This window comes from Eutrema salsugineum, unplaced genomic scaffold, assembly GCF_000478725.1.
Source record: "Eutrema salsugineum unplaced genomic scaffold, Eutsalg1_0 scaffold_17, whole genome shotgun sequence".
NCBI classification, from domain to species: Eukaryota; Viridiplantae; Streptophyta; class Magnoliopsida; order Brassicales; family Brassicaceae; genus Eutrema; species Eutrema salsugineum.
The window spans coordinates 3,285,458-3,357,546 of NW_006256852.1; the positions used below are offsets into that span (position 1 = coordinate 3,285,458).

A 72,089-nucleotide genomic window follows, 5' to 3' on the forward strand; every position below is an offset into this window, starting at 1 on the left:
ATTTGTCATTGTCATTTGTCTTTAAACCTGTTTAAGTTTGTTAGTTGTCATTAGTTAACAAAAATCACTCTTGTTTGCTTGAATTAAGAACTTGATCACATAGTTTAGTGTCTAACACCACATCTGGATTGATAAACCTCTTTGTGCTACATTGACAAGGGGATTGATAGCCCTGAGACCCTAAAAAGTCTTGTCTATCACTATTGATTTCAATTAGGGTAAAACTTGACACCCACAACACACCACCATCAAGTTTTTGGCGCCGTTGCCGGGGAAAGCACGCATTTTCTTTTCTGCAAAACCCCGAGAAAGGTTAGTAAATCGACTCTAGAACCTTTTTCTGCAACTTTCCATTTTTCGGTTGTTTTGTTTCCATTTCAGAAGATATGGATCCTATAAATCGAAATAAACAAAATGAGGAAGGTTTCTATAATACTCCTCAAGCCACCAGACGCAGAGAAGAACACCAAGTCCGAAATCCTAGCTACATGGATCGATACAGCCAGCCAAACCACCCTTACCACCGGCGCAGAGAGACTGTTCGACGCCGGGAAGATCCTTATGGCCCTCCTCCAACCTACTCGAGCCACACGCCTATAATCCTCCACTTCAGAACCCTAGTCAGCAAGAGGACAACTTGAGGATCAGCAGACGTTTGGGACGCCTCGAAGGAATGATAAACCAGTTCCTTGATCAGCAGATTCTCACTGAGAACACCCTGCTCAAGAAAATTGATTCAATCTCTGAAGAGTTCAACAAAAAATTCGATGAGATGGCCAATCATGTTCGAGTTTTGGAAGAGCAAACCCACAAAGATTCACAAACACTAGCTGGGATGATCCACCAAGTCGCAACAGAGCAGACAAGACAAGGGTATGACATCATACAAAACTCAAGTGATATTGTCGAATCAAAACAGGAGATTAAAGAAGTCAGAGAATCCGCCTCCTGGTATAGAGAGAAGACAGACGAAGAGTTGCAAGAGATCGAGCACAGGCTGAACAAACTCGAGCTCAAAGCACGGGAGATTGATGCAAGAATGGAGCAGATGCCCAACATTGAGCAGATTAAGAGATTTTCTAAGAAATCTCCCAAAGATCCTGACGAAGATGCACAACAACGCCCTGGTAGGAGTTCATATGATGCTAGTCTACCCAATAAAGAAGCTGGAGAGGTCCGTATCAAGTACAAGAAGGAAGAGACGGACTATGAGCAGATTTCATCCGGAGCCGCGGGTCCAAGCTTTCCGACCGCGGCCAAAGCCCTGTTTCCCGCGGTCGCGACTCCTCTGACCGCGGGAGTTGGTCGTTCAGATGTTCCTCCGGGTTTTGAGAGGAAAATAATACACCTTCTGTCCCAACTTCAGCCTCCAGCACCTAAAAAAGCAACTCAGGAAGAAGAAAACCAAGTTTCAGATGAAGAACCAGATTTGCATGAATCATTACCTTGTATGATGGCAAAGGAATGTGTTGAAGATTCAGCCGACTCTTCAATCCAAGAAGACCAGACGTGCAGCGAGATAAAGATGCCATACATTGATTCAATCATTGAATATGACGCTGCAGCTTTCTTTTGTGAATCATATTCTGCGTTCGAGACACCAGCCAACACCTACAGAGAAAGGCAAGTTCGAATTCTCCATAAGGTCAAGACTACAGGTCAGTTTCTTATCTCTTGTTCTATTAGAGGAGAAATGTTTAAAAACGTGCTATGTGATTCTGGAGCTTGTCTTAACATGATGTCCAAGGCAATTGCTTTGAGACTTGGTATTAGACACCTGCGCAGGACTAGAGCAAAGATTAGCTTAGCTGACGATTCCAATGCAACACCTCAAGGAATAGCTCATGAAATTCCTTTGAGAATAGGAGATTGCATAGTGCCTGTCGACTTCTACATTGTCGAAACGAGAGATGCAACATATCCAGTGATTCTGGGATGGTCTTTTCTAGCAACTTCCGGAGCTATAATGGACTGGCCAAACCGGAGGATTTCATTTGCTAATATCGACAAAGATGTCTTCACAGAAGCTGTTCCATACAACAGCAAAGCAGGAAAACGTTCTGCAACAAAAGAGTTTGAAGAAGAACTTTGGAGTGACGAAGAACCTGCTAAGCAAAGCAAGGAGATGTCGGAAAAGACTTGTCTCAGGACAAGGTCTTCTTCATTGGAATAAGTCACGTCCAATACCAAAAGTCGAGCTAAACGACTTAAAACAGAAGCGCTTAATGGGAGGCAACCCATTTAGGTATTGTTTTCTTTAGGATTTTTCTTTTTTTTCTTTTTTTTCTTTTTCTTTTTCTTAGTTTCAGGTGTTTCTTATAAAACAAAAAAGCCAAAAAAATCAAAAAACCAGAAAAAACCAAAAAGAAGGATGGTACATGACTGCTCGGCCCAGCAGGAACCAATGAGAAGCAGGAAGAGGCCGCGATATAAGCCCCCGCGGTCGCAGACGTTCTGACCGCGGGAAACCTATCATCGACCGCGGTCGCATGAATATGACCGCGGCCAAGCACTTGGTTGCCGCAGTTGTGCAGCACCTGACCCCGGCACTTGGTCGTTGAGATCCAAACCCGACCCAAACCACCCCTTTCACCTCATTTCACCTCACCAATTACCCTCCACCTCATTCATCACCTCCCACCACCTTCATCACCACCTAATCACCTTCCCAAACCCCTTTGAATGAATCCGGTTCATCTCCACCAGCATCCCGGATCCAGGTAAGTTCTCTTTGTCCTTACCAATTCGATTATCTATGCAATTTTCTCATCCAATCTCGACTTGTTTCACACTGAGGACAGTGTGATTTAAGTCTGGGGGAGGATTTCATCCCTTTCTAACCACTTTTCTTTAATGAGTCTTGCATTATCTACACTTTTTGCATTTTCCTTAAAGTATTTCAAAATCGGTTTTCAAAACAAAATACGTTTTAAAGGGAATGGTGAACATGAATCAATGATAGTTTACTGTGTGCTTTGGACTGTTCCTAGTGACATGCTCATTCATGATTTAGGACTAGACTAGGCGGTAGCTAAGCACATTTGAAACGAAGTACCCCAGAGGAATTTGAATGATTTCGATTTAGATTAAGGGATACACTAGCTCTGTTTTATTTGGACTTAATTTGGACTTAATTTTCTCATTGAAGCATTAGACCAGGGAAACGAATCATACATTCAGGACTCCTTTATCCTTTTACCACTCTCTGTTGATCCTGAATGGCTAGTTCATCTTTAGCTAGTTCACCACCTTAACCAATCCTCTTTCAAACCACATGCACTCTTGTTTTCTATTGTCTTATATGCAGATAAGTGCAAAAACGTTGGAGAGAAAGAGGAACGACGCAGTTTTCAGTCACTAAGGACAGAGACCTGCGATTTGCCGGAAAAGTTCCCGGAAGGATTCAACACAAGAGAAAGCTCAGTTTGCCTTAGAAAAATCTCAAATTTTGGTACAATCTCGTCCTCTAGTCTCTCTCTCTTTAAAAGGAATTTCCTTTCCAAAAAAACAAATAAAAAAATTAAAAGAAAAAATCCGAAAATAAGAAAAGAAAGGAAATAAAAGCCTTAGAGAGTCTAGAGAGGTCGAATTTTAAGTCCCAAGGCAACTGGAGTTCGATTTTATGGAGTTTTGGAGATTGTTTTCTGATTCCCGGAAAGAATCTAAGTCTGGGGGAATAGTTGTTTACAACAAAGGAGGAAGGATTATGCAACAACATTTGGCAAGAAGAAGTGACTGAAAACTGTGGTCATCAACAGGTCCTTATCTCTCTTGCGGTTTTGCATATTATCTTGCATCCTCCAGATCTTTAGATAACCCGAAACACTTTAACTCCACCATTTAAATAGCCCTTTAATGCCAAACGCCGTCTACCCTGGATGATGTCTTTAATGAGAACTCACTATTGAACTTAATGAATGTAGAGAGCTAGTTGACTGAAATCAAGATTTAAATTGTTTAAGTTTTGCATGACGGAAAAAGTGGACTAGTATCTCTTGTGCATTAGTGAGAATTTTCTAGACTAAGTTGTGGGTTGATGCACTATCTTTGGTCCTAGTTTAGAGTTCATGTCTATGAGATTTGTGCATTCCCTATTTTTGTTTTCACTTAACCAGTTTAGGCTTTTGCTTTGTTTGAGGACAAACAAAGGTTTAAGTCTGGGGGAGTTGATAACACCGTATTTTGACCACTTTTATGGATCGTTTTGAAATACTTTTTCTATGTTTTTAATTGCTTTTAAGTACTTTTATCACGTTTTTCTAGTATTTGTAGTCCCAAGACTCTTTTCAGGTAATTTAGGGAAAAGCTTAACAAAATGGATAGAAAACCAGATTTCAGCTCAGAGTCAAACCGTCAGAAGTTCACCCCTGATTGAAGGCCTTCTCACCGTCTGATCCAGCTCCAATTTAGAGACCTTAAAGATGGAAGTATCAGCTTTCCAGTGCATTTTACAGCTTGGCAATCCAACGGTTCAATCAAAAGATACGCGAAGAGCAAGATGTCCCGTAAACCAGCTGGCCAGCACTTCCACCCACGGCCAACAAACATTTTCCCGCGGTCAGGAGCATCCTGACCGCGGCAAACCACTCATCCACCGCGGTCACACTTGTCCCGACCGCGGCCTTCAACCTCCGAGCCCAAAAAGCCCATTTCTGAAGCCCACATTTGGAGAAATCCTAAATGACGTCCAAAGAGGTCTTGAGCACTATAAATACATGTCTTAGGAGCCCTAGAAAGAGAGAACCGAATACCATCTATCATTACTTCATACTTTTATTGTTTTTGCTTTAGCTTTTAGGGAGAGAGAGATTTGTTCTCTTGAACTCTTGTTCTTTCTTTATCAATTTCGGTTTCTATTCTACTTCTTAATATTATCTCTTTGATTTCGTTCATTATGTCTGAGTAGTTTTATTGTTGGGATTAAGGGATTTTCGATGGGGATTTATATGTTCGGTGAGGATTCCATTGGCTATTGAGCTGAATCTTAGAACTTTTTCTTCTGAGTTCGTTTTTACTGCATGAGAGTAGCGTCATGAACTACAATCTGATCCAGATGCTTGGCGACACGAAAGTGTTCATCAGGTATCAGATCTAGTTTGGGAGAGCAAAACAAACATAGGAGTGGAAACCTACCTATGGGCGATTTGTGAATTAGGACGAGTCTTAAACATAATGCATCTCTTCTCTTCCAGGGCCAGAGTGGAAACCTACTGGTCAGGGTTGAGAGAGATAGTTGTCTATGATCACGACAGTGGCGTATTCATACGTCCGTGACTCCAGTTCGAAAAGTTTAAGCTAAGATATTACAAAATTTCCTCTCTAGCAATGCTTTGAATCGTTCGTACCCCTGAGAAAACTTCCCTAAAGCCCAACGCTTTCTTCTCCATTGTTTTACACCGATTTTCTTTAAGCTTTAATTCAATATTGTCTTTCCTTTTTAGTTCATTTTCATTTAAGCATTAGAATATCCATTTTTATCATTTTAGTTATTTTCGTTAAATTTAGTTATTACGCCATTTAATTTCCGTATTCTCTTTTAAGATTTCTTTTTTAGATTTTAAACACACTACCAAACCCCCACTAAACCGTTTTTGTTCTAGACTTCCTTACTTTAACTTATTTCAAAGGCTTTTTCAGGAAAAGATCCTCCTTCCCTGTGGATTTGATCCCTAAGTACTACAATCGATCAGCTGTGCACTTGCGACTATTGATTTCAATCGATCAGCTGTGCACTTGTGAATGCTGACGAGTCTTAAACATAATTCACCTCTTCTCTTCTAGGGCCAGAGTGGAAACCTACTGGTAAGGGTTGAGAGAGATAGTTGTCTATGATCACGACAGTGACGTATTCATACGTCTGTGACTCCAGTTCGAAAAGTTTAAGCTAAGATTTTATCAAATTTACTCTCTAGCAATGTTTTGAATCGGTCATACCCCTGAGAAAACTTCCCTAAACCCCAGCGCTTTCTTTCTTATAGATTTACACCGATTTTCATTCAAGCTTTAGTCTAGTTTCTTTACTCTTTCAATCGATTTTCACTTAGCAATTAGGTTTAGCCATTTTTCTCGTTTTTTACTTGTTTTCGTTAAGTTTAGTTATTAGGTCATTTTAATTACCGTATTCTCTCTTTAAGATTCGTTTTTACATTTTAAACACACCACCAAAACCCTCAAAAAACTCGCCTGGTTCTAGACTTCCTTACTTTATATTTCTTTCGAAGGCTTTTGCAGGAAAGATCCTCCTTCCCTGTGGATTCGATCCCTAAGTACTACAATCGATCAGCTGTGGACTTGCGGCTATTGATTTCATTTAGGGTAAAACGTGACACCCTCACGACACACCACATCAAGTCGCACTACTTCTTCCTCGAGATTAACGATGTCACCGTCAGCGAGACTGATATTCCTGTTCACTCGGAGTGGCGGATTACGATTGGTATCTTTAGGCAATCTAAATTTTCCTTTTCTTAACTTTTATCTATCTTTTTAACCTTGTTCCGTTGTTTGCGCAAGTCGCCATCTTCCAAGTATCCTCCTCAACTCCGGACTCACAACAGCATTACATACAACATTCAGTGAACCCGGTAAACCTCGCTGGCCTGAAGCGTGGGAAGACATTCTACGACGTCGAGCTAAGAAATCTGGTATGCGTTACTTAGTCATTTTCCCTTTTCCTTTTACTCTAATTTGTCTGAACTCACTCTCACATATTCTCTTTTTCCTTCCTTTCTTTCAGTTAAAGAATCGAACCCCCTCAAGCCGAAAAGTCGAGCTAAGAAGCCGTGTTCTCCTCCCAAGCGATCAGCCCCGAAGCCGCGGAATAAACGATCTAAGCCAAAGCTTTCAGAGATGCTTTCACTCGACAAAATCCTGAGATTGTTCGATGAGGATCAGCCGAACGAGGCAACTCAAGACTCTATTCTCACTACCGAGGGGGTTGAACCAAGGGTTGACGAGGTAGCTCCAGATCAGGCTGGTCAGAAAATTCAAAGAAGCAGAAGTCTTCGAAGAAGGTTAAAAGGACAGAATACATTCCTCAACTTCAAGACACTGATGTCAACCTCAATCTGGTTGCCCCCACAGCATCCGAGCTTGCGATTCGTCAGGACCAGCCCGAGCCAACGAATGCTCGAAAGAGGCAAGATCAAAACTGTACCGACGACTCACCCCAATCCAAACCGGCCTAAAGGTCCAAAGTCCAGTTGGTGTATGACGAGGAGGTCCCGCTTGAGGACAACATCGATGCTTGCGCCGACCTTTACCACAAGATCTCCGGTGAAGTGCCCAACATGCAGAAGGTATCCGAGCTGCGGTATCCCAACTTGTACAAGGGAATTGCTCATACGACCGCCGTGGTGAGTATTCGTGATTATTAATTCATTATGAATTTTAACTTAGCAATTTCTAATCTTTCTTCTTCTTTTCTGTTTGCATCTCGTCAGCCAGACCAACACTTTGATTGCTGGATACAAACTCTCCCTATAAAGGAACAACAAAGAGTCAGGAGCTGGAAGGTCGGATTAACAAGGTTGAGGAGCGGCTTGCGACCAAACTTCAGATGAACGATGAGCTCCACAACACCGTCGATTTTCTGAAACAGGAGAGTGTTGAGCTTAAAGCCGTGAAAGGAACTGACGGAAGCTCAAAACCTCTTGTCTCGGGAGTTCAAGCAAGATAAGGAACGGCTGCAAGGGATGGTGGCTCGTGAGCGAGAATGGGCTAAGAAGGTTCATGCTAAGGCTTGCAAACGCATGGAGAAGGTTATCCGGAGCTTGGATGATGCTGACCAAGTCCGCAAGCCTTACCTCGTGGTGAACCAGCTCAGCGGAGTCCTCGGTTTCATCAAGAATCTGAAGAAAAAGGGCTATACGAGGTGCCTTCCGACATGGTCGCAGATCTTGAATCGAAGAATGCGGCGGCGCTTCAACAGTACAAGTCTATTGACGCATGCGTTCTTACCGAGGATGACAAGCGCATGTCGCCCCTTATTGAGTCGGATGCTGGTGACCCTGTTGAGGCTCAAAATCAGGCAGGAATCGAGGAGTTCGGGTGGAACGAGGATATGATCAATGCTGAGCAAGCAGCTACTGGGAAGACTGCTTGATTCTCTATATGATCAATTGCTCTTGATGGGTTTTGTTATTTTCAGTATACTCTCCTTTGCCCTCGATGGGTTTTGTGTTAAATATTTTGCCCTCTGTGGGCTTTCTCGTTACTTTAGTTTATCTATTCTAGTTGCTTTAGCATTCGCAAGAATTTGTTTTAAAAATTATGCTAAGTGTCAGGACAAACTCAAATAATCTTAGATAGGAGGTTTACCTCGGTCTGAACTTATTTATCTGTATACCGAGTTGCGTTAACTCGGCTTACATTTGCGAGTGTTGAGAACTCGGCTTACGGTGCGAATCTGAGGAGTTCGACTTTTGGTGCGAGCGTTAGGAGCTGAGCCTGGAGGACCCAATTGAGTTTTATCATACTAGAAGGACGAGTAATCAAACCCTTATAAACGCAAGATACGAACTCAAGGTCTCCTAAGTCGAACCTAAGTGTGCAAGATGGGCTCAGCTTATTGTTCTTGGTGACTTAGGAATTTTATTGTGGAACTGGCCCTTGCTTTATGATGTAGATTTTACCACGGCACCGTGGGGATGTTCGCGAGACGGATCTCGACTTTTTAAGTTTGCATTCATGTGGAATGCTTATCGAACAAATGGCCAGGAAGTCGATCTGATATTTTGAGTTCGGTATTTCGTAAGTAAGAACTCAAATGTCTTAATAAATTTTTATTGATGTTATAGCTGGACTGGGTGACGAGCTGCCTACGTACCCTTAAAAAGGGATCAAGTCATTCGTAGTTATAAGTACAAAAGATTTTTTTTTTAGATCAGAATCATCGACCTAGTAGTAGTAGCGCTTCAGATGCATAGAGTTCCATGATCTTGGAATCAGGGTTCTGATAAGACCGTATTTTGACAACTTTTATGAATCGATTTGAAATAATTTTCTATGTTTTTATTGCTTTCAAGTACTTTTATTACGTTTTTCTAGTATTTGTAGTTCCAAGACTCTTTTCAGAAAACTTAGGGAAAAACTTAACAAAATGGATAGAAGACCAGATTTTTAGCTCAGAGTCAAACCGTCAGAAGTTCACCCCCGATTGAAGGCCTTCTCACTGTCCGATCCAGCTCAAATTTGGAGATCTCAAAGATGGAAGTATCAGCTTTCCAGCACACTTTACAGCTTGGCAATCCAATGGTTCAATCAAAAGATACGCGAAAAGCAAGATGTCCTGTAAACCAGCTGGCAAGCGCTTCCACCCGCAGCCAACAGCCTATTTCCCGCGGTCACAAGCCTCCCGACCGCAGCCAGCCATCCATTTCCCGCGGACGCGCACATCTCGATCGCGGCCAGCTAACTCTGAGTTCGGAGGCCCATTTCTGAAACCCATATCATTTTCCCAGCCTCAATTCCGGAACCCTAGACACCAGAGAGTATTGGAGACTATAAATACTTATCATTTAGGTCGTTTTTAGGGAGAGAAGAAGAGAGACGAAATACTTCAGAAATTTTACTTTAAGCTTTGTTTTTAGGTTTTAGGGAGAGAGAGATCTATCTCTTGAACCCTTGTTCTTTCTTTTTCAATTTCGGTTTCTGTTCTACCTTTTAATACTATGTTTTTTATTTCGTTTATCATGACTGAGTAGTTTTATTGTTGGGTCTAAGAGATTTTCGATGGAGATACATATGTTCGAGGAGGATTCCATGGGCTATTGAGCCGAATCTTAGAATTTTTTCTTCTGAATTTGTTTTTATTACATGAGAGTAGCGTCATGAACTACAATCTGATCCAGATGTTTGGTGACACGAAAGTGTTCATCCGGTGTCAGATCTAGTTTGGGAGAGCAAAACAAACATAGGAGTGGAAACCTACCTATGGGCGATTTGTGAATGCTGACGAGTCTTAAACATAATGCATCTCTTCTCTTCCAGGGCCAGAGTGGAAACCTACTGGTCAGGGTTGAGAGAGATAGTTGTCTATGATCACGACAGTGGCATATTCATACGTCTGTGACTCCGGTTCAAAAAGTTTAAGCTAAGATCTTATCAAATTTACTCTCTAGCAATGTTTTGAATCGTTCATACACCTGAGAAAACTTCCCTGAACCCCAGCGCCTTCCTTTCTATAGATTCACACCGATTTTCATTCAAGTTTTAGTCTAGTATTTTCATTCTCTTAATCGATTTTCACTTAAGCAATTAGGTTTAGCCGTTTTCGTTAAGTTTAGTTATTAGATCATTTTAATTCCTGTATTTTCCCTTTAAAATTAGTTTTTACGTTTTAAACACACCACCAAAACCCTCACAAAAATCGCCTGGTTCTAGACTTTCTTACTTTATATTTCTTTCGAAGGCTTTTGCAGGAAAGATCCTCCTTCCCTGTGGATTTGATCCCTAAGTACTACAATCGGTCAGCTGTGCACTTGCGGCTATTGATTTCATCAAGTCACATCAGGTTCCATCCATCTTCATTAGTTGGTAAACTCCAGGCTTGACGACCTTTATGACTTGGTAGGGACCTTCCCAGTTCGCCTCAAGTTTACCCGTATTTTTTTCTTCGGTATTTTGGTAAACCTTGCAGAGTACGAGGTCGCCATCTTCGAAGTGACGACCCTTGACCTTTTTATTGTAGTAGCGAGCTGCAAGTTGTTGGTAATTATGTATCCGGAGTAATGCATGTTCGCGTTGCTCTTCGACTAAGTCGATCGTGTGTTACATCAGGTCTTTGTTGATGTCTGGCTGTTGAGTGAGCATAGTTTGGCGAATGGTAGGGACGTTCAGTTCGGCAGGACACATGGCCTATGTCCCATACGTGAGAAAGAAGAGTGATTGTCTGGTAGATCGTCAAGTGTAGTCCAGTAAGATCAGAGAACATTTTCGAGTTCGTGTGTCCATGTTCCCTTTGCCGTGTTGAGCCGCTTTTTGAGGCCTTCGATGATCATTTTGTTGGTTGCTTCAGCTTGACCATTTCCTTGTGGGTACCTCGAAGTGGAAAAACTCAGGCAAATTTTCCACTTAGCGCAAAATTCAGTGAAAGTGATGGATGTGAATTGAGTGCCATTGTCCGTGACAATCTCGTACGGTACTCCATGTCGGCAGATGATGAACTTTCAAATGAACTTTTTGACATTGATTCTGTAGATTTTGGGGTATGCCTTAGCCTCGACACATTTGGTGAAGTAATCGGTAACAAGGAGTACGTATTGCTTCTGGCTGGTTGATCGTCGAAAGGGTCCGATGATATCCATTGCCTATCGCATGAAGGGATATGATGCCGTAGAAGTCATTAAGAGTTCGGTAGGCAGGTTGATCATCGGGCCATGACGTTGGCACTTCTTGCAGCGTGCGACATACTTCTCACAGTCCGAGAGCATCGTGGGCCAATAGTAGCCGGTTTTTTTTTTTTTTTGAATGCCAAGGAATGAGCTCCAGAGTGATTCCCTCCTTCGCCTTCGTGCACTTTTTGCATGACTTCCATGATGTCGTTTCCATGGCAGGTTAAGAGTGCGCCAGATGTGTCCCATCTGAATAAAGTTCCTTTGATAACGATGTATCAAGCTACTCGAGCTTTAAGTCTCCGGGCTGCCCACTTGTCCGCAGGGACCGTGCCATCGCCTATGTAACCTACGATCTCCAAGGTCCAGTCTTCGGGCTTGTCTTTGCCTTCGGCCTCAATTTCGACTGGGACGTGTTGTCCTTCGGACTCATCATCAGGATTGGACTCAGTGACGCTAGGTGCTTCTGGTTCAACATTGAGATCGGCGACAGGTTATGCAGTTTTTTTCTTCTTCGTGACGGGTGATGCTAAGTTTGGATGTGCTTCGTAATTGTGGTGCCGCTTGATGATGTTTCAAATGGGCGCCGGGTCAATGCAAGGTCAAAGATCAGGATCTGAATTGGATGCCACAACAGTTAGGGCATTGGCTGAGGCGTTGTCATCATGTGGTATTTTCATGAGATCAGAGGTTGAGAAGTCCGAAGCAAGGTCTTTAAAGATTTTCATATATTCATCCATGCGATCGTTCTTAGCTTCATATTCGCCGTGAAACTAGTTTGCCACGAGCTGAGAGTCACAGTATGAATGAACATGTTGAGCACCGATTCCTTTGGCGAGTCGTAATCCAGCGATAAGTGCTTCATATTTGGCTTCATTGTTTGACCCCGGAAATCCGAGGCAGAAAGATTGTTCGAGGAAATTTGCCGTCATGAGATTTGAGACGAATGTCAACGCCAGATTCTTTGTTAGAAGAGGAGCCGTCGACATGAAGGATTCATGGTTGCACAACTGGGTTGGCGTCGATGAGATCCAGAGGTAGTTCGATCAGGAAGTCTGCCAGTACTTGGGATTTGGCCGCGGTCCAGTTCCTGTACTCAATGTCATATTCACTGAGCTTGATCGCCCATTTGGCTAGCCAACCTGACTGTCTTGGGCTATGGAGGAAAGTGCGAAGTGGGTGGTCGGTCAGAACGACGATGGCGTGTGACTGGAATTAAGGTCGTAGTTTCTGTGCTGAGATGACAACGGCGAAGACGAACTTCTCCCGGGTTGGGTATCGGTATTCCGAACCATCGAGGGACTTGCTGATGTAGAAGATTGGGTTCTGCTCACCTCTGTCTTCCCGAACAAGTACGCTGCTGACTACGTACTCCAAAATTGCGATGTAAAGATAAAGTGTTTCGCCGGTCTCAAGTTTGGAAAGGATTGGAGGTATAGACAGGTACTTTTTGAGTTTGGTGAAAGCTTCTTCGCATTTGTCGTTCCACTATAAATGCTTATTTCCTCGGAGAAGTTGGTAGAACGGTAAGGATTAGCCCGTAGATCGGGATATGAACCTGTTCAGTGCTGCTATATGTCTTGTTAGTCGTTGGACTTCTCGCCTGGTCGTTAGAGAAGAAAGTTCAGGGATTGCTGCGATTTGCTTTGGATTAGCTTTAATACCTCGTTAAGTGATGATGTACCCGAGGAATTTGCCTGATGTTACACCGAAGGTGTACTTGGTGGGTTTAATTTCATGCCGTACTGATCGAGTATATTGAAACAAGTGTTGAGGTGGCCGACGTGGTCAGTGCGGACGAGTGATTTGAACAGCATATCGTCTATATAGACCACCATGGTCCATCCGAGTTAACTTCCAAACATCCGGTTGACGAGGCGTTGGTAAATCGTGCCAGCATTCTTCAAGTCGAATGGCATAACTTTGTAGCAATAAATGCCACGGTCGGTGATGAATGATTTCTTCTCTCGATCTTGAGGGTGCATAAGGATCTGGTTATATTCGAAAAACACATCCATGAAGGAGAAGAGTTTGTTCCCGGCAGTTGCTTCAACGAGTCTGTCAATGTGTAATCAGGAAAAATTTTCTTTAGGGCACGCTTTGTTGAGGTCGGTGAAGTCAACGCAGATTCTCCAACGGCGAAGACGAACTTCTCCCGGGTTGGGTATCGGTATTCCAAACCATCGAGGGACTTGCTGATGTAGAAGATTGGGTTCTGCTCACCTCTGTCTTCCCGAACAAGTACGCTGCTGACTGCGTACTCCGAAATTGCGATGTAAAGATAAAGTGTTTCGCCGGTCTCAAGTTTGGAAAGGATTGGAGGTATAGACAGGTACTTTTTGAGTTCGGTGAAAGCTTCTTCGCATTTGTCGTTCCACTCTAAATGCTTATTTCCTCGGAGGAGTTGGTAGAACGGTAAGGATTAGCCCGTAGATCGGGATATGAACCTGTTCAGTGCTGCTATATGTCTTGTTAGCCGTTGGACTTCTCGCCTGGTCGTTAGAGAAGAAAGTTCAGGGATTGCTGCGATTTGCTTTGGATTAGCTTTAATACCTCGTTAAGTGATGATGTACCCGAGGAATTTGCCCGATGTTACACCGAAGGTGTACTTGGTGGGTTTAATTTCATGCCGTACTGATCGAGTATATTGAAACAAGTGTTGAGGGGGCCGACGTGGTCAGTGCGGACGAGTGATTTGAACAGCATATCGTCTATATAGACCACCATGGTCCATCCGAGTTAACTTCCAAACATCCGGTTGACGAGGCGTTGGTAAATCGTGCCAGCATTCTTCAAGTCGAATGGCATAACTTTGTAGCAATAAATGCCACGGTCGGTGATGAATGATTTCTTCTCTCGATCTTGAGGGTGCATAAGGATCTGGTTATATTCGAAAAACACATCCATGAAGGAGAAGAGTTTGTTCCCGGCAGTTGCTTCAACGAGTCTGTCAATGTGTAATAAGGAAAAATTGTCTTTAGGGCACGCTTTGTTGAGGTCGGTGAAGTCAACGCAGATTCTCCACTTGCCGTTCTTCTTTTTAACGACCACTGGGTTTGCCAGCCAATCAGGATACTTGACTTCCGTGATTAACCCTGCCTTGAGTATTCGTTCCACCTCGTCGTTGACAGACTGTGCCTTCTTTGGTCCGAGCTTTCGGCGTTTCTGCTTGAAAGGTTTGTAAGTTGGGTCAATGTTGAGCTCGTGACAGGTGATCTGTGGATCCATTCTGGGTATATCTTCAACCGACCATTCCCGGATTGCTACTTCTAGAAGTGAACGAGGCATTCCCGGATCTTCGGGTCAAGCTCAGCGCCGATACCGACCTGGTGCTCTAGTCGTAGCTCGTCAATGCAGACTTGGGTGATGACCTCTTGTTTTGGTTTTGACTTTTGAATGATGAGGTCGGTTGTTGTACTGTGAGAGCTGATAATGCAAGCGTGGTTGGCCGATTGGAGTTTGCATTCGTTGATGTATCATGACCGAGCTATAGTTTAATTACCTTAGAGGGTGTATATGTTGTCAGGGGTTGGAAACTTGAGGCAACAGCTTTTATCGCATGGATCCAAGGTGTTCCCAAAATAGCATTGTAGATTGCTGGTTTGACGAGGATGAGGAATTGGATGATGTTCGCGACTCCGGCGAGGTAGATTGGGATTTTCACTGTGTCGACCGTCATGCAACGTTCGTCGTCAAACCCGGTGAGTGGTGCGATGAAAGGTTCAATTTTATCAGCTGGGATGTCGAGTTGGTCGAGTGCGTCTTTGAAGATTATGTTGACTGAGCTGCTGGTATCAATAAGTATTCGGCTGACCTCGACATCTTCTAGAAGGAGTTTGACGACTAGAGCATCGTTATGCTGCATGTGTAGTCCGATCGTGTCAGCTTCAGTGAATACCAAGGGCTTTTCTTTCGCAGTAGCGTTTGGAAATTTAGGTGCAGTGGCGGCCTGTCGACTGTACTCCTTGATTGCCCGAACTGAGTAACTGCAGACTTCGAAGGCTCCCATGATCATGTTAACGCGCTTTCTGGCTTTGGGAGCATGGTTCTCTGGTGTTGATTCGTCGCGGTTGCGCTTTTGCTGCTTAGGTTGGGTGGGTGGATTTCATAACATCGGTGGAGGAGGTGGTAAAGTTGGCAGGTCCTTTGATGGGGCTTGGCCATCGGATTGTGTATTATTAGGTCGTGGTGATCTGCTTCTTTGTGTAGTTGAGCAGCGGAGGTCGTCAAGTGAGATTTGCCTTTTTTGGTATTGCGCGAGTATGTATTCTTTCAGATGTCTACATTCTTCAGTGTTGTGACCTCTGCGGCTGTAAAATTCGCAAAACAAAAAGTCATCCTCGCCAGTCCGGTAATACTTATTTTATTGCTTGCCCGGTTGCTGGACTGCATTGATGGTGTTAGTATAGAAATTTTTATGGTTCTCATATCCTCTGTCGTAACCTGACCGATGCTCATATGTATCGGTTTTGGGTCGCTCCTTAAACTCGACCTGTTTTGGCGTATAACTCTGGTCGTGGGCAGCTTCCTCTTCCTCTTCCGCTATGTATGTGTTAGCTCGTTGTAAAACGTCCTCTAGAGTGAGGGGTGAGTTATGTTTGATTGCATTTTGGAATTGATCCGAGCTCATTTTTGTAGACATAGGAGAGCGGCTTCATCGCTCATTGTACAGTGGGCTACTACCGTTTTAAAGCGATAATTGAAGTCACGCAAGCTTTTGTTTTCTCCTTGAGCACTCTGCCATAGTTCGGGATTCTTCTTGTTTTGTCTGATAAACATTGAGAAGTGCTTGACGAATGCTGTGATTAGCTCCTTGTAGTTGTTTATCGAGTTCGCCTCGAGTCGGGAGAACCAATCAAGAGCAATTCCACCGAGGCTTTTGACAAACAGTTAGCATTGGACCGCATCTTGTTCTTCAGCCGACCAAAACTGGTATCGGTTCATGCAAATCCCGAACAAGGCCAGGAAGTGACGCGGTCAGTATTGCCTTCATAAATCTTGATTTTGAGCTTTTCCAAGTGCTGAACGGGTGTGTCCGCGATGTGCGGGGTGAAAGTCGTCTTCTGTGTCTCTTGGATAACATGATCGATCTCCTGAGCCACGCTCGTTCCTCGATGAATTTTTGATGTGATTTGGCAAAGTTGTGCCTTTGTTGCCTTGATCTCAGCATCACGAGTTGGATCTGTCAGAGCTGGAGCTGACTCAAGAGCAGTGGATCGCATGGTCCCAATGGGATCATTCTCTGTGTTGAGATCGTCAATGATGTTACGAGCTCGCAACGGAGTTCAGGTTTGGCTGAGTTCGGCGACCTGAGCTGTCATCTGGCTGAAGCGTTCCTCACTTCTTTTGTTGATAGCTTCGAACTGTGCAGTAAAAGCTTGGAGGAGTAGCTCAGCATCGAGAGCTCCGGTGAAGAAGTTCGTTGGGAGAATTCCCTTATTCCCTGTTTTGGCGTTTATGCGAGTGCTGGTACCGGCAAGGGTTCCCCCTGTTTCCCCTGCGGGAGTTTGGTTATCACCGTGCTCTCGTCCGAGGGGATGCTCATTTCATACTCCGATCTGATTTTTCCGTACTCCGATCTAAAAATTGTGTTTTCCTGTAAAGCCCCCTACCTGACGCACCAATTGTTGATATAAGATATCGACAAAAGGGCAAAACTGTAACTTAGATCGAAAATTTGGTTTTTATTAATATCAGATCGGAAAAGTACAATTGAGTTTGTTTATGAGAATAATAAACGAACTAAGACTTAGGAAACTAAAAAGTTAGCAATATCTTGAGTTCTCGGTCTTCTAAGCCTCTTGGAATTTTCTTGTGTCTTCTGGTGTCGATTCTTCTCCCCTTATATATGTGCTCTAAGTTGGTCTTCACGAGATATCTCCTCGATATGGGACCGAGAGGGCTTTCCTTTTTACTCTGGAGTTTCCTTTTCATTCAGGAGTTTCCTTTTTAATCCGATCTCAAGAACTTTCTCGATTCTTTTGAGAAGTTCCAATCGACTCCGCGTTCATGGGCCAAGTTTGGCCTAGGAGTTCGTTTGCCCCAATCTTTCCGGTACAGTTCCTTCGTCAATCAGACTTAATTCGTGCCAATTTCGGCTGTGGCCAAGTTCGCCCTAAGATTCCGTTCGACCCAATTTTCTTGGTATAGTTCCTTCGTCAACCGGGCTTAATTCGTGCCAATTAGTAATTGCAGTTTTAAGTTACATTTTCATTTTGTTTTTCATTTTTTTTTATTTAGTAGCTTTACTTTCTAAAAATCTAACTGGGCTTTTTTCACATATAACAAAATTCTATTGATTAATTTGAGACGATAATTTGAGTTAGTAAATTTTAAACATTTACTATATATATTAAAACATACTAGGTGAACACCTGCACGTTACGTGCGGGTTTTTCTTATCAATTTAAAATTTTTTTTTTAATATAATTTTATAAAAATTAATATAATCATCATTTGTTATTTACTTACTTGTTAATATTTTATTCTAAAAATTTTAAAATATTAATTTAAAATACATGTTGAATATTATTTAATAATTTAAAATTATATTAAAATTAATAAGTATCATTCAATATTTTTAATTAGTTATAACATAAATTTTTGTTTAACATTTACACAAATATTAATTAATAATTAATTAATAAAAAATTAAAATAAATATAATCATCATTTCATTTGTTACTTGTTAGTATTTTATTATAAATAATCTTAAAAAAATAATTTAAAATACATCTAGAATGTTATTAAGTAATATACAGTTATATAAAAATTAAATACATATCTATTAATATTTTTAATCAGTTATAACATAAATGTTTGTTTAACATTAATATAAATGTTAATTATGAGTCAATTAATAAAACAAACTTTTCATATTCTTTAAGTGCTTTAAAATTTAATATTAAAATTTATTAATTAAAATTTAAGTGATAGGTGTCAACCTCTCCAATGCTGATGTGTCAAGCCTATGGAGAAAGTTGAGCAACTTTTATATATAAGATACCCGCACATAACTTGCGGGTTTTTTTTTTCAACTATTTCAAATTTATATATTTTTTATTTTTCTAAAAAAACATAATCATCAATTGATATATTATTATAAATCAATCAATTTTAAATGCAATATCATTAAAAAATTAAATTTTTATACCAAAAAACCATCAATATTTTTAATTAATTATAACATAAATTGTTCAATATTTACATTAATATTATTTAAGAATCAATTAATAAAAAACTTTTCATTTTCTTTGAGTGGTTAAGAACTTAATATTAAAATTTATTAATTAATTTTATTTAAAAATTATAACTTTAAATTAAAAATTGACACATGTCATTTCCATATTAACACTAAAATGCTGAGGTGGCACTCATATGGAGAGAGTTGGCCATCTTTTATATATAAGATTTACATATCTTTATATTTAGTATTACTCATTTTCTGAATTAATTGATGTTTTATGAGATTTTTTTTCTTTCAAATCAGTAATGTTCTCACAAATATATTTTTGAAAAAGGGTGTTCTCACACATAGATGCAAAAGTTAACATAAAATGACTTTATTAGCTCTTAATTATTGATATAATTTCCAGTAAAAAAACTCCAAATTCAATTAAAAATATTATAAATGGTATTATACAAGATTTTTTTAATCTGTGTGCACAATGTTTAAATATTATTTAATTCAGAATAGAGGACTATATACTTTATATATATGCAGTTGTATATAAGTTTAGATGCTATACGATGCTCATTGCTCAACCCGTCAACCGCATAGCATATTATAGATCACTGATTTTAACGAAAAGTGGATCCCCTATAAACAATCTTATAAAAAGCCGTCCAAAAAGGGCAATCTCAAAAGCTTTTTATGCTATTATGAGAGATTTCGAGAATGAGTCGCCTCTAATCCCATTGGATAAGAAATGATGAATAACAGAGATTGATTGTCTTATAAAAAAACATGAGGCAAGCCTGGCCCACAATAAATTATTAAAAATAAAAAAGGGACTATATAATAAAGACGGTGTGAAGATATTTTGTACTGGTAGAAAATATCTTTGATATTTTTTTTTGAAAAATATCTAAACTCGTTTCCGCCAAATTGACCGGTGATGACGTGTCACTCTTACCACGTGTAAAAGCGTCTACAACTGTACCGTTCTTTGTTCTCTTTTTCCACCTTCTTGCTCTCTCTCTTTCTTCGGATATTTTCTCTCTCTTTCTCTCTCCTCTTCCTCCACAAGATTGCCAATGGTAGGTGATTACAGAGGGAGCTTTAGCCGGAGCTCCGATGATTCCGATTCCGACGGTGCTTCTTCCGTGGAGGAAGAGACGACCTCTTCCATGGTATATTTCATGTCTTTTCTGCTTTTTTCTTATTGCATGTCTGTTTCTTCGCCGGAATCTCCGTCGTTTTCACTGTTCAGATCTAAATTTGCTAAAAATTTCGCCGGTTTTAATGGTGGTATTGTGTTTTTGAGTGAATTCACTGAGGAGTTTATCGGAACAAATGTCGAACAAAAATGGTTAGATTATCATATCCATTAGTGAATAATCTTTAATTGCAGTTCTTACTTCTAAATTTAGTTCACAAAACGAAGTAGTCACCTGTTTTTTTTGTTAATCATGCTTCGTCTATACAGATATCTGCATATTAGTATTTTTTTAAAAACATTATTAGTTTTCTACGAATAATTTGAGTTGTTCTTTGAAACAAAATGCTAATTTTTTTTTGCGAAATGTGTATTCATTGAGATTAATTAGTTTCTAATTGCTAATTACTTTTTTTGTAAAATGTTTGTAGTATTCTGCGGGAAAAGAGTATATGCCTATAGAATGGACTGATGAGAAGCATAGCTTGTATCTTAAATCCATGGAAGCTTCATTTGTACATCAGCTTTATAAGTCTCTCGGTTCGCTGGGTTCGAATTCGAACAAGGAGACTGTACCGGATGTTCAGTTCAGTAGCGGTAGGAAACCTTCTGATGAACAGGTATGAGACGTTTTCCTCTGTTTTCCTCTGTTTTCCTCTGTTTTGATATCTTGCTTTATACTCCTAAGGGTTCATAAGTTTCTGTGATTTATCGAATTTAGTCATGTCAATATTTTGTTTTGATACTAGTTCAAGGTTCTTCGTGATGGTTTCTGGCAGAAGATGAATGTGAAACAACCTGAACATCGCATCAATGGAAGACACGGTGGTGGTGGTGGTGGTTCTCACGAGTTTCTTAGAAGTCCATGGATCAAGCACTATAAACCTTTACCCAAGACTCAAAGTCCTGTAACGGATGAGCTCGAGAACCAAGTGGTGAGCTCAAATGAGAAGAAAGGAATAGTCATATGCAGCTCTGGCTCAGCCTCGAGTCTCAAGCAGATCTTACGGGAAGGCTGCTCTCATTCGCGTGACCGGGATCAAATCAGCATTGGAGAAGGTATGCGGAAGTTTAATTCCTCTCTTTGGATATTTTGTTTAGAATTTTTGTAAACTAAAACTGTTTTATGTTTGTCTCTGATGTTTCTCAAAACAGAGGTATCTGACCAGAACTTTGTTAACGAAGTAACAAATGGCGAAAACGGAAGCTCCAAGAAGATGAAGACGGTGATGAGTGAATCGTCGAGTACTGATCAGGTAACATCTCCCCACCAATTAGTTTTTATTATATTACCGAATATGACGAGTTTATTGATCGTTTTGTTACTTTGGCATATAGGTCGTTCCAATCAGAAAAACTTCTGCAAACATGACATTAAATTGAAGTCTGTTTCTGGAGAGATCGTTCAAGGCTGGTTATGGGAGGAGAATTTTGTATTGTATATTGAATAACTATAAAAAAGTCAACTTGGTTTAGTTACATGTGTTTTCATCATATATTCCTAACTATAAATATTGATATGCTCATGTGAGTGGATTCATATGTAATGTGAACCTTAAATTTGCATCAAGTTAGTTAGTTTTTTGATAATTTATTGTTAGTGCCAGTATCATAGTATATTAGTACATAACTTTGTACTTAGTCTAAACGAAAAAAACAAAAACTTTGTACTTAGTTCTTTTATCTACAACGGAGCACTTTGAGCATTATAGCAAAGTTCCACACTTAAACAACATTCATATTACTCAAATTTAAACGTCAAATGTAATAGTATCTTTAAGAGGGTTGAGTAAAAACCCTAGCCGTTCTAGGCAATTCTTTCCTTTCATGCACCTTCCTCAAGTTTTGCATGTTGACGGCCATGGACGCCAATTCCAACAACATAACAGGCCTCCTTCCTTTCCCTTTCACAAAAAAAGCTTTCCACCTTCCTCCTCTCATAGTCAACCTTAATCTTGGTGTGCCATGCAGCCAAGCTTCAAAGTTCTTAGAAGGATATCAAATATTTCAACCCGGTTTTTGTATATTATTGCTTGGACTCAGATCCATGCAGTTGTCCTTGAGGACACCATTCTTCTATCACTATGGAAGAGCTTTGTCTTAGGAACTGTTTTTGGGGGCTTGCAACATATTTGTTAAGTCCCCGCCTGATATAAGATTGGGGTGGTAGTGAGGATGGATCCAAGTGATTGGCTGAGAGGTTCTCTTCACTTAGAGAAGGTATGATCGGGTGTGGAGAGATGGAATCTAAGTAACTGGCCGAGAGGCTCTCTTTACTTAGATTGGTGAACGGATGATGAACAAAGGACCAAGGGGATCGATGTGACGCCACACAGCTGATGGAGAAGCTCTGATAAGTCAGAGAACTCAAGAACACAAGGGGAAACCACACGAATGCTCAAGAACTCAAAGAAGAGGCGGCTGCTCTAAGAAAATACGCTCTTTATTGATTTAGGATTAAAAAATTATCTCATACAATGCCACATGTAGGACTTTATAAACAGTCCTTCGGCCTTGACCTTATAGGGTCGACTCTAGACTCAAAAACGAAAGAACTTGTGATAGACTCTCTTAAAATGAAAATAAAAGAAAAAGGAAACAATCTAAAGTTTCTGACTCGATTTAAAAGACTAAAATAACTAAAGGACTTAAAACAAAACCTGAAAAACAAAGACGAGGGAAAATCATGAGTTAAAAATAAATGAAACACTCACCTTGGTGTCGTTTTGACACTCAGTCGTTTGCAGCTTCAATGGTGAAGATCATGCGAGTTCCTTGAGTCCTTATTAGTGGCCATTCTGATGTTGATGTAGACTTGATGCTTGTGCCGTCCTCATATGAATCCAGACCCAATCTCCTGGCTCGAAAATGAGCTCCGTGCGGTTCTTGTCAGCTTACTTCTTGTATTGGGCTGTCTTCATTTCCAAGTTATCATTGGTCTTTTGATGGAGCTTCTTGATGATATCGGCTTTGTTTTCTCTATATTGCTTTGTGAACTCTAGTGGTGGCAATGGCTTTAGATCAAGAGGTGTTTCTAGCTTAAATCCATACACGATCCGAAAGGTGAAAGCTTAGTTCCCGAATGGGTGGCATGGTTATAAGCAAACTCAACATAAGGAATGCAATCTAGCCAATTCTTTAAATTGTTACCGACTGTGGTCCTTAAGAGGGTGGACAAGGTGCGGTTCACCACCTCAGTTTTTCCATCGGTCTGGGGATGACAAGTGGTAAAGAAAAGCAGTTTGGTACCGAGCTTCCTCCACAAGGTCCTCCAGAAATGACTTAAAAATTTTGTGTCTCTGACTGATACGATGGTGCAAGGTAAACCATTTAGGTGTTCCACTTCCTTGAAGAATAGATCAGCAGTTTGTGAGGCATCATTTGTTTTGGCACAAGGAATGAAGTGTGTCATCTTTGACAATCGATCCACCACCACAAATATTGAATCCCTGTTTCTTATCATTGGCAATCCTAGAACAAAGTCCATAGATATATCCACCCAAGGCTTGTTAGGAATTGGCAAAGGCATATAGAGTCCATAGGGATGTGACCTGGATTTGGTTTTAAGGCATATGATGCATCTCGAGCAAAATCGTTCCACATCTCTCTTGAGGTGTGGCCAGAAGAAATGCTCAACTAGAATACTTAGAGTCTTGTCCACTCTAAAATGCCCCATCAAGCCTCCTCCATGAGATTCTTTCATTAGAAGTTCTCTCATTGAACCCTGTAGGATACACAAACGTTTATCTCTAAACAGAAAGCCATCATGTAAGTAAAATAAACCAAATACTCCCTTTTGGCATTCTCTGAAGATGTCACCAAAGTCTGGACCGTCTTCATAGTTCTCCTTGATGTGCTCAAACCCCATTACTTTTGCCTCTATAGTGTTCATGACGTGTATCTTCTAGATAGAGCATCAGCGACTATGTTCTCATTTCCCTTCTTGTATTTGATGATACAAGGAAAAGCTTCTACGAACGTTAGCCATCTTGCGTGCCTTCTCTTAAGCGTTGTTTGACCTCTCAGATGCTTGAGTGTCTCGTGATCAATGTGTATGACGAATCCCTTGGCCAACAAGTAATGTTGCCAAGTTTCCAATGATCGCACCAGTGCATACAACTCCTTGTCATATGTGGGATAGTTCAGGGCAACTCCACTTAGTTTCTCACTGAAGTAAGAGCATCCTCAACCCAAAGACCCATATGGGTCTCCTCAGCATATTTATTAATTGTTTGGTTTTGAAAACTGTGTTTAGAGACCGTGTAGAGACAGCGTTTTTATTGGTGAACATTGCTAGAAACGGAATCGGTTTCTAATAAAAAAAAACTAATAATAATAATAATATATTTTATGAGAAAAACTTAATTATAAGATTTAGTACAAGGCATTAATACAAATAAAACAAAACTTCTCATAAACTCTAGTTGTTATCATAAAAATGTCTAAATTTTTGCCATACATGTTCGACCAAATCAAATTTCAATTGATGATGTTGCTGTATATCACGAACTTTTTTCTGAGTTGTCAGCATATCGGTAATATTTGAAGCCATGGCTGTGGAATACGACATATCCACATTAGAATTTTCGCTTCCGTCTCCTGGTTGAAATTCTTGAATAGTATCTAGTAGATTGTATCCTTGTCTTTCGTCTTCTACAATCATGTTATGGAGGATCACACAACCTCTCATAATCTTTCCAATTTTCTCTTTATCCCAAAAAAGTGCCGGATTTTTGACAATGGCAAAGCGAGATTGCAAGACACCAAATGCTCGCTCTACATCTTTTCGGACACCTTCTTGCCGCTCCGCAAAACAACGTGCCTTCGAAGATTGGGGAAGTGTAATAGACTGTATAAAAGTCACACATTTTGGATAAATACCATCTGTGAGATAATATGTCAAATTGTACTCCCGTCCATTGACGATAAAGTTGACTGCTGGTGCTTTACCTTGAATTATGTCATCAAAAATGGGTGAACGATCAAGCACATTTATATCGTTTAAAATACCTGGAGGTCCAAAAAAAGCATGCCATATCCAAAGATCATATGAAGCTACCGCCTCTAACACGATTGTAGGTTTTCCCGCACCACGAGAAAATTGTCCTTTCCAAGCGCTAGAGAAATTCTTCCACTCCCAATGCATACAGTCGATGCTGCCGATCATTCCTGGAAATCCTCGTTCCTCTCCAATATAGAGTAAGCGTTGGAGGTCCTCTGGTGGTTCTTCTTAAGTACTCATCACCAAACAAATTAATAATAGCTTCAACAAAATGTTCCAAACATGCCCGAGTGGTGGTTTCACCAAGTCGGAGATATTCGTCCACCGTATCAGCCGTTGTTCCATATGCTAGTAGACGAATGGCGGCTGTAGATTTTTGGAGTGGAGAGAGACTAGACCTTCCTAGACCATCTTTTTCTGACGGAAGTAATGAACTTCAGTAGATAGTTTCTCGACGATATGTAAAAATAAATGCTTGTTCATCCTAAAACGTCGCCGGAATAAATTGGAAGGATACGTTATCATCACTGAAGTAATCGTTCCACAACCGATTGTGCCCTTCTTCACGATCTCTTTCGATGTAAGCTTGTTTTTTTCTTGATTTTGGTGCTTCCAAATGATTTCCATATTCAATGAAAAGTTTGTCATAAGTTTGATCGAATATTTGATCAAACCATTTATCAAATGCTTCCTCAATGGTGTTTGACGAAGATCCATCAAAATTGATGTTTGGATATGATCCATCAAAATTGATGTTTTGATATGATCCATCAAAATTGATGTTTGAATATGATCCATCAATGTTGAGGTTTGAATAAGATCCATCATAATTGATGTTTGGATAAGATCCATCAACATTGATGTTTGAAGAAGATCCACCAACATTGATGTTTGAAGAAGATCCACCATCATATCCTTCTTCATAGTTTTGATCGAAATTGAGGTATGAAGAGGATCCATCGAAATTGTTGTTGGATGAAGATGCCATATCTTTTTTTAAAATGATTTGTGTTTGAAATAAGAAAGCTGAACAAGATGTTTAAAATGATGAACTAGAAAAGAAGAGAAGTGCAAACACTTAAAAGTAGGAACAAGGTGTTTAAGATGATGAACTAGAAAAGAAGAGAAGTGCAAACACTTAAAAGTAGGAACAAGGTGCTTAAGATGATGAAGTAGAGTTTAGAAGAGAAATGCAAACACTCAAACGCTTACAAGGATGAAAAGAGTTTATAAATAATCTATGACAACACCAACTCGGATACATAAGAAAACTACAAGAGGAAGCATATAAATAGAACAAGAGAGTACTAAACAATTACAAGCTTGTGGTGATAGGAACATCAAGTACAAATAATAGATACGAGAATCAAACATGTGACCATTGTCCACACAGAAAAAACAACACACCATGGCCCATTCATGTTTCATTCTGCTAACTACACTCATAAAAGATAAGAGAATCCAGCTTGTGGTGAGATTTGTATCCGCATGTGCCTGCAAAAAAATTAAATAGACCCACTCAAAATCAAGATAAGTAAACAAGATATGTGTAGATTCGTTTAAAGAAGGCTAAAACACAACATATGTCGACATTCCTATTCGAAGCAAGCCCAAAGAACACAAAATATACTTACTCATTAACATACCTAATTGGACATCAAATCTGTGAGTAGTTTCTGCTTCACGCATTGTTCAGTTTCAGTTAAGGTTTCCTTCTTCATTAGAAAGTCAAGCAGCCCCATCTTTGCGACATCTCGTTTCATGGTAAGTTCTTTTTCCTTACAGGCCCACATCCTCTCGAACTCAGTCATGAGAGAGTTGTTGGACTCTGACGCGGCCTTTTTCCCTTTAGCCTTCGCAGCCTTCACACCTGGTGGCCGTATGTTATCTTCACCATCCTCAGCCCTTACTTGACCGTCTTATGCATTCCCATTTGGCGACTATGAACTCTCCTCTGCCCTTCTTTTTTTTTTGAGTTTGCATCGGTTTTGGTTGTGGAAAGCTCAGCCCATTTTTGGTCGTTCCTCAACTCCTTCCACGCATGCTCCAAGTTAAATTTCTTCTTCTGATCGGTGAAGAATATCTGGTGCGCCACCTTCAGTACGTCGTTGTCATTCTGGCCACTCGTTCTCTCCCTTGATGCCGTCTCATACGCGCCATAGAACTTGCAAACGAGGTCATTCATTTTATGCCACCGCTGCTTACACTGTCCGGCACCGCGTGGTTCACATCCTACCTTCACGTTCTCTGCATAGTATGCAGCAATCCGCTTCCAAAATGCTCCTGAACGTTGTTTGTTACCCACAACAGGGTCTTTTGAAGTGTTGAGTCATGAGCTGATGAGGAGAACATCTTCGTACGGTGACCAAGACTTTCTTGCAGAACTCCCATGCGTATCACCAATCTGTGAAGGCTGAGTACACTGAGTACTGAACACGGGAACATGTTCAAAAGCTTCATCATCATGTTGACTGTTCAACAAGTCAACGAATTTGGAAGGCTGGGAAAATTGAAAACCAGAATGCAAATCCATTTCGAGAAAGGAGGAGAAAGCGATGAAAGAAAGAAAGTGAAGAAGGAATGAGATGAGAGGGTTAAAGAGAGAGATGAGTTGAGATATTAAAAAGAGAGCTTGAAGCCGAGAGGAGTAAAGAGAGAGATGAGAGAGAGAGATTAAAGAGGAGAGATTAAAAAGGAGAGATTAAAGAGGGGAGATTAAAGAGGAGAGATTAAAGAGAGACAAGACATCAACCTAACAACAATTTAACACTTATCAAAGTGTTACAATTTATGACCGTTCTAAACCCTACACTAAGCATTTACGACAAGTTCTTAACCTACTTCACCATATCTCTTTCCTTATTCACCATTATCTCTTTACTTACTTAACTACTTAAGCATTTAATACACTACTTATAAAAGTGTTACAATTAAGACTGACCTCTTTAACAACCGCTGAGTGATGTGATAACACAGTAGTAGACTTAGCTGTAAGATGCATTCAATCTAGAAGCCTTAACCTGCATTAAAGCATAAACAGTCATCAACCAAAGACATACAAGAGATATAGAAAATAAAGAAGATAAATCTTTCTAAGAAACTTATCTTTTCCTTGTGAAAGCTGCATCGCCTGTCTTTATCCCATTCCTCCATAGTCACATATAGGCCGAAGGAACAAAGTTTCCCAAGAATATAGAACAACAACATCACACCGAAGTAATAAAAGCAAAAAAAAAGTCCTTAAAAACATCATTCAAGGTCTTCAAAAGAAAGGATTACAGACTTGAGGATTGAAGTTCTAAAACTAGAACAATCAATGAACAACATGAAGCAAAAAGGATCCAAGTTCTTAAAATACAACAACAAGTACTATGCAGTTAGACCAGTTTCTAACGATTACAAACTTGATTAGTCATCTAGACTACTTCCCAACGCATAAGGAGAAAAGAGATAGCACCAAACATTACCATAAAGAGGATAAGGAGAAAGTCAGAACCTCTCGAGTCCATTGACTCTTTCATCCGAGCCACCTCTTGTTGAATCTCCACCACGACCTCCTTTAACTCTCCGATGTCAGCCGTGTTTCTATCGATCATAGGCTCCATGGTGTACATCCGATCCTCATATGACTGCAGCAGCTCAGTCCTATGGAAGGGGTCGATTCTTCCACTCACTTGATCAATCTTGAACTGAACAATTGTAAGCTGTTCTTCCACAGCATCATCCCACCATTTGAAAATGTGATCTGGACTATCCTACACAATGTAGAAGAAAACTTGAGTTAGAAAATTCCTATCATAAACGAGCTACAACCGTTTAAAACTCACAAGTCGAACTTACCTCTCCCAAGATTGTAGGACATGTGTAAAACTTCCTCCTCATTGTTGCATGAGCTGTGGACTCTTCAATGATGATGTTACGGCCACAGTAACATCGCTGAGGGATCCCAAAATTCCCATCGGCTTTAGCACATCCGCTGTCGTAGCTTGCTACCGAGGTACTGCTGTTGGTGTAGCTGATCGGCATCCTCTTGCAATAGAGACAACAAAACCATGAGCTGATGCATCATAATTCTACTTCAAAACCCATTCTACTTTGCAACAAAACCATGATCAAACCCAAAACCTAATACAATCGCAAACCATGTTGTGGCCAAGCAAGTAAAACTACTTATCAAACCCACCGAATCAACCAAGACAAACGATCAACCCATGACAAACCCAAAAATTTGATCAACCCCGAAAAACCCTAAATTTTTATTCGATGTTGTTTACAACCGGATTCATGTGATTAAACACAATCCGAAATCAAAATAACCAAAGACCCCATCATCATCACAAATAAAACCCTATACATAGGAAAATCGATTTGGGAAAAACAAGAAATCGATTTGGGCATGCTTGTTGGGGTTGACCACTCTTGTATTGTTCTCACCTTCTCCTGATCCAGTTCTTGAGGTTTATTATAAAGACCTTCTTAACAAAGAGTCTCTAAAACTTGCTTAAGGTGCTGAATATGGTCACTAAAACACTTGCTGTAAATGAGTATATCATCAAAATACACTACTACGAACTTGATGATGTATGCCCTTAAAACATGATTCATGAGCGGCATGAATGTGCTTGGGGCATTGGTGAGGCCGAATGGCATAACAAGCCATTTATATAGACCTTGCTTGGTCTTGAAGGCTGTTTTCCACTCATCTCCTTCCTTCGTTCTCACCAGATGGTAACCACTTCAGAGATCCACTTTAAAGAAGACCTTTGAGCCATGTAACTCGTCCAACATGTCATCTAACCTCGTTATTTGGTGGCGATACTTGATGGTGATGTTGTTTATGGTCCTGCAATCTACACACATTCTCCATGTGCCATCCTTCTTGGGAACTAACAGAATAGGTACCGCACATGGACTAAGACTCTCCCTGATGTAGCCTTTAGACATAAGATCTTGAATTTGCTTCTCTAGCTCTTTGTACTCGTTGGGGTTTATGCGATAAGCTCCTCGGTTTGGGAGGGCAGCTCCTGCCACCATATCAATTTGATGCTTTATTCCTCTTATGAGTGGTAATCCAGCTAGTATCTCTTCGGGAAACACAATCTTGAACCTGTCTAATGATGCGTGCTCGCTACGTGAGAGAACAAGTTTTACCCTTAAGAAAAAAAATGAAAGCCGCAAGTGCACAGCTAATCAGTTGTAGTATTTAGGGATCGAATCCACAGAGATTTGTGTGCCTGGTATTCTTCTACGGTTTTTAACTTTATGTGTAGACTAAATTGGTTTTAAAGGTTGGTTGTTTTTCTCGAATTAAACTAAGGCAAAAGAAAGTAAATAAATCTATCCTAAAAAGCAAGTAAAGAAATCGAATGAAAGGCAATAGAACAAGTAAAATATCGAATGAAAGACTAATAAGGCAAGTAAATATCGAATGAAAGGTAAATAAAGCAAGTAAATAACGAACTAAGGAAATTGAAATGCAGGTCTAAGAAAAGCAAGTAAAAATCGATGGAATTGTAAACTATGGCTAAAAACGCTGAGCTTTTGGGAACTCTAAGGGATCATAATCGGTTTTAACACTAAGGTAGATAGATTGGGATTGACAGATAACAATATATGGGTTCTAGAGCTAGAGTACGGCGGTATGACTATGTCACTGTCGTGATCATAACCAACTGTTTCTCGCAACCCTGACCAGTAGGTTTCCACTCTGGCCCTGGAAGGGAGAGAACGCAAGAGCTGCACAAGACTCGTCAATACTCACGATCTCGCCGCAGGTAGGTTTCCACTCCTACGGAAAAATCACCTGTGTTCATTCTAGGGCTGATACTTAATGAAAACTTTCGCAACACTAACTATCTAGATCAGATACTAGGTGATCAATCAAGCATACATGCAATAAGAACAAGAATAAACAGAGAACAGGTCGAAATCCCAGATCTATAAACCTAGATGTCTTAATCGATTATGAGAGCCCCTTTCGGGAACCCTAAGCCCAACTCGGGATCTACTCAGACATGGCTGAGTTCGACATCATCATTGGTTTTAATAAAAGTAATAAAAAACAGTAAAGAAAAGAGATAAAGAAAGCTTCTCTATTGAAGAACTCGGACTTGAACAATCTTCTACAAAAATCTCATAAAAACGGCTAAAGGAAAAGGGTTTCTGTAAAGTATGTAAAAGCTCTCCTAAAAACGACATAAATGACATGTATTTATAGTCTCCAATACTCCATGGTCTCTAGGGTTCCGGAATTGAGGCTGGGAATGACTTTGGGCTTCAGATAAGTGGGCTTTAAGTCGGAGGTTGAATGCCGCGGTCGGGAGTGTTGTGACCACGGCAATTGGCTTGTTGGCCGCGGTCGGGAAGCTTCTGACCGCGGCAAATAGCTTGTTGGCCGCGGTCGCGTGAGTTGCTGGCCGACTCCGCGTGGCTTCGGGGCTAATGGAATATCTTGAGATCCAACCGTTGGAATGTCTACAAACCAAATGAATTTGAAAGCTGGTTTGTCCAATTTTTAGGGTGATCAGACGGTGAGAAGGTCTTCGTCTCTCCATGAGAGTTCTGACGGTCTGCATTTATCCAAAAGAGTCTTTTTGTTCCATTTTGTGCCTCTTTATCCCAAATTACCTGAAAAGTCTTTTAAAATCCGGAAACATAGAAATCCTTTGAAAACCTTTGAAAACGGAGTAAAAACACCTGTAAAAGATATTAAAATGATCCATAAAAATGGTCAAAATCCGGTGTTATCATCTAACATGGAAATTATCTCGGGTGGAAGCTCTAGTTCATTGGAACTCGAAAGCAACCCTCTCTGAAGATCATTAGTAGCATAAGTGTGTTATGTTGTAAAGCTTTGGAAACAGTAGTAGGGGTAACAAATAAGTTAGTCCTACTTACCTTGGAGTCCTTAGCAAATTTCAGTTGTATCTCATGGACTTCTATAGGCGTGAGAGGTGCCAGTTGAAACTTTCTCTTGTCATGGGTGAATGAGTAGTGGTTAGTTCGTCCATTTTGCATCGTCTCTTTGTCAAACTGACATGGTCTTCCCAATAGTAGATGGTCTACTTGCATCGGCACAACATCGCATATAAATTGATCATGGTACTTGCCTACACTAAAAGGGATGGCGACTTGCTCGGAGATTCTCAGCTCGGTGTCGTCATTGAACCATCTTAGTCGGTATGGCTTTGGGTGCTTGGTCGTCTCTAGACCTAGCTTGTCAACCATGAACTTACTAGCAACGTTAGTACAAGAGCCCCCATCTATAATGAGACTACATACCTTGCCATTCACGGTACATCTTGTATGAAAGATGTTTTCTCTTTGAACCGTCTTGTGGTCTACTAAAGCACTCACGGATTTCATGATGACTAGCATCTCTCTTGTATCCAGGTATTCTATCTCGAATTCTTGATCAGCTGGCTCCTCATCATCGGGCTCATCTTGAGACTCATAGTCTCCAGTTTGTGTTAAGATCATAACCATTTGGTTTGGACACTCTCTCGCCATATGGCCTCGCCCCTGACACTTAAAACATATGACATCTCTAGCTCATGAAGTGCTAGGAAACTTACCTGCGTCTGGCCGAGACTACTTAAAGTTGTATTTGGAATTGTCATATGCTGTTTTCTTGAACCATGAATCATTCTCCACGGCTTTTCCCTTGTCAAACACTTTTGGTGGTTGTGGAGCCCAAGTGTTGTTGTTCCTTGCTCGGTTAGTGGCAGTAGTTTTGTGTTTGATGTGTTGCTCCTCTTGAATAAATAGATGCAAGAGATCACTCATGTCGTGATATGGCTGTCTCTCCACCTTTCGGGCTATTCGGTCTTGTAATCCATCAAGGAACTAAGCCATAAGAGTCTCCTCGGTGTCAGCTGGTTCGAGTCGGTTTACGAGTAGCTCAAAACTTTTCAAATTATTCCTCAATGGATCTGTTTTCCTGCACCTTTTTTTGAACCTTCTTTTGTAAATACCTATGAAAATGTGGTGGCACATACCTCTTTCTCAAGTAGAATTTCATGGCATCCCAAATAGTGATCTGTTCCTAACGGTGCTTCCTTCTTTCAGCCATGTCTCGATCCCACCAAGACAGTGCATGGTCAGTTAGTTGTGCTGCGGCCAAGGATACCTTCTTCTGGTCAGTGTAAGAGTAATAGTCGAAGATATGCTCCATTCTTTGCTCCCACTCCAAGTAAGCTTCAGGGTTTACTCTGCCAGCCAAAGTAGGTGCAGTTAGTTTGATCTCATTATTATTTGTCTATTATCTTCATCATCTCAGTTGCGGACTCGGTTGAAGATCTCTTGTTCTGTACTACAGCCTCGATGGATGGGGTCTCTTATGCGGTGATTTTGTTGTAGATCAGGAGGGTCTCCTTGTCTCCGAGGGTTTGGTGCATCATCTTCTAATCCGGGCATCTCGTCATCATCGGCCTGGTCATTCTGCCTTTGTTGCAAGGGTATGGGTCGTGCAGCTTCTCTTCTTGGCACTTCTAGTCGACCCACTCTCTCCTCCATATGGCCTAGTTGCGTGACCATATCTTGCCTCATTGCAGCAATAGCTTGCACGATGGTATCTTGCAGTGCGATGGGAGGGATTTCCATTGCTGAAATTGTTCAAAACAACAAAGAAACTCAAACGCAACTGTGTTTTAACGATCCAAAGAACTTAATCTAGATGCAACTACTTAAACGAGAATAAACTTTTCTTTTAGGGCTTTTGTTTTCTTGTGACTTGACTAAAGGATATGATGCAGATGCAGAATGAAATTTTTATGGCTTTTTCGAATAATATGAATGAACAAACTATTGCAAACTTAAACGAGATGATTCTTTTTTTTTACGGACTAAAAATAAGCTACAATAATAAGAATGAAAAACTAAACAACAAGGAATCGAAAGATGATAGATATCACCTGATGTTAAAACCTTTCGGCTCTGATACCAAACTGATATAAGTTCGGGGTGGTAGTGAGGATGGATCCAAGTAATTGGCCGATAGACTCTCTTCACTTAGAGAAGGTATAATCGGGTGTGGAGAGATGGAATCTAAGTAATTGGCCGAGAGGCTCTCTTTACCTAGATTGGTGAACGGATGATGAACAAAGGATCAAGGGGATCGATGAGAATTAAACCCATTGCAACTTGATTGAGAAGTGGCTGGTTGATGCAGAGTTGATCTATGCTTTTGGTGATGTCTTCTAAGTTGCTTTGATTGATCAAGGTGTCCATAGCATTGTTGAATTCCTCTCTCAGCTTCTTTAGTTCCTATCTTGTCTTTGGAGGGTTCTTCATGGTTGGAAAAATATTTTTAGGGGCCTTGTCTTCATCGCCGCCATTCTCAACGCATATGAGTCAAGTTTTTAACCTAAATAAACAAGTACAAATGCACAATAGCAATAATGGGATGGAATCTACAAGGCTGACAAATTCTCATTTCAAATTTATAGGAATCATAGCAAAGCAAGATAGAACGAAAAATATATTGTTTAGTTGTAGCGAAGCTAAATAACAAAAATAAATAAACGAGACAAGCAATACGGGGAAAGGCAACAGCTATCAAGGTAGTTGCATAGAATCATGCAACGATAAGATAGACGATATGCATATATTTGAATTAAAACAGTCTAAAACTCAAAAGTCAAAAGTATGATCTTTCCACTCAAAAGTCAACATAGTATGATTTAGCTACATGTGCCTTCGTCATATATCCCTAACTATAAATATAAATATATATATAAATATAAATATATATATATATATATATGCTAATGTGAGTGGATTCATATGTAATGTGAACCTTAAATTTGCATCAAGTTAGTTGGTTAGTTTAAGATTCTTTATTGTTAGTGCCAGTATTATAGTATCTAACATTGAACTTCCATTAGTTCTTTTATATACAAACGGCGTTATAGCAAAGTTACACACTTAGACAAGTTGGACAATACGAGTTGAAGGCATACTGAATTCTCTTTTTTTTTTTTATGGGAATAATTTTCTCATGAGGAAGAAGATTTTTATTTTCGATTGCAAACGGAATGAGACAAAACAAAAATTAAATTACCAAAGTTCCTTTGAGAGAAATAAAATCTTATATATAAATCTTGACCAACTCGATCCAGTTGAAAGACACGTCAACACTGAAGAGAGCAGTCAACATTGGAGAGAGCATCATTTATCCCCTTCAAATATTAAGAAAATAAATAATTAATCAAATTTAAAGCAAACATATTAAATATATTAAAAACATGAATAAATATTAATATATATTTATATTAGAATGAAATTCAAATTTAATTGAAAGATATAAAAATTATAAAAATTCTATAATACAAGACTTTTTATATGCACAATTCTATTTTGTTTTTTTTAAAATGTTTTAAACTTTGTTTTCAACTAAAAATATAATTAAATTTTAATGCAAGTAAAAAAATTATGAGACTGAATAAGTTAAGAAATTTCAAATAATCTTATATAAAACTTCAACAAATAAAATTATAAGACACAAAGAATATTTAAGAAAAGATTAAAAAGATAAAAGTTATCAAAAAATAATAGTAAAGAGAAAGGTATTGACATAAAAATGTCATATATAGATTTTTTTTAAAATAAAAAAAATATGGAATCAATAAAATATATATAACCAAAAAAATTAAAAATGGTAAATTAAGTATATTAACAAGTATTATATTAGTAAGATTTACAAGAATAAAAAAAATATGAAGATCAAAGAACAAATAAATATTTCTCTCTGATGTTCACGTATATTTTTAAGTGAACTACTATGTTTTCATACAAAAATTAACATAGTAGATTTTTAGTTTCTTATTATTTTGGGAGAAAAATTAGAATATTGGACACAACTGGTGTAGAAGAGCTTACAAATAATGTATCATCAAGAAGAAATCGAAGAAAGTATAAATATGTTAAACAAAAAAACATTAATAGTAAACATAAAATTAAATAGAAATTATTTAAAAAATAAATTAAAACAAGATCTGCACATATGCGCGGGTTCTCTCCTAATCTATATAAAACAGAAAGTTTTAAATGTGCTAATTCACCTGATCGTGACAAGTGTCTTTAACACATATTTAATAAATATTCAATTAGATTCGGGAAAAAAACATCAACTAATTTATATTTGTCAGAAAAATACCCAAACATTTTTTCTTGTCGAAAAAATACACAAACTAATTTTTTCGATAAAAAAATACCTAAATTATTTTTCTGCTCCAGTTTCCCACAAATTTTCGCAGTCGTTAACGGGCTAATAGACTTCTTAAATTATGTTTAAGTTTCCGTAACACATGCTTATTAGTTGATGCAGAATTACCTTTTTAGCCTCACATAAATCTTGAAAATCGATTTAGGGAAGAAGAAATCCTAATTTTACTACAGTTTCAACATTCATATCTTCTCTATTCCGTTCTTCTAAATCTCGACAATGGCAATGGATAGAAGCTAAGAATCTGGGTCGTTTTCTAGCAATGTGAATTTGCAATGTGTTCCTCTCTGCAAATATGGGAGATCGACAACGACGGTGAAAGCATGGACTACCGAAATCCAGGTAGATTTCACAAATGTGATATACATGGGTTCGTTACATGGTCTGATGAAGAAAAGCCACATGGTTGGCAGAAAGTGAGTTTGTTGGAGGCATGGGATGAGATTCGTCAGCACAAAGAAGAAATCAAGGTACTTAGAGAACAAATTATGAGTAACAATTGATTCAACAACTGTGAATTTGGATTTTCTGCTCCAAGAAGAGAAGAAGGAGCTCGAAGAAGAGAAAAAGAAGAGAAGAAGAAGCATTAATATGAAGCTATGGTTTCCAAGGAAAGGGAAAAGCTACTCCACCACCTCATTGTTATCTCACGGGGAGGTCTTATCAGTGTCGTAGGAGTGATCCTTGCGATGAAGAAGTAGTTTGAAGTAGTTTGGTTGAAATTTGTCTAGTTTGAATGTGTGTTATGTTTAGTGTTGTGATGTATGTTGTGTTGTGTTCTATTCTGTGTTAAAGGAGTTTGGTATGAACTCGTTTGTACCAATACTCGTTTGAAGTTGTTTGCAGTTTAGTAATTGATGTCCTTTATCTAAATTTGGAAGACAACTTTTCAAAGCTAAAACAACTTAACTTGACAATGATTCATTTAACAGCTTCAACATTTCAAAAATGATATCAAAATACATCCAAGATAGTTGTTAAACCCAAATCAAGAGTCAACAGAAACACAGTAGTGAAAACCCATCCGGAAAACACATCGGATAAGGAGAATCCACCAAACTTGAGAATGATCATAAGGGTTGTCAGATCGCCATGCATCAAAGACTTGGTTAGTCCAAGGATACATAAAAACTGATGGTCTTGGACCAGGACGCTCGGATGCACAACCCTTGCCACGACCCCTCTCGCGACTCCATGAGGACGACCACGGCCTCGACGACTAGCTGCAGCTAGAGGAACTGTAGGTGGAACAGTTGCATGTGGGTCAGTTGGCGTTGATTGGCTTGCACAAACAAATGGTGTTGCTTGAATTTGAGCAGCCATGTAGCTTCTAGGTGCATTGTGTATACTCCATGGATCATCATTCTAACACTAAGTCAACCAACCATTAGTCAATACTCAAGAAACAAAGAAACAAAGAAACAACCATTACTCAACACTTAATTCAGCCTTTTGAGGTCTTCCTTTTTTCCATGGAGGAGGTTTGAAGACAGCTCCTTAAATACAAGTGCCTCGGTTATGACCACTTCTGAGACAATTAGAGCATGTCATAGTTCTTCCATCCCTGCTAACTTTATTAGGATTTGATGATGACTCATGTGGCTCCTTTATCCTATCATACTTTTTTGGGCGCCCTCTTGGTTTCCTCTTTTCCGGTAGTTGGATAGCTTTTTTGCTTATCCTCTCTCACAACCTCTCTTCGTTAACAGGTTTAATGTTGTCTCTGTAATTGGCAACCCAATTACTAGTCAAGAAATGCTCATCCACGTAGCAGCAACATATAAGAATAAAGTTAGTATCTGTATGAAACAAAATGAAAAAAATCAAAACCCATAAAGGATACTTACTCTTCTAGATCGCAGTTGATTTCAGTTATTACATAGATTGCATGATGACAAGGAATCCCTGTGATGTCCCAATGGTTACAAGCACAATGCACATATAACAAATTCGCGGTGAAGCTCCCATGACCCTCCACAACCTCAAATAAGTTCTCACCACTTTTTTAACACTGAACAGAACTTACTCAACTTGCGGTTTGCTTCAAAGATCTCCATAGCATGTGGTGCGGACTTAGTTTTACACTTAGCTGCCTTCTCAAGCCTTCTAGATATACGTTTCATAGTCCTAGCTTTTGAGTTCTTTGTATGATTATGCTCATCAACATATGTCTTCACCATCCATTTATGTATAGACTTATCAAAAGATCAATAAATCGTTTAATCACATCCTTCTTTCATGCAAACAGATGTAAGCTTTTTCTTCTCCCATCTATGCAAGACCACATCGTAGTTAGTTTTTAAAACGTACCTCAAGAGCTGATCTTTGAACCCTCCCCCATTGCAAAACGTTTACAGTAACCACATGTACGGAGGCTTATCTTTCTCGTAATTGCGTCTAGATACAAACGTTTCATGATGGTTGAAAGCTTCCCATTCATCATCACTACCTATTGCAGGCTCAGGATGTTCAGCATCCATGCACTGTGTCTCAAATCCAAGCTCATCTACTTGAGCATCATCCACAGCTTCACCATCATTAGCATTCCCTTCACCATTTTCTTCATTGCAGATGTCTTGGAAAAAAAGAATATAGTCTATCATCACCTCTTTCTTGTCCACGATCTTCTCTTACAGCCTCAGCAACTTCTTTCTCTGGGTTTTCGCCATCAGAATGTTCACTATCTGATTCTTGTTGATCGGCTTTATCAGATTATTCTTGAATAATGTACACATCAACTTCACGTGTGGTCATAGCTTCACTACACATCTGCTTAATCTCAGCATCTTTGTCGTCACAGATAAGTCTGGGTCCAGTAATATCCTCGTGTCTAAGCTTGTACCAAACATTTTGAACAACCCCCTGTTGCACCAGTTTCTTGGCAGAATTCATCAAATATGAACCATGTTGCATAACCAGGATCCAAAACCATGTCTTTATGAACAAAACCTCCATTGTAGCTGATCAATTTCTCCTTGAAAGTAACTTCTCCTCCGTAATGGATATCAACTTTAAAAGTGCCACTGCATTAAGAGACCATTAAGAGACAATAATCAAACCACAAATCGATTTCCCCATAAGCAAATCGGATATTCCAAAACCCCAAATCGAACATTTCAAACCCGACCAAAAACCTCTATATCGAACCTGAAAAATTTTGGGGTTCATAACACATACCTCATCTTCTACAATTGCACTGAAACACAACACACACTCTTTAACCCTCGATTCAGAAGTTTAGCAACATTTTTCTACCCCATGATTTTCGAAAGAGATAGTGAAAAGAGTTTTAGGGTTTACTAAATCCACAAATCGATTTGGGATTTGTTTCAAGGGCATCAGTGACATTATCGACTCAACTAATAAGCACGTTTTATGGAAATTTAAATAGAGTTTAAGAAGTCTGTTAGCCCATTAACGGCTGCAAAAATTTGTGTGGGAAACTGGAAAAGAAAAATAATTTAGGTAATTTTTTATGGAACAATTAGTTTATGTATTTTTCTGGCAAATATAAATTAGTTGAGGGTTTTTTTAGCTTTTTTTCCAATTAGATTCTAACACATGTTTAATAATTTTCTAATTATGTTTTAACACATACTACCTTATTATATAAAAACATAATGTACCTATCTAAAACTAGACTCTCCATTTTGGCTTAGTACTCTCTATTTCATCTAGAGTCTTTGAGATTTAAAAATGGGCTTTTTTGGCTGGGTTTTTCCCTCTTGTATTTTGGGATTTCCGTGGGATATAACACATATATTGGTAAATATTTGGAAAATCTTTCTTGTTTTGAAAGAGTTTTCCCAGTTTTATCTAGTGTTCTTGAGCTCCGCCTTAGTTTTCTAAGAACTCTAGAGCAAAGTTTTTCCTGAGCAATCTACTTGTGTGATTTTGTATAGTGAATATTGATATGTCCTTTAATGCTCTGTCTCTCAAGGGGGAGGGTGATGTTCCTTTCACCTTGCCTGATCTCTCGAATTCCTGTTCAAGTGAGAGGAATGCGATGAACATCATTGGTAGGAATTTAAACCCGAATTGCCAGAATTAGCTGATTTTATTCTGAACATGCCAAGGAAGTGGTAAGTGTATGACCGTGTGAGAGATGTGGTGCTATTAAAGGAGAAGTTTCAATTCATATTTAAATATGAACATAACCTGGAGGAGCTCATGAAGAAGAGGGTTTGGTACTTTTAATGAATGGTCTATTGTTATTGATTGTTGGGTGGAAAACCTGCCGGATGACTATTTGAAGTTTATCCAGCGTGGATCCAGATCCTAAAAATTCTGGTGAACTATTACACTAAGGCATCAATCAATGATCGGGTGAGATTATTGGAGAAGTGAAGAAGGTAGCTTTTGACCCTGAAAATCTTAAAGTAATGATTACATGTGCGTGAAGGTTAACTTTGATGTATCTAGACGAGTTCATAGATCAAAGGTCATAAACCTTCCAAAGGATTGTTAGACAACGGTGAGTTCCAACTTTGATAGGATCTAGAAACAATGATATTCTTTCTAAAGGCTAATATATGAAAAGAATAGATGTCCCATGCTCATCATAATGCGGAAAAACAAACCACAAAGCACTCTTGCAGCAAAACATAGGCACTGATTATGTTCTGAAAGAATCTAACCTTTTGTATGGGGTTTTGACTGAGGAGCAAGTTGGAAATGATCCTAATTCTTGTAGACCTAAGATTGCTCCAGACATTATGCAAGAGATATGACTGTAACTGCCTCTTGGTGGCTGAAGATTCCTGATGTCGCGGTGATGGGTATGTGTCTAGTTTTACCCTAAATGAAATCAATAGCTGGAAGCGCACAGCTTATCGATTGTAGTAATTAGGGATCAAATCCACAAGGAAGGAGGATCTTTCATGCAAAAGCCTTCAAAAGAAATGTGAAGTAAGGAAGTCTAGAACCAGTCGGTATTTGTAGGGGTTTTGGTGGTGTCTTTAAAACGTAAAAACTAATCTTAACAGGAAAATACGGGAATTAAAATGACCTAATAACTAAACTTAAAGAAATCGACAAAAAATGAGAAAACGGCTAGACCTAATTGCTTGTCTGAAAATCGGCTAAGTGAATAAATTACTAGACTAAAAAATTGAATGAAAATCAGTGAAAAACTTATAAAACCGAGATGTTGGGTTTGCAGAGAAATTCTCTCTCGGGATGAACGATTCAAAACATTGCAAAAGAGTAAATTTAAAAGATCCTAGCTAAAACTTTTAGAACTCAAGTCACGAACGTATGAATATGCCATTGTCGTGATCATAACCAACTATCTCTCTCAACCCTGACCAGTAGGTTTCCACTCCGGCCCTGGAAGAGAAAAGATGTAGTATGCTTAAGACTCATCAATATTCACAGCTCTCCCATAGGTATGTTTCCACTCCTAACGTCGATCTGCTCTTCTCGAATCTGGCCCCGAATGAAAACTTTTGCAACACCCAAGACCTAGATCAGATTGTAGTTCATGACGCTACTCCCATGCATTATAAATAAGTTTAGAAAAAAATTCTAGGATTCGGCTTCAATAACTAATGGAATCCTCATCGAACATATATAGCCCCATCGAGAATCCCTTAAACCCAACAATAAAACTACTCAGACATGAAGAATGAAAGCAAAAAACATTGTACTAAAAAGCTGAGTAGAAATCAATATGATAGAAGAACAAAGAGGGTTCAAGAGATAGATCTCTATCTCCCTAAACCTAAAAACTAAGAAAATGAAAGACAAAACTTAAAAGCTGCAAAAAGAATAAATTGTATGTGTCTTTCTCGTCTAGAGCTCCAAACAAACATGTATTTATAGTGTCCAAGTCGTCACTTAGGGTTTTTCGAAATGAGGGAATCATTATGGGCTTGAAAATGGGCTTTCGGTTGGACAGACCATTCTCCGCGGTCGAGAAGGTCGAGACCGTGGTGAAATGGCTGTTGGCCGCATGTAGGAATGCTTGCCGGCTGGTTTACAAGATATCTTGCTCTTCGCGTAATGTTTGATTAAACCGTTAGATTGTCATTATGTAAAGTGTGCTGGAAAGCTGGTAGTTCCATCTTTAAGGTCTCCAAAATTGAGCTGGATCGGACGGTGAGAAGATCTTCATTTGGGGGGTGAACTTCTGATGGTTTGACTCTTAGCTGAAATCTGGTCTTTTATCCATTTTGTTAAACTTTTCCCTAAGTTTCCTGAAAAGAGTCTTGAAACTACAAATACTAGAAAAAACATAAAAAAAAAAACACTTGAAAGCAATAAAAAATAGAAAAAGTATAACGATCCATAAAAATGGTCAAAATACGGTGTTATCAACTCCTCCAGACTTAAACCTTTGTTTATCCCCAAAAAAAGCAAAAGTCTAATCTGGTTAAGTGAAAACAAAAATAGGAAATGCACAAATCTCAGAGACATGAACACCTAAACTAGGACCATAGATCGTACATCAATCCACAACTTAGACTAGAAAATTCTCACCACAACACAAAAGATACTAGTCCAATTTTTCCGTCATGCAAAAGTTAAACAATCAAAATCTCGATTTCAGTCAACTAACTTTCTACATTAATTAAGTGCAATAGTGAATTCTCATCAAAGACATCATCCAGGGTAGACGGCGTTTGGCATTTAAGGGTTGATTAAGTAGTGGAGTTAAAGTATTTCGGGTTACCTGATGAATCTGGAGGATGCAAGATATTATGCAAAACCGCAAGAGAGATAAGGACCTGTTGATTGCTGCAATTTTCAGTCACTTCTTCTTGTCCAATGTTGTTGCATAATCATTCTTCTTGTGTTGTGAACAACTGTTCTCCCAGACTTAGATCTTTTCCGGGAATAAGAAAAATAATCTCCAAAACTCCATAAAATCGAAGTCTAGCTTGCCTCAAGGATAAAATCGATCCTCTTAGACTCTCTAAGGTTTTATTTCATTTCCTTTCTATTTTTTTTTTCTTTTCTTTTTGGGGGTTTTTTTATTGAAAGGGGAAATAACCTTTTAGAGAAAGTCTAAGGGACGAAAATGTACCAATGTTTGGCGATTTCTGAGGTAAGCTGAGTTTTCTCCTTTGTTGAATCCTTCCGGTAAAGTTTCCGGCAAACTCGCAGTTCTTCGTCTTGGTGACTGAAAACTACGTCGTTCCTCTTTCTCTCCGACGTTTTTGCACATATCTGCATATAAGACAATGGAAAACAAGAGTGCATGTGGTTCGAAAGAGGTTTGGTTAAGGTATGGAACTAGCTAAAGATGAACTAGCCATTCAGGATCAACAGAGAGTGGTAAAAGGGTAAAGGAGTCCTGAATGTATGATTCGTTTCCCTGGTCTAATGCTTTAATGAGAGAATTACGTCCATGTTAAGTCCAAATAAAACAGAGCTAGTGTATTCCTTCATCTAAATCGAAATAATTCAAATTCCTCTGGGGTACTTTGTTTCAAATGTGCTTAGCTACCGCCTAGTCTAGTCCTAAATCATGAATTAGCATGTCACTAGGAACAGTCTAAAAGCATACAGTCAACTATCATTGATTCATGTTCATCATTCCCTTTAAAACGAATTTTGTTTTGAAAACCGTTTTTGAAAAACTTTTAAGAAAATGCAAAAAGTGTAGATAATGCAAGATTCATGAAAGAAAAGTGGTTAGAAAGGGATGAAATCCTCCACCAGACTTAAATCATACTGTCCTCAGTGTGAAACAAGTCGAGATTGGATGAAAAAAATGCATAGATAATCGAATTTGGTAAGCCAAAGAGAACTTACCTGGATCTGGGATGCTGATGGAGATGGACCGGATCTATTCGGAAAGATGTGGGAAAGTGATAAGTGGTGATGGGAGGTGGTGGGAAGTGATGAATGAGGTGGAATGGGACCTGGTGAGGTGGAATGAAGTGGAGTGGGTGGTTTGGGGTCGAGGGTCATGTGAACGACCATTTGACACGGTCAGGGCTTATGCGACCGCGGTAGAAGCATGCTTGGCCACAGTCATAAAGACGCGGCCGTCGATAAAATGGGCTTTGCCGCGGTACGAACTCCTGCAACCGCGAGGCTTAAATGCGGCCTGTTTCCTGCTTCATCTTAGTTCCTGCTTGGCCGAACAGTCAGGGACCATCATTCTTTTTGTTTTTTTTCGGTTTTTTGATTTTTTTGAATTTTTTATTTATAAGCAATACCTGAAACTAAGAAAAAGAAAAAGATCAATAGAAAAAGAAAGAAAATTCCTAAAAAAAACAATACTAAATGGGTTGCCTCCCATTAAGCGCTTTTGTTTTAAGTCGTTTAGCTCGACTTTGGTGTAGGACGTGACTTAGTCCAATGAAGAAGACATTGTCTTAAGAAAAGTTTTTTTCGAAATCTCCTTGCTTTGCCTAGCAGGTTCTTCGCCACTCCAAAGCTCTTCTTCAAACTATTCTGTTGCAGGACGTTTTCCTGCTTTGCTGTTGTAAGGGATAGCTTCTTTAAAGACATCTTTGTCAATATTAGCAAATGAGATCCTCCGGTTTGGCCAGTCTATTATGACTCCAGAAGTTGCTAGAAAAGACCATCCGAGAATCACTGGATGTGTTGCGTCTCTTGTTTCGATAATGTTGAAGTCGACAGGCACAATGCAGTCTCCTATTCTCAAAGCAATGTCATGGGCTATTCCTTAAGTGTTTCATTGGAATCATCAGCTAGACTAATCTTCACCCTAGTTCTGCGCAGGTGCTTAATACCAAGTCTCAAAGCAATTGCCTTGGCCATTATGTTGAGACAAACTCCAGAATCACAAAGCACATTGTTGAACATCTTTCCTCTAATCGTACAAGAGATGAGAAACTGACCTTGACCTTCGATTTTGTGTAGTGTTCGAACAGGTCTACCTTTTCTGGCATGATTGAACAAGTCTTCTATTTCAGGAATGAATTATTTGCTCTCACAGAAGAAATATCCTATCATGAAGTCTTTGCAAGCTCTGGCAAAAATGATTCCTTTAGGTAAGTTTCGAACTACATCATTGAACTCATCAAGCTTTTCTTTGCTGATTTTGTTGGTGTAGTAGCTGCATTCTTCAGGTTTTTGAAGGTGAATTGAGTAAACTGCAGCATCAGGTGATGTCCTGGGAAAGGATAGGCGTCAGGCTCTCCCAAAGTAAGTTTGGATATCTTCATTTGTCTCCTTGCTGTATCTAAAGAAAACTTTCAGACAACCAAGATCACATACATCATCGAAACCTTTATAGAGAGGGATCGTCTTCACAAACTTATTGAATTCAATGAGCCTTACTCTGGAGATTGGTGGTCTTAGTTCCACCAATCTGTCTGGATTGCCTCCTTCTACGAACAGACGATAGTCTTCGGCTTCAAGGTATTGTCCTTCATATTCATCTTGATAAGCTAAAACTATGCTGCAATGTAGTACCTCATCTTCTTCTTGAGATGTTCTGGACCTGATGGCGTGCACTGTTTGCTCGAGAAAATGGGTCATGACCATTCCAGCAAGGGCATCTAAGGAACACTGACCTGTAAGGATAGAGGACGGCTGAGGCAAATCTGATTGATGGTTGGCCGCGGGTGGAGGACACATGACTGCGGTGGAAGGGCTTTTTGCCGCGGATAGAGGACTCACGACCGCGGCCGGAGGGCTGTTGGTTGTGGTTGTGGGAGGTGCGACCGCTGGTGAGGGACTCCGAGGTGGTTTAGTCGTTTCTTCTTCTCCTTTGCCTTCTAAATGGTTTTTTGGATCTTCCAACTCTATTTCCTCTTCTCTTGGGTCAAGATCTTTGATGGGAAGTGTCGAACCATACGTTTCCTGCCCTTCCGTAAGATTTTTGACCTTTTCTTCGACTTCATCAAGAGCATATACTACTTTGTCTACGGTTGAGTCAATCTCTTCTGCTTTATCTCGAACCTTGTGTACTCCATCCTAAATCTCTTCCACGTAGGAGTAAGTCTGGTTGTTATGATCATTGATAGTTTCTTCTGCTTCATCGAGTTTGATCTCTAAGGTGTGGATGTTTCCACTAGCCTTGCGAATACTGACTTCGTTCTCTCCAACTCGTCCTTCAACTGCGTCTATTCTTCCTTTGATAATCTCGGCATCCTTGTTTGCTTGAGTCTCGAATGATTTGATATAAGGAGGAAGATCTTCAAGTTTCTTCTTGAAGTGAATTGACATGTTGTCAATTCTCTCATGAATGGCAGCTCTAGAGATGGCTTGAGCTGCGATGAATTACTTGATTATGGCTTCAAGCTGCTCCAATCGATCATTGAGCTCGACGTTCTCATCCTGCTGGAGGATTTGGTGAGGTAGGCGATGCATAAGTGGTCTAGGATTTACCATTGGAGGCGTGTAGGGATCATCCAAGAATGCTCAGTAGTTCGGATTTGAGTTTCGAACTTCGTTGAAGAGGTCGCGTATGTATTGCTCTTCTCTGCGTCTAGTGGCTTGAGGAGTGTTGTAAAAACCTCACTCGTAGTAGGGATTTTGATTTATATAGTTCATTGCTTCGGGAACTGATACAAAAAGAACCAAAAAATGAAAATATGCAGAAAAGGGTCTACAGTCGATTTACCAACCTTTCTTAGGGTTTTGCGGATAAGAAACCGCGTGCCTTCCCCGGCAACAGCGCCAAAAACTTGATGTCACGGTGATGGGTGTGTGTCAAGTTTTACCCTTAATGAAATCAATAGTCGCAAGTGCACAGCTGATCGATTTTAGTACTTAGGGATTAAATCCACAAGAAATGAGGATCTTTCCTGCAAAAGCCTTCGAAAGAAATGAAGTAAGGAAGTCTAGAACCAGGTAATTTTTGTAGGGGTTTTGGTGGTGTCTTTAAAACATGAAATCTAATCTTAATGGGAAAATACGGGAATTAAAATGACCTATTAGCTAAACTCAAAGAAATCGACTAAAAACGAGAAAATGCCTAGACCTAATTGCTTGTCTGAAAATCGGCTAAGTGAATGAAATACTAGAGTAAAAACTTGAAAAAAAAATCGGTGTAAAACTTATAAAAACGAGACGCTGGGTTTTCAGGAAAATTCTCTCCGGGAGATTAACGATTCAAAACATTGCTAAAGAGTAAATTTAAAAGATCCTAGCTAATTTTTTGAACTCGAGTCACGAACGTATGAATACGCCACTGTCGTAATCATAACCAACTATCTCTCTCAGCCCTGACCAGTAGGCTTCCACTCTGGCCCTAGAAGATAAAAGATGCATTATGCTTAAGACTCATCAATATTCACAGCTCTCCCATAGGTAGGTTTCCACTCCTAACGTCGATCTGCTCTTCTCGAACTAGATCTGGCCCCAAATGAAAACTTTTGCAACACCCAAGACCTAGATCAGATTGTAGTTCATGACGCTACTCCCATGCATTATAAATAAGTTTAGAAAAAAAAATTCTAGGATTCGGCTTCAATAATTAATGGAATCTTCATCGAACATATATAGCCCCATCGAGAATCCCTTAAACCCAACAATAAAACTACTCAGACATGATGAATGAAAGCAAAAACATTGTACTAAAAAGCTGAGTAGAAATCGATATGATAGAAGAACAAAGAGGGTTCAAGAGATAGATCTCTATCTCCCTAAACCTAAAAACTAAGAAAATGAAAGACAAAACTTAAAAGCTGCAAAAAGAATAAATTGTATGTGTCTCTCTCGTCTAGAGCTCTTAAAAACATGTATTTATAGTGTCCAAGTCGTCTCTTATGGTTTCTCCATATGAAAGAATCATTCTGGGCTTAAAAATGGGCTTCGGGGTCAGACAGACCATTCTCCACGGTCGGAAAGTTCGGGACCGTGGTGAAATGGTTGTTGGCCGCGGGTAGGAATGCTTGCCGGCTGGTTTACGGGACATCTTGCTCTTCCATAACTTTTGATTGAACCGTTGGATTTTCATTCAGTAAAATGTGCTGGAAAGTGGGTAGTTCCATCTTTAAGGTCTCCAAAATTGAGCTGGATCAGACGGTGAGAAGGTCTTCATTTGGGGGTGAACTTGTGACGGTTTGACTCTGAGCTGAAATATGGTCTTCTATCCATTTTGTTAAGCTTTTCTCTAAGTTTCCTGAAAAAAGTCTTGAAACTAAAAATACTAGACAAAGCATAATAAAAACACTTGAAAGCAATAAAAACATAGAAAACGTATTTCAAAACGATCCATAAAAGTAGTCAAAATACGGTGTTATTAGTTCCGAGAGAAGAGTTCAAGAAGAGTGTGTTAAAAAATCAATCTATGATCTGAAGGATGATCTTATGGGGCAGAAAAAAATACTTCGGCTTGAATCTCTCCCAGTGTTTATGAAAGAGGTTGATAAAGAGAAGGGTCCAATATATGAGATGGAGAAAAGTGGTAAGAAATCTAATTTAAAAGCTTCATGATCAAGTGGTGAAAATTGATGATTGCAGCTATTAATGCTGGTATTGCGATGTGAACGGAATCTACAGACGAGGAAATTTCTTCAGAAGTGGCAGCTAATTTCAATTCTAAAAACCCGGTTTCCAATCTTGCTCAACTGGATTTGCGGTAGGTGTGTCAAAGGCTAGCTTTTCGGGAACAGTGTCTAAAAAAACAAGTACTACATGGAAGGTTAATCCTAGAAAGAGAAAGTATACGCGGACTGGGTAACATTATGAAGCTGATATTCCTAAAGGGAGTGATGGGGAGTCAATTGGGGTCTCTCTAAAAGGAAAGGTGAGTGGAGGTATGATGAGAGTTTCAAAAATCACAAAGCGTAACGAGTCTGGAGTGATCGCGATTGAGGGGCTGCCAAACTCCTAATGAGCATTCTGAGCTAGAACTGTCAAAGCTTGTCAAGAACCATGAAACACAATTCCCTAAGATTCTGTTTTGATGGAGACGAAGTGGTGTTGGAATGGAGTGGTGGATATCCAGGCATGGCTGCAGTATGGAAAGGTGTTTACGGTTGATCTTATCGACGGGAGTGGTGGTTTAGCTGTTTTTTCTAAGAATAATTTTTTGGTGGAGGTGAAGTTTGTGGACAAACACCTTATCGACTGTTTTTTACAGTCTGAAACTTTTGAGTTTTGTTTTTTTGTCTATGGAGATAAAGATGCGAAAGGACGTGATCATGTTTGGGAAAGGTTAACACATATTGGGTACAGAAAAAAGATGGTGTATGGGGGGTTGTTTTAATGAAATCATGCATAACAGAGAAAAATTAGGTGGTCCAAAAAGGAGTAATGAATCGTTTCAACTATTTGTAGAGATGCTTAGAACGTGCAAGATGGAGGAGCTAATGATCGCTGGAGATGATTTCACTTGGTCTAGGATGTGATATACTCATTGGGTTCAAAGTAAGCTGAATAGATTCTTTGGTAATAAAGAATGGAAACAATACTTCCCGAAGGCTAATCAGTTTTTGATGGAGAAATAGGGCACAGATCACAAACCTGTATTGGTGAATCGATTGAAACGACCAAGCAATGCCAGGAAATCCTTTCGATTTGATAGAAGATTGATAACACCATGTTTTTTTACACATTTTCACTAAGAATTTTTCAATGGAATTCTGAATGTTTATTTGGTTTTAAGTGTTTTTATTACAGTTTTTTTGTGGTTTCAAAACTCTTTCAGGTTACTTAGGAAAAAGCATGGCAAATTGGAAGAAACAGATTTCTTGCTCAGCGTCAAACCGTCAGAAGTTCAGTCTCAAATAAAGACATTCTCACTATCTGATCTAGCTCAAATTTGGAGACATTAAAGAAGCACCAACCAGCTTTCCATTACAATTTACTTGAGGAAAATCCAATACTTCAGTCAGAAGATACATGAGATCAAGATGTCCTGTCATCCCGACCAGCATCCGAGCTGCGACAAACACACTCCCGACCACGCCTCTAAGCTTGCACCCGCGGTGAACATACCTTTGGCCGGTCCTAGAGAACCTCGACTCGTGGTTAACTTATTTTCAGTCTAAGGTCCTGTTTCAAGCCCAATTCGTTTTCTCTTCAACGAAAATCCTATGTCTAACCTAAGAAGACTTGAAGCACTATCAAATATATTTTCTATTTTCCTGTGCCACCAGGTGTGCCACCATAGAAATACTTTAGTACCAAATGTATACTTCTTTCCTTAGTTCTTTGTTTAGGGAGATAGAGATCTCTCTTAAACCCTTTTTATTCTTTCTATTTGATTCGATTTATGCATTCATCTATTATGTTTTTGCTTTTTGATAACATTGTATTTGTACCCATTTTCACCATTGATTTCAAATGTTTTTTCAAAGGTATTAATCAGTTTCAGGAACTTTTATTATGATTTCCATGTATTTGTAGTTTCAAGGCTCTTTTCAAGAAACTTAAGGAAAATGATGGCAAAGTGGAAGAAATCCACTTTTCAGCTCAGAGTCAGACCGTCAGAAGTCCAGCCTTATATGAAGACTTTCTCACCGTCCGATCCAGCTCAAATTTAGAGACAATCAAGAGGAGACAACCATCTTTCCATAGAACTTTACATTACAAAGATCCAACGGTGCAACCAAAAGATACATGGAGAACAAGTTGACCAAATTCACCGGCCCCAGAGGACTCTCACTCGCGGGAAAGTGGCATTTTACCTGTCATGGAAGACTTTCACCCCCAGTGGATCTGATGACGTGCCACAAGGCCCAACATCAAAGCCCACTACGCCATTTCTCTTCAGAGAAACCCTAAATGAGACATGGAAGACCTTAGGACCTATAAATACATTTCTTAGACACCCTAAACGGGTGTGTGCTCCTGTAATGAGATTTTGAGCCACCAAACTTTGTTTTTCTAGGGTTAGGCGATGGAGATTGGGATTCTTCCCCTGATCCATTGTTCTTTCTCCTTTCTATCTAATTAACTTTTGTTTCATCTTTTGCATTATTTTCATGTCTTTTATCATTCCTTGCATCATTTAGATTTGTCCCAGAGAGTCAAGTTGTTTGAAGAAATTTTTGATAGGTATACATATCGATTAGGATTTCTAAGTTTCTAGACCATATTTTGGATCTCATCTCTTCTAAGTTGTTTATATTGCATGAGAGTAGATTCATGACCTATTCTCTGAGCCTAGGATTGATCAGATCATCCATACCTGATAACTTAAGTTTTTAAGGCCTTAAGAAGGGTTATCAATCCCCTTGTCAAAGTAGTATAAGGGGTGTCAATCCATATGTGTGGTAGTTAGGCACTAGTTTATGTGATAAGTTCTTAAGTAAAGTGATCAAAGATGAGTTTTGGTGTGAACAAAGTAACAAGAAAGCATAAAACAAGAAACAAACAAGCTATGATTAATGAACTCAGCAAGCAAACAAAACAAGATGATGGTGATTAAGCAAATGATAAAAGCTAAACCTCTAAATGTGATCATTGATTAGGGTGCTTTAGATATTGAATCATGATGCTAAGAACATAATGCAACAGTTGCTACTCTTTAGTCTAGGCTTCTTAATCAGATTAATTCATTCCCATGACAATAATCCCTTTGCAAATCACTTAATCAAGTCTAACAACCATTAGATATAATCAAGCAATCAGCAAGCATAATGCATCAAGCCTAATAAGTGACCAAACAATCTCTCAACCAAGAAGACTGAATCTTATACAGAAAGACATAACAAGCAATCACATGATCTCAAACATTTCAACTTAGAACTCTAATCTAGACTAATCCTCTCATGATGGCATTAATCTCTACACTAATCCACTTTCAAACCAAATCATCATTTGTGAAATATGAATCAATGAGCATTAAGAAACAGTTCTAATATGTCATTCATGCATTTAACAAATCATTCCCATGATGAAAAAGGCATAAACCCTTAAGTTAGCTCATCCAGGAATTTCATCAAACACCTTGTGGGTGGAGAAATGCCTAAGTTCTAGATCAAGCTTATAATGAGAGATCTAGCATTAAGAGCAGCTAACTAAGAAAATGAAATGAGAATCTAGACCCTAAACATCACAAATCAAACATCTAAGCACCCTAATCTACACACCTAGAAGTTTAAAAGATGACTACTCACTAATCATGAAGAACACATCTAATCTTTTGCAAGAGATGATGTTAATCATGATTAGAAGCAGAAATGATATGATAAGAAACAGCTTTGGAATGATCAAATCCCTTAGATATCTCTTAATCAAACTCGTTTTTACACTAAAAAGGAAAGAGAAACAAGAGAAAAACAAAGCTTAAGTCTTGGAAAAAACCCTAAAAAGCATATATAGTGTCTCTTGCGGACCGGATCAGCCCAGGACAAACTGGGTCCTGACCTTGCTTTGATGGATAGTGGTGTGGTTTGCCACGGTCAGATGATGCTTGGACAGACCGTGGCAAACTGACCGTGGCAAACTGATAGTGTCAAAGTTCTTGGACAGATTCTTCATGATCAAGGTTGCCATGGCTTGATTTACACCATGTCTAGTGGCCGTGTCTCTTCTTTTCTGGGTTTGGGTGATGAACTTATTGGATTGCCACGGTCTAGTAGCTCTTGGTCAAGCCCCGTGGCAAGTGGTCGTGTCAAAAGCCGAAGGTGTGTAAAAGTTTCCATGGTCAGACCGTGGCATTCAAACCGTGTCAAAACCCGAATGCTTGTAAAGTTCCTCCCAGCCAAGTGTTTGTTTGCCACGGTCAAGTGTAGACCGTGGCATGAAGATCGTGTCAATCGCCGAAGGTGTGTAAAAGTTGCCACGGTCAAGTCCCAGACAGTGGCATTCAAACCGTGTCATGTTTCACTTAGCTCGCATCATTCAGGGTTGTCTGGACCACTTCACATTCCGGAGAGTGTAACTCATAAGATACTTGTCCAAATTGAGTGATTCCGGTTGCAGAGGCGAGAGGACTCATGTATCTACAACTTTGGTAAAGAAAGCTTCGGTTCTTGGGAAGTGGAAGGCTTCCTGGAGGGCTCATCTTCAAAGTGCATTTACATGATCAGAGAGAGGCGTCTAGACATGTGTCAATTCCGGAGACCGTATCTTCCTGATAATAGATCCGAATTGAATGATCTTGGCCTTTCTGGAAAGAGGACTCAAATATCTCTAATTATCATGAAGGCCTCGGAAACCGAATCGGTCTGGAAGTGCACCGTACTTCGCATTCTTCGGAGTTCATCGGCTTGGTCTAAAACGGCAGCGAGACAGGAGTTTCTTCCGACGAGCTTAACTTTCTGCTCACGCGTCCGAATTCTATGATTCCACTTGTTCTGGAACCGTACTCTAATCCACTCCAACTATGATGAATCCCCGACAACTGAATCGGACCGGAAGGTTCCCCGGACAGGCGATCATTCAGGAGTATCGGATTGCTCCGGAATGGATGCGAGAGAGGTCTGTCTTCCGGTGACCGTATCTTTCAGCTCAGTGCTCCAAATGCCCTGATTTAACCTGTCCTGAGTTCTTGACTCAATTATCTCCAACTTTTTTGAAGACCCTGTAAGCTGAATCGGCCGGCAAGAGCTTCCGGTGACGCGATTTTGGAAATGTATCTGCACCCGGGATTTTTGGCCGAGAGACTTGACCGCGGTACGTGTTTTTGGCCGAGAAAGCTACCCGCGGGAAGGATTTTGGCCGAGAATCTTCGGCCATCAGTACATCATTTTGCCTAGAAACCCAAAATTGCTCCTTTTCACCATTTTTGATCATTTCAACTCCATTTCTTCATCTGAATCACATCCTCCACTCCAAATAAGCTCCAAAAGCACCTGTTTAACACTCCAAACCATGCAAAACTCTCTTGGACCTAATGCAATCACCTAAGTCCTAAAACAATGCCTAAAGACCTAAAATGTATGCAAATGAGACATAATTTGGACTAGAATATGTACATTAAATGATGCAATTTATGAATATATCAACTCCCCCACACTTATCCTTTGGTTGTCCTCAAGCAAAAAAGGAACAAATGAGAGGAAAAGGTTGAATGCATTGGGAGCTCATTTTTCCTTTGAAAGAGAAAAGTGACCACTAAGAGAATTCAAGTTCATGCTCAATATGCAATGCAAGACCATACTCTGATGTATCAACTCAACAGTAATCTCCACAAGTTCTCTTATTCCTCAACTCTTTGACATTCATTAAGCTCTTTACCAAGTGGATCAAATGATGCAGTGTTCAAACAAGCAAAGTTTGGCTAGGGTGAGGTAATGAGACTAAAATGGTCTCATCAGCACCTAAGTGGGTTCAATGCAGCAAGGGGATCTCTCTATGAATGATCAAACTTTGGCAGAATGCTAAAGGTAAAAAACAACCTATGCATACAAGGGCAAGGACTCATCCCACCCCACACTCTACTCAAAGCTTTCTCACTTGCTCAACCTCTCAAGAACCTCACTTTCCACACTCATTTTCCTCTCACTAGGGAACTCACTTTTCATTTTCACACTCAAGTCTTGGAGTTCAAACTTTACATAGCTCTTTTTCACTTTCTTTTGTAACTTCTAGCCTCTTTTTCTTTCTTTTTAAAACATTTGAGCTCTTTGGCTTCTTTTCTTTTCCTTTCACTTAGAGGCTAGACTCTTTCTTTTTCAAAACACTAGAGCTCCCTTTCTTTGACTCAAAACTCCAAGACTGATTTCTTTTCTTTTTTTTTCTATCCCCTAGTTCTCACCACTCTCCTTTTTCCACTCATCTCTCCTTTTTCCACTCACCAACAAGTATCCCCCCACACTTAGTTCTTGCCAAATCTCTCAGCTCCTTCATGATGGAACTTAACACTCAATGAGACTTGCCCTTGTCGCTCTAAACCTAACACTTTCTGCTAAGTTTGATCCAAGGTGGTCTTTCAATCACACACAAACATTTGGCTTGAAGGAAGGATGGGTTCAAGGTGAGGAAAACTGATCCAGATGTGGACTCAGCTATTTGAGCTAAGGAAGAGGGTGGTAAAAACAGGATTCTAGCTCAAATATGTATATAGGTATCCACAAGCTTATTCAAACAATGCATCACAAGATAATTTCAAGTCAAGTCCAAGGTTTTCACTTATTAGAGTTGAGTTCAATTCAAACTTGCTTCTCAGATTCAAACCATTTCAAGCCCTGCAAGCACAGAAGTCATTTCACAAGCATATTTAATCCAAATTCTCAAAGTGATGTACTCTCAAGGAAAGAACCTATCATTACTCCCATGCACAATGAAACCTATATGATGCAACTAGACTCAATCTTAAAAATGTGAAATGCAACTAGAATGAACATTTTTTTGTGAATTTTTTTCAGATTTTTCCATTTTTTTGGTTTTTTATATGCACTTAGATGAATGCAAAATGAGACTCAAAGTGAAAAGGAAAATAAGAGCAGAATAAACATGATTAGTAAACACAAAACCTCTCCCCCACACTTAAATAACACAGTCCCTTGTGTTATAAAAGCATGAGAAAGAGGAGAAATCAAACATGAAATGCAAAAGATAAAGAAAAATGCTAAATGCTCATTTACAAGTGTTTGGAGTGAAACCTGGTGTGGTTCTTATGCAAAAAGGGAGTGAGTATCTGCACCAGATGAGGCCAGACATCACTGGAGATGGGTTTGGCTTGGCCTGAACTCCCTTGTGCGGCATGGACTTGTCTTGGACCAACTCGCACACCCAAGTAGCACACCAGGCGGCTCACCAGTTTTCATTCCTTAAGTCCTTCCTCAGCTTGTTCACAGACTCCTTTTCAATTTGTCCTTGGACCACAGCATTCCTTAGTCACCTTAGACCTGAAAACACTTCACAAAACCCATCAAATTATCCTAAAACAAGAAAAAGAAGAGAAAATATTAAGAAGATTATATACAAGGATAAGCTTGGGGTGTCTCCCAAGAGCACTTTGTTCAAAGTCACTAAGTTTGACTTTGAAAAACCTGTTTTTAGCTGGGGTGAGGTTGAGCACTGATGCTTTTCAGCACTTCAATGGTCCTGAGCAAGAAAGCTGAGTTGGTTTGCTGCCTTTGGGAACCATTAAACCCTTGTCCTTGAGATCCCATCTTGAGACCTTTGTCCACCAGCTCTTGAATACCATCTGGGTCTTTATCAAAGATGGCCTTTGTGAGACATGCCCTCACTTCAGCAAACAGACCTGGTTTCCCATTGCAATCCAGCTTATACTTCAGAGTCCATCATCATCAACCCAAGGAGTGAGATCAAAGTCTTGGGAAGAAATATCAGGTTTAATACTCTTGTCTTCTGATGCTGAGCCATCACTTTTGGTGTTAATCATCCTTAGATCACTAAGTGTAGGAGACCATGAGAGCAAGATATCTTTTTCTCTGATCAATGGCCCTCCATTCTCATACTTCTAACCAGAGTTGATGTGGGGTTCTTTCTCATTTTCCACAGCTGAAAGAGATTGGGATCCACCTAAAATCCCAGCACTTCCCACATATTTCATCTCAAGTACCTTAGGCGGTTCTATCTCTTGGACAACTGATCCACAAAATTCAGCTAAAGGTGGTTGAACAGGGTAAAAGGCATCCTTATCCACCTTTGTAAGCACCACTCTTTGAGTATCAAAGTCAATCATTGCACCAGTGGTGTTGAGAAATGCAGTTCCAAGCAATAGGGGGAGCTCTTTGGTCTTCTTCATCTTCATGATGACAAAATCAGTGGGGGTTACACATTCACCAACTTGAAGTGGATAGTCTTCTAAAAATCCATATGGTTTCTTGGAGTAGGAATCACCAAAGGTGATAGAAGAAGGGTAGGACGTTATAGACTTGACCTTTAGCTTCTCCAGCATATCTTTAGACATTATACTCACACTTGAGCCTGAATCACACAAAGCATTCTCAACTCTAAAGTTGCCAAGAGTGCAAGAGATGGTGAACTTCCCTGGGTTGCCTAGCTTTGGGAGGGAGGTGGGCTTCATCTGAGTTGATTCAGAGGTGGAGGCACTATCTGTTGGCATTGCTTGATCAGTTGGCAGCTCCTTTGTTTCAAGAGACTCTGGATCATTCCCTTTCTGTACAAAAAAAACTGAACCGGCTGCCCCCACACTTTCATTCTCAATGTCCTCATTGAGTTCATGTATGAAGCCCATGAAATCCTCTATAATGGTATTCTCATCCACATGAGTGTGTGCATTCTCATTACAAACTTGACCATAAAGGAGGTCTTCAATCTCTTGCACAGCAGCTGAATGGTTATCATTGGAGTAGATGGCATTGCAATAATCTTTTGAGTTTTGAAGAGCTTTACCAGGAAGAGAGACTTGTGGTTCAGAAGTGCAGATGCCCTTGTTCTTTTTAATAGACTTTAGTTCAGCACCCAGTGTCTCCAGGTCAGATACCATCTTTTGTTGTCCTAGTAAGAGCTGTTGGAGAACAACATTGAAATCAGGACTTTGTTGAACAGGTGGTGGGCCAAAACCAGGAGGTGGTGGCCTTTGTTGCTGGAAGCTGAGTTGGTTATTGAAGCTATTCCCTTGATTCTGAACCGCTGGTTGCTGAAAACCCTATTGACCTTGGGAGTTACCTTGGTACTGATTCTGTTGAACAAAGCTTTGAGGGGGGTATATTTGGTCTTGGGGGTTGGCCACATTGTTGCTCCTATAGGAAAAGTTCTGGTGTTTATTGAAGTTGTTGTAACCATTGAACTTGTTTTGATTCCCAATGAAGTGCAACTCCTCTTGAGTGAGACTCTCTTCGTTTGTATTTGTGAAGCATCTCTTTTCCTCACTCACATAGTTTATAGGCTTTTGAGTGGCAGCTAGGGCTTTTTCAAGCTTGATATTCAGCACTTTGATCTTCTCTTCCAGCTCTTGGTGTCTACCAGAATCTTCTCCTCTATAGCTTCTATCATAATCTTCCCCATAAGTGTCTTGGCTCATGGCTAAGTTCTCAACAAGTTCAATAGCTGCATTGATTTCTTTTGCCAAGAAATTTCCATTTGATGCTGTGTCCAACTGAATCCTGATCTTAGGAACAGCTCCTCTATACAAAGTGCTAAGGAGAGAGGCTTCTGAAAAGCCATGATGTGGACACTTATTTGTGTAGCTTCTAAACCTGTCCAAAGCTTTTCCAAAGGTCTCATTAGAATGTTGAGTGAAGCTGGAAATCTGGTTCCTTAGCTTTGCAGTCCTTGAGCTTGAGAAGAACTTGGATAGAAAGGAAATCTTACATTGCTCCCATGTGTGGATGGATCCTCTTGGGAGGTTCTTTTCCCACTGATGTGCCTTATCTCCAAGGCTAAATGGGAACAATCTCAGTTTGAAACTGTCTTCAGATACCCCATGGATCTTAGTGAGATCACAAACTCTGTCAAACTGATCCAGATGCTCCAAGGGATCCTCCATAGGTAAGCCATGGAACTTCTGATTCTGAACCATATTGATCAAAGAGGCCTTCACCTCAAAGTTGTTGTTTTGGACAGGAGGTGGCCTGATTCCTGCTCCATACTGGTGTGCATAAGCTCGGTCATTCTCACCAACAAAGACTGGTTGGGGCTGATGACGTATGGGTGGGTTTGGGTGGGGCTGTGGTGGATTAACCTGAGGTCGGTCTTGGTTCTGGTTACCCTGAGCGTGTCCATGATGGACCTGAGCCTGTTGAGCCTGAATTCCAATCCCATTACCAGCTCTTTGACCTTGATCAGCTTCTTGAGCCTGATGCTCATTCCCAACTTGCTGATTCATTCCTAACCTCTCCAAGTGAACAGCTATTTCTCTTTGTCTTCTTGCTTGGCTTCTTGTGATCATCAACCTGAGAACAAAGACAGAACTTGAAAGGTGATCAGTAAAACAAAATAAACTTGATCTCAAAAACTATATCAGAAACTAATGGTAACAATCCCCACACAATATGGCAACGGCGCCAATTGATAACTTAAGTTTTTAAGGCCTTAAGAAGGGTTATCAATCCCCTTGTCAAAGTAGTATAAGGGGTGTCAATCCATATGTGTGGTAGTTAGGCACTAGTTTATGTGATAAGTTCTTAAGTCAAGTGATCAAAGATGAGTTTTGGTGTGAAAAAAGTAACAAGAAAGCATAAAACAAGAAACAAACAAGCTATGATTAATGAACTAAGCAAGCAAACAAAACAAGATGATGGTGATTAAGCAAATGATAAAAGCTAAACCTCTAGATGTGATCATTGATTAGGGTGCTTTAGATATTGAATCATGATGCTAAGAACATAATGCAACACTTGCTACTCTTTAGTCTAGGCGTCTTAATCAGATTAATTCATTCCCATGACAATAATCCCTTTGAAAATCACTTAATCAAGTCTAACAACCATTAGATATAATCAAGCAATCAGCAAGCATAATGCATCAAGCCTAATAAGTGACCAAACAATCTCTCAACCAAGAAGACTGAATCTTATACAGAAAGACATAACAAGCAATCACATGATCTCAAACATTTCAACTGAGAACTCTAATCTAGACTAATACTCTCATGAAGGCATTAATCTCTACACTAATCCACTTTCAAACCAAATCATCATTTGTGAAATATGAATCAATGAGCATTAAGAAACAGTTCTAATATGTCATTCATGCATTTAACAAATCATTCCCATGATAAAAAAGGCATAAACCCTTAAGTTAGCTCATTCAGGCATTTCATCAAACACCTTGTGGGTGGAGAAATGCCTAAGTTCTAGATCAAGCTTATAATGAGAGATCTAGCATTAAGAGCAGCTAACTAAGGAAATGAAATGAGAATCTAGACCCTAAACATCACAAATCAAACATCTAAGCACCCTAATCTACACACCTAGAAGTTTAAAAGATGACTACTCACTAATCATGAAGAACACATCTAATCTTTTGCAAGAGATGATGTTAATCATGATTAGAAGCAGAAATGAGATGATAAGAAACAGCTTTGGAATGATCAAATCCCTTAGATATCTCTTAATCAAACTCGTTTTTACACTAAAAAAGAAAGAGAAACAAGAGAAAAACAAAGCTTAAGTCTTGGAAAAAACCCTAAAAAGCATATATAGTGTCCCTTGCGGACCGGGTCAGCCCAGGACAAACTGGGTCCTGACCCGGCTTTGATGGATAGTGGTGTGGTTTGCCACGGTCAGATGATGCTTGGAAAGACCGTGGCAAACTGATAGTGTCAAAGTTCTTGGACAGATTCTTCATGATCAAGGTTGCCATGGCTTGATATACACCATGTCTAGTGGCCGTGTCTCTTCTTTTCTGGGTTTGGGTGATGAACTTCTTGGATTGCCACGGTCTAGTAGCTCTTGGTCAAGCCCCGTTGCAAGTGGTCGTGTCAAAAGCCGAAGGTGTGTAAAAGTTGCCATGGTCAAGTCCTAGACCGTGGCATTCAAACCGTGTCAAAACCCGAATGCTTGTAAAGTTCCTCCCAGCCAAGTGTTTGTTTGCCACGGTCAAGTGTAGACCATGACATGAAGATCGTGTCAATCGCCGAAGGTGTGTAAAAGTTTCCACGGTCAAGTCTCAGACCGTGGCATTCAAACCGTGTCATGTTTCACTTAGCTCGCATCATTCAGGGCTGTCTGGACGACTTTGCATTCCGGAGAGTGTAACGCATAAGATACTTGTCCGAATTGAGTAATTCCGGTTGCAGCGGCGAGAGGAATCATATATCTACAACTTTAGTGAAGGAAGCTTCGGTGCTTGGGAAGTGGAAGGCTTCCTGGAGGGCTCATCTTCGAAATGCATTTACACGATCAGAGAGAGGCGTCTAGACATGTGTCCATTCCGGAGACCGTATCTTCCTGATCATAGATCCGAATTGAATTATCTTGGACGTTCTGGAAATAAGACTCAAATATCTATGATTCTCATGAAGGCCCCGGAAACCAAATCGGTCTGAAAGTGCACCGTACTTCGCATTCTTCGGAGTTCATCGGCTTGGTCCAAAACAACAGCGAGACAGGAGTTTCTTCCGACGAGCTTAACTTTCTGCTCACGCGTCCGAATTCCATGATTCCACTTGTTCTGGAACCGTGATCTAATCTACTCCAACTTTGATGAAGCCCCCGACAACTGAATCGGACCGAAAGGTTCTCGGACAGGCGATCATTCAGGAGTATCGGATTGCTCCGGGATGGATGCGAGAGAGGTCTGTCTTCCGGTGACCGTATCTTTCAGCTCAGTGCTCCAAATGCCCTGATTTTAACCTGTTCTGGGTTCTTGACTCAATTATCTCCAACTTTGCTGAAGACCCTGTAAGCTGAATCGGCCGGCAAGAGCTTCCGGTGACGCGATTTCGGAAATGTATCTGCACCCGGGATTTTTGGCCGAGAGACTTGACCGCGGTACGTGTTTTTGGCCGAGAAAGCTACCCGCGGGAAGGATTTTGGCCGAGAATCTTCGGCCATCAGTACATCATTTTCCCTAGAAACCCAAAATTGCTCCTTTTCACCATTTTTGATCATTTCAATTCCATTTCTTCATCTGAATCACATCCTCCACTCCAAATAAGCTCCAAAAGCACCTGTTTAACACTCCAAACCATGCAAAACTCTCTTGGACCTAATGCAATCACCTAAGTCCTAAAACAATGCCTAAAAACCTAAAATGTATGCAAATGAGACATAATTTGGACTAGAATATGTACATTAAATGATGCAATTTATGAATATATCAATACCTAGCTTCATAAGAACATAGTCGCTATAGGAGTCGAGAGCTACCTATAGAGAAGATGTGAGCAGACGAATTCAATGTCTAATGCATGATTTTATTTCTTGCATGAGAGAGAGAAAGTTAATGTTGGGGTCGGTTTTCACTCCAAGCAGATAAAACCATCTCAAAATGACTAAGTATAGAAGAAAGACAAAGTAGCCGAGCCGTCCACCAAACAGGGGCCGAGCCGTGCTCACCAGGATAAGTGGGAGAGCCGTGGTCACCAAGACAAGTGGGAGAGCCGTGGTCACCAAGTGGGAGAGCCGTGAAGATAGACCAATGGGGAGAGCCGTGAAGAAAGATAGATGGGCCGAGCCGTATCATGAGAAATAGGCCGAGCCGCGCTTCAACATGCTTGGGCCGAGCCGCGCCTCGGCAAGATGGACCAAATCACGTTTTGACTCAAATGGCAAGTGGGCCGAGCCGTGGAGAAGTTCAGATGGGCCGAACCAAGGCCTTGAGAGACAAAGCCTATACAAACCCTAGGAGAAATACAAAGGCGGTGAGCCGCACGAGGCGATAAGGAAATATTCCGAAAATCTCTCCCGAGATTCTCGGCGAGGCGGTTCAGAGAATTAGTATAAATAGACGATGTATACAATTCATTCTGTAACTTTTGCAACCCTAAGCAATAAGAGCTAAACACTTTTACAGCAAGAAAAACTTTCTTTTGCTCTTACTGTTCTTGACGATAAAGCCTAGAAGTTTCAGATCCCTTAGTTTTCCTTAAACAAATATCTGGTTGTGCGAGTTTTGGCTCACACAATTTGGCGCCATCTGTGGGGAATCGAAACTTTCTTACTCTAAATCGACAAGACTTTAAGATCCGAAGAACATGGCAAGCAACATCGACGATGGTAACAACAACAATGGTAACGGCGCGGAGAAGGACGCTCCGGCATCGGGCACAACGACGGCAACGACTGAAACCCAAGAGGAGATGCGAAACATATTGGCTGCGTTGATGAAGAAAATCGACGAACAGGATAAAAGAAACGAGGCGATTACGGAGAGGCTCGACGCGATGGCGGCTGAGCGACTACACCCAACTTGGAGAGCAGGAATTCCCGACCCGATGGATGGAATCCGGAGACGCTTCGATTTCTCAACACCTGCAGAAGCCTCAGGGAGCGGCGCAAAAAACCCATCGGCTCTTCCAATGTTTCGTCCCCTCGACGAACAGACTCCCGCGGCGACCCGAGTCAACATGACCGAGCCGCCCCCTCTCCGCCGGAACTCAAGGCGACGAGCCGGCGAAGAAGAGAACGATGCGATCGACGTGGACGCCTAGCAGAACGACGGAACCACGAATCCGCAACAAACCGGCCCGGCTCGGCAAATAAGTCAAGAAGAGCTTGCCTCGGCACTAAACAGCGTTCGAACAGACGAAGTCTCCGATCCGATTCGCGGCGACAACCCATCCGAGGAGGAAGAAAACCCCCCAGTGGATCGAGCAGGCAGAGCGCGAAGACGAGCCGAGGAGAGAGGAGCGAGAGCGACCCCCCCAATCAAAGGGAATGACTCACGCACAAACTCTCGAACTCAAAGAGCCGCGAGCCTCGATGGCTCGGACAGTAGCTGAAATACGCGCCATGAAGTCCCAAGTGCACAACGCAACGAGCGCCACGCCCGAAATCGACCGAATGCTTGAAGAAACTCTGAGAACTCCATTCACGGCAAGGATCACGGAGGCAAGGATTCCCGAGCCCGGGAAAGTGAGAATCCCGTTCTACGAAGGAATAACCGACCCGAAAGCACACATCACAGCGTTTCGGATAGCAATAGGACGGGCCTTCACAAAGAATGCTGCTAAACTGACCGAACGGGAAGTAGATGCCGGATACTGCCTGCTCTTCGTGGAGCATCTTAAGGGCGCCGCGCTCGAGTGGTTTTCAAGACAGGAGCGCAATTCAATCGGCAGTTTTCAACAGCTCTCCGCCTTATTCCTTAAATAATACTCGATGTTTATGGACAGAGGACCATCCGATGCCATCCTGTGGACACTATCCCAAGGACCAAACGAAACGCTTCGGGATTACATGGCAAGATTCAAGGCAGTCGTATCCAAAATAGAAGGGATAAGCGACAAGGCTGCGCTCGAGGCTCTGAAACAATCTTTGTGGTACAAATCCGAGTTCCGACGGGAGATGGCTCTCAACACGCCGCAAACAATTCAAGACGCTTTGCACCGGTCATCAGACTTCGTCGTAAACGAGGAGGAGATGAAAAACTTGGACGAGCAGTACGAGGCAACGAAAGCAGCAATCCAAAGCTCAATTTTGCCGCGCCCCGCGAAGAAGGGCAACCCATCGAACAAAACAACAACGCAGAGCTCGGACGAACCTAGAAGCAGAGGTGCCCATAACTACCAGGTAGGCACCGGACGCGGAAGAGGAGAGCTGCGCAACAACACTTGGGTGAGAAAGTCCGCTAACTACGACGAGAAGGCTTTCTGCGAGTATCACCAGACCTACGGGCACTCAACGGCTCAATGCCAAACTTTAGGAGCAAAGCTCGCGGCTAAGATGGCAGCGGGAGAGCTCCAAAACGCGGTCAACCTCAAAGACCTCGTCCCTAACGAACAACAAGAGAGAGCCGAGCCGAGAGGCGTGGCGGAACCCGCGAATCCTCCCCGACGAGGCTGATGTGTTGTGGTGTGTCTTGATGTGTGGTGTCGAGGGTTGTCAAGTTTTACCCTAATTGAAATCAATAGCCGCAAGTGCACAGCTGATCGATTGTAGTACTTAGGGATCGAATCCACAGGGAAGGAGGATCTTTTCCTGCAAAAAGCCTTTGAAATAAGTTAAAGTAAGGAAGTCTAGAAGAAAAACGGTTTAGTGGGGGTTTGGTAGTGTGTTTAAAATCTACAAACGAAATCTTAAAAGAGAATACGGAAATTAAATGGCGTAATAACTAAACTTAACGAAAATGACTAAAAATGATAAAAACGGATATTCTAATGCTTAAATGAAAATGAACTAAAAAGGAAAGACAATATCGAACTAAAGCTTGAAAGAAAATCGGTGTAAATCAATGGAGAAGAAAGCGTTGGGGTTCAGGGAAGTTTTCTCAGGGGTACGAACGATTCAAAACATTGCTAGAGAGTAAATTGATAAGATCTTAGCTTAAACTTTTCGAACTGGAGTCACGGACGTATGAATACGCCACTGTCGTGATCATAGACAACTATCTCTCTCAACCCTGACCAGTAGGTTTCCACTCTGGCCCTAGAAGAGAAGAGATGCATTATGTTTAAGACTCGTCCTAATTCACAAATCGCCCATAGGTAGGTTTCCACTCCTATGTTTGTTTTGCTCTCCCAAACTAGATCTGATACCTGATGAACACTTTCGTGTCACCAAGCATCTGGATCAGATTGTAGTTCATGACGCTACTCTCATGCAGTAAAAACGAATTCAGAAGAAAAAGTTCTAAGATTCAGCTCAAAAGCCAATGGAATCCTCACCGAACATATAAATCCCCATCGAAAATCCCTTAATCCCAACAATAAAACTACTCAGACATAATGAACGAAATCAAAGACATAATATTAAGAAGTAGAATAGAAACCGAAATTGAAAAAGAAAGACCAAGGGTTCAAGAGAACAAATCTCTCTCCCTAAAAGCTAAAGCAAAAACAATAAGAATATGAAGTAAATATTTCGGTGGTGATAGGTTACACGATTTCTAGGGCTCCTAAGACATGTATTTATAGTGCTCAAGACCTCTCTAGACATCACTTAGGGTTTCTCCAAATGTGGGCTTCAGAAATGGGCTTTTTGGGCTCGGAAGTTGAAGGCCGCGGTCGGGACAAGTGTGACCGCGGTGGATGAGTGGTTTGCCGCGGTCGGGATGCTCCTGACCGCGGGAAAATGCTCGTTGGCCGCGGGTGGAAGTGCTGGCCAGCTGGTTTACGGGACATCTTGCTCTTCGCGTATCTTTTGATTGAACCGTTGGATTGCCAAGCTGTAAAGTGCACTGGAAAGCTGATACTTCCATCTTTAAGGTCTCCAAATTTGAGCTGGATCAGACGGTGAGAAGGCCTTCAATCAGGGGGAACTTCTGACGGTTTGACTCTGAGCTGAAATCTGGTTTTCTATCCATTTTGTTAAGCTTTTCCCTAAGTTACCTGAAAAGAGTCTTGGAACTACAAATACTAGAAAAACGTAATAAAAGTACTTAAAAGCAATTAAAAACATAGAAAAAGTATTTCAAAACGATCCATAAAAGTGGTCAAAATACGGTGTTATCAGAGGCGATAACTCCAAGCGCGACAGGAGAGGCGAACCCGAAGAGCGACCCGAGCCGAGGCAAATGATCAATATGATCATGGGTGGATCTCAATACTACCAAGATACCGTGTCCTCCATCAAAGCCTATCAGCGCCGAGCCGAAGCAAAGGAGAATTGGACAGAACCAATCGACATCCCAAACACAGTGATCTCCTTCACCGAAGAGGAAACGGCAGGAATCGATCGACCTCACAACGATCCGTTGGTGATTGAGTTAACGATCAGGGATCATGACGTAGCAAGGGTGCTCATCGATACTGGAAGCTCAGTGAACGTCATCTTCAGGGAAACACTCAGAAGAATGGGAATCGACCTCTCCGAGGTGGAAGCAATCCCCAAACCTCTAACCGGATTTTCAGGAGAAACAACGATGACTATGGGAACGATCAGGCTTCCTGTGGTAGCTGGCGGAGTCACTAAGATTGTCGAATTCTGCGTCACTGATCACCCATCAATCTACAAAGTGATCATGGGAACTCCATGGATCAACGAGATGAGGGCGATACCCTCCACCTATCATCTCTGTCTCAAATTCCCAACTCCATCGGGTGTCAAAACGATATGGAGGAATCAAAAGGAGTCAAGAATGTGCTGCCTAGCCGAGCACAAGCTGAGGAACCCCGTCACCGACGCACGAGCAGACATAGACCGCAAAAAGATGAAGACAGACCGAGAGCCCGCGAACAAGCTCTCGAAACTCTTATAGCAATTACAGATCGCGGAGAGCCGCGAAACACTCACCGAGCCGGTATGTGACGCGGTGGACTCGGTGTGCATAGACGAGGCGTGTCCAGAGCGATGCATCAAAAATGGAACAAAACTAAAAGAGCCTCTGAGAAGCGAACTCCTTTCCCTCCTCAAGGAAAACATCAACACTTTTTCCTGGACAGCGGAAGATATGCAAGGCATAAGCATAGACGTGACCTTGCACGAGCTGAATGTGGACCCGACCTTTAAACCAGTCAAGCAGAAAAGAAGGAAGCTCGGCCCCGAACGAGCTAAAGCAGTTAACGACGAAGTCGAGAGGTTACTCAAAGTAGGATCAATCGCCGAGCCCAAATATCCGGACTGGCTCGCAAATCCGGTGGTCGTGAAGAAAAAGAACGGCAAGTGGCGAGTATGTGTGGATTTCACCGACCTCAACAAGGCGTGCCCAAAAGACAGCTTTCCCTTGCCACACATCGACCGGCTCGTCGAAGCCACTGCAGGGAATAGACTGTTAACATTTATGGACGCGTTCTCCGGCTGCAATCAGATCCTGATGCATCCTGATGATCGGGAAAAAACGGCATTCATAACTGATCGTGGGATATACTGTTATAAAGCCATGCCGTTCGGGCTCAAGAACGCAGGAGCAACGTATCAACGGCTCGTCAACAAAATGTTCGCGGCTCAGCTCGGAAAAACCATGGAAGTATACATCGACGACATGTTAGTCAAATCACTCAAGGAGGAAGACCACGTCGCGCATCTACGGGAATGCTTCGAGCAATTGAACAAGCACAACATGAAATTAAACTCGGCAAAGTGCAGATTCGCTGTCACCTCGAGAGAATTCCTCGGCTATCTGGTAACTCACCGAGGCAGAGAAGCAAACCCCAAGCAGATCAAGGCGTTAATTGAGATGCCCTCTCCAAGGACGAAGCGCGAAGTGCAAAAGCTCACAGGAAGAGTCGCAGCACTAAACAGATTTATTTCCCGTTCCACAGACAAGTGCCTGCCTTTCTACGACACCCTCCAAGGAAACAAGAAATTTGAGTGGGACGAGCGATGCGAAGCAGCTTTCCAGGACTTGAAGAATTATCTGGCGAGCCTACCGATCTTAGCAAAACCAATCGAAGGTGAGCCGTTCTTCCTCTACATCGCGGTGTCTGCTACAGCTGTAAGCGGAGTGCTTATCAGAGAAGAACGTTCCGAGCAAAAACCCATTTTCTACATCAGCCAGACGCTGACCGACGCCGAGATCCGCTACCCCCAGATCAAAAAGGTCGCCTTAGGCGTCGTAGTCTCGGCTCGCAAACTGCGCCCGTATTTTCAATCACATTCGATCGTTGTGCTCGCTACACTTCCGCTGCGCTCTATCCTACACAGCCCTAGCCAATCCGGTCGGATCGCCAAGTGGGCCATAGAGCTAAGCGAATACGACATCGAGTATTGGAACAGGTCGTCTGCAAAGTTACAGGTGCTCACAGATTTTCTCATTGAACTTCCAGCCGAAGCGACAAACAAGCCGACCCTAGACGAAGTATGGACGCTGCACGTTGACGGCTCATCGTCTAAACACGGCTCGGGAATAGGAATCCGTCTCACCTCTCCCACCAGAGAAATATTGAAGCAGTCGTTTCGCTTGAACTTCCACGCCTCGAACAACGAAGCAGAATACGAAGCACTGATCGCCGGCATACGACTAGCGCAGAGAATCGGGGTTTGAAAGATAAGGACTTTTTGTGATTTACAGCTCGTAGCATGCCAGTTCAAAGGAGAATATGAGGCGAAGGACGGACGAATGGGAGCTTACCTCAAGGTGGTCCGAGAGTTGGTGCAAAAGTTCGACGAGTTCGAACTCACGCGCATCCCCCGAGGAGAAAACACCTCGGCCGACGCCTTGGCAGCACTCGCTTCAACCTCGGATCCAGACCTCCGACGGACGATCCCAGTCGAATTCATCAAACGTCCCAGCATCAAAGAGGTGGAAGGAGTTCGGCTGATAAATCCTCCTGAACAAGAACCAGAACACGACGAAGCCATTCCTATGGATGAAGACGCCTCACCGGCCGAGCTGGAGTACGGCTGCGACAAAGAATGGCTCGGAGCTATCCGAGTGTATATCGCCGATGGAGAGGTGCCAACCGATAAATTGGAAGCCTGCAAACTAAAAGCTCAGGCCGCGCGGTATATTCTCGTCGATGGCGAGGTGTTTAAATGGAGATTTTCAGGGCCTCTCATGACATGCGTCGAAGGAGCGGAGGCAAGAAAGATCATGCACGAGGTGCACAGCGGCGCATGCGGGAGCCATTCCAGCGGAAGGTCGCTCGCTGTCAAGATAAAGCGGCACGGCTACTTCTGGCCTACGATGGTCAAGGACTGCGAGAAATTTACGGCGAAGTGCAAGAAGTGTCAGTGGCACGCTCCAACAATTCATCAACCTACCGAGTTGCTCTCGTCAGTTTCGTCACCCGTTCATGAGATGGTCGATGGACATCGTCGGACCTCTACATCGCTCGAAGCAGAAGCGTTTTCTGCTCGTCCTCACGGATTACTTCTCCAAGTGGGTCGAAGCCGATTCCTACGCAAGCATAAATGGTGTTCAAGTCGAACACTTTGTCTGGAAAAATATCATCTGCAGACACGGGGTCCCCTACGAGATAGTCACCGACAACGGATCCCAGTTCATCTCGACATGCTTTGAAGCCTTCTGCGAGAAGTGGAAAATCCGCCTAAGCAAATCTACGCCAAGATACCCTCAAGGGAATGGGCAAGCCGAAGCAGCCAACAAGACGATCCTTGACGGTCTGAAAAAGAGGCTCGACGCCAAGAAAGGACGGTGGGCAGACAAACTCGAAGGAGTCCTTTGGTCTCATCGGACAACTCCGCGCCGAGCCACCGGGGAAACTCCATTCGCTTTGTTCTATGGAACAGAGTGCGTAATTCCCCCCGAGGTGGATTTTCCAGGTATTCGACGAAGACTTCTACCAGGACAGGAGGGCTTGAACCACTTAATGATGCTAGATGAGCTCGACCTAATCAACGAAAAGCGCGACCAAGCCTTAATTCGAATTCAGAACTATCAACAAGCAACGGCGAGATACTACAACAAAAACGTTCGTAGTCGAAGATTCAAAGAAGGGGAGCTCGTCCTCCGAAAGGTCTTCCAAAACACTGTCGAGAAGAACGCAGGAAAGCTCGGAGCAAATTGGGAAGGTCCTTACAAGGTTACAAAAGTGGTTCGTCCAGGAGTCTACGAACTCACGACACTAGCTGACGAGGTGATTCCAAGATCATGGAACGCAATGCATCTAAAGAAGTATTATCACTAAAGCTACAGCACGGCCAGCATGAACTACGGGACGGCTTGATCCCTGCAAAGGGTACGTAGGCAGCCCGTCCTCAGACGGGTTCAGCTGTCCCCCCTCCTAAAAAGGGGGGGGGGGGAAGTGGGTACGTATACACATACTCTACAATTTTAGCTTGCTCACCTAGGAACATCGCCACTTCGGCCCATTTTCAGTTCGTTTTGCATCACCTACTTATTTCACGTTTACCTTAGATTTCTAGTTCGTTCATTATCGCTTCGGCTAGTTTTTCATTCTTTCTAAATCAACAACTCATTTTAACAATTCTTCACTCATCACTTCGGCGAGTAATCATACCACTTCGACATGATATCATGACCCGATTACCTTGGACCTTCATTGGTCCTCAGTTTCAGTTTGGCAAACTAAGCCTCCGAACACCTCGTCTCGTTGCTGGCCACAACGGGGCAACAAATACAAAGTTCTCTAAACGAACTTTTACCACCTTTCCTAGGACGAGGGTGCAAGTTACATCCTCTACGGATAAAAATTAAGCGCGCTATACAAATATCAGACCAAAAACGTATCAGGTCGCCACGGTTTACTATCGCACATGAGATTATAAGTCGAGACTATATCGATTATAAGTAACTCTTAGAACCCGGACAAACATACTCATCCTCTCGGAAACGCCGGTCCATAGTCAAATTCAATGAGACTACCAAATCATCCTTGGCTAACAAAAACAAAACGCCTCGTCGTTTACACGGCTCGGCACCACGTAAAGAGAAAACGCCTCGTCGTTTACACGGCTCGGCACCACGCAAAGAGAAAACGCCTCGTCGTTTACACGGCTCGGCACCACGCAAAGAGAAAACGCCTCGTCGTTTACACGGCTCGGCATCATGCACAGCGAAAACGCCTCGTCGTTAAATACGACTCGGCATTGCCAGCAAAAATTCGCCTCGACATTATCATTTAAAAATTTTCCAACATCACCAAAAAGACGCTCCACAGAACTAACTCCCAGCTCGGGATTAAGAATCCAAACGATATCCTTAAAACAACTCACCCCTTAGCCCGTATTTCTATCAATTTCAAAAATTTTGGCTACGGAAGCAATCAAAATCATCTCGACACAACAATTTTCATCCTTGACAATTTCTTCTAAGCCGACAGTTTTCGTAAACATTCTCACGGATCGTTAGAGACAACTGAATCAGAAAACGGCTAAGGAAAAAAATAACATAACCAAATACGAAAGAAATAACAATTGTTAGGTGGATACAAGTTCAAAAAAGCAGATAAAAATCCTAAATACAGAAGCATGTGAGACAAAATAGGGGAAAGCAGAGAGTATCAGGCCGCGGACTGCGTTTCACGCTCGGCAAGGAGGTTCGAGAGGACTGGCGTACCCGCGTTCGATCCGTTCGGATCTACGACGCCTAAGTTGGCCGCTGGTGTCGACCGAGTCCGGCGATATGGGCGGGAAAACCAGCTCGCCTCGAATCTCGGAGGCAATGCGCTCATACGCGTCATCGTCGGCATATTCGCTCTCCTAGCTCTTTAGTTGCGCCTCCTCATCATCGAGCGTTGGGGCTTCTGGTTTCTTCAGGACGGCAATCATCGCAAGGTTGCCCTTGATTTGCCCCAGATCGTTCTCGTCATTTTTGGCCTTCTCGAGCTTGGCCAAACCCTCCTCCACCTTGGCGAGGCATTCCTGAAACTTAGCCGTAGTTCTCGCCTCGCCTCCTTCTTCGCGCGTGACCTTGGCCTCGAACAGAGCATCCTTGGCCTCAATGCGCCTTTTTAGCAACGCCACCTTGGCGTTTTTGGCTCTCCTTGCCTCCTCTAGGCGAATCACCGAGGCGGAAACTTTGTCAACGTCGGCGCAGAGAACTATCTTCTCCTCTTCCAGCCTTGACACTCTAAACATCGCCTCGTCAAGCTTCCCCTTCGTCGCTGCGGTCTCATTTCAAGCCTCGTCCAAGCGGCGTTCGACCTTAGACAGGTCCGCCTCGTATTCGGCCATCAGCTCGTTGATGGCCGCTACAAACTGCAATGAGCAACACGCGTTAAACACTTAGTGATAATTCGTGGAAATAAGAGAAATTAAATGGAGTATACCTTGGTACCACGCTGCGCCATCGCGCCGTACGATCTCGGTCTCCTCAACTTCTCTGGGGGAGGAAGACGCGTATTCGCATTATTGACACGCGCGAACATCACCGCCGAGGCGTCAGGGTCATCGACGACCAATTTTTGTCCGGCGGGATCACCGGGA

The 72,089-nt window shown here is 41.2% G+C and overlaps 1 protein-coding gene and 1 non-coding gene across 3 annotated transcripts; both read left to right on the forward strand.

Annotated features, from left to right (window-relative positions):
• The first annotated feature begins 19,509 nt into the window (after window positions 1-19,509).
• On the forward strand, window positions 19,510-21,277 carry LOC18020596. 2 transcript variants are annotated; one of them, XM_006403268.2, is made up of 5 exons: window positions 19,510-19,685; window positions 20,143-20,331; window positions 20,461-20,770; window positions 20,867-20,967; window positions 21,050-21,277. In XM_006403268.2, the coding sequence occupies exons 1-5, from the start codon at window positions 19,590-19,592 to the stop codon at window positions 21,092-21,094; spliced, it is 741 nt and encodes a 246-aa protein (XP_006403331.1). In that variant the 5' UTR covers window positions 19,510-19,589; the 3' UTR covers window positions 21,095-21,277. The 2 variants fall into 2 exon arrangements, with proteins under 2 accessions (XP_006403331.1, XP_024013279.1); XM_024157511.1 differs by having other exon boundaries at window positions 20,491-20,770.
• Window positions 21,278-57,854: 36,577 nt separating this feature from the next.
• LOC112087702 lies at window positions 57,855-57,961 on the forward strand. Its single transcript, XR_002900246.1, has one exon. It is a non-coding gene; the product is annotated as a small nucleolar RNA R71 (small nucleolar RNA).
• The last annotated feature ends 14,128 nt before the right edge of the window (window positions 57,962-72,089 follow it).

What these genes read in the sequence shown, in the direction of transcription:
- LOC18020596 (XM_006403268.2), top strand. Translation starts at nt 19,590, where the DNA reads ATGGTAGGTGATTACAGAGGGAGCTTTAGCCGGAGCTCCGATGATTCC. An exon ending in AAGAGACGACCTCTTCCATG is followed by an intron (nt 19,686 to 20,142) that starts GTATATTTCATG and finishes AAATGTTTGTAG; the next exon opens with TATTCTGCGGGAAAAGAGTA. An exon ending in TCAAATCAGCATTGGAGAAG is followed by an intron (nt 20,771 to 20,866) that starts GTATGCGGAAGT and finishes TTCTCAAAACAG; the next exon opens with AGGTATCTGACCAGAACTTT.